Source organism: Phocoena phocoena, chromosome 14 (genome assembly GCF_963924675.1).
Source record: "Phocoena phocoena chromosome 14, mPhoPho1.1, whole genome shotgun sequence".
In the NCBI taxonomy this organism is placed as follows: domain Eukaryota; kingdom Metazoa; phylum Chordata; class Mammalia; order Artiodactyla; family Phocoenidae; genus Phocoena; species Phocoena phocoena.
This window is the reverse complement of record NC_089232.1, coordinates 27,116,815-27,188,301: the sequence shown is the minus strand read 5'-3', so window position 1 is coordinate 27,188,301 and position 71,487 is coordinate 27,116,815. Positions and strand designations below refer to the sequence as shown.

Below are 71,487 nucleotides of genomic sequence, written 5' to 3'. Positions count from 1 at the left end.
ATGCAGCTTCCACAAAACCAAACACACAAACACACACCCAACTCTCGCAGATATGAAGTAGTCATCTAAAATAGAATCCTGGAACTAATTGCAAAACAAGAGCAAATGTACTCATATTGGATAATTTTATTCTTTTATTAATGTTTGATACATATATGTATTTATTATTAAAATTCAAAGTTGCTCTATGGAGAAATAGTTTTGTACCAATAGTGTCTTTGTATGTGTTTATCAATAATGTATGAGATTGCCTCCTAAGCTCCTTTTCCTTTGTTGGGGGGGGAGGGGGTGTGTCACGCTACGTCAAGGTCGGGAGTCGAACCCGCCACCACTGGCCCTGAGAGGTTTTGCCGGGTCCCCACTTCGGGCCGGTGGGTGTGGCCAGGGGCAGCCGATGACGTGCGTACGTGCGTGCGTACGTGCGTGCGTGCGTGGGAGCGTGCGTGCGTGGGAGCGTGCGTGCGTGGGAGCGTGCGAGTCCACTGGGCGGATCACGCGTGCCGGGAGTGTTTCAGCCCGGCCCCCGGCTCATTGTGGTCGCCTCAGGCCGGCCCGAGTTCGCAGCAGCGCTGGAGGCCCCGGGCCTGTGACCACAAAGAGGGAGCCGGGGGCCGGACGGGAGCGCGGCGGCGGCAGCTGAGGCCCAGGCCAGGCCCCCTCCCCGCAGCCTCCCGCCTGCCCCGCCCCCGCCGGCGGCGCCGCGCCCCTCCCCCAACCGCCAGACGAGCGCGGCGCGCGAAGACCTGGGGGAGAAGCTGCCCCTGAGGCTGGAGTCGCTCTTGGGGACCGAGCCCGCCTTCTACCCGTGGCCGCTGCCGGTCTACGTAAGTGCCGTCCGTCCCCTCCTTCCGGACCCCCGCTCCTGTTCCCCCACGGCGCGCGCTGAGCCCACTGAGAAACGGAGCGACTCGAGTCGCCAGACCCTCTTTGGAGCCCCCCTTCCCGCCCCGCCGTGGTTCTCCGCGGCAGTTTCCAGCCCCCGCGCGCAGGGTGGGCAGAGGGGAGCCGGCGCCGGCCGGCGGTCACAGACTCGGCCGCGGGGACCCCGCGCTTCCGAGGGGCGCCGGAGCCGGTCTGCGGTTGGCTCTGCAGGGCTGGGGACCCCGGTCCCCCCGGGCCTGGAATGTCGGCGGGCTTGCCCTTCTGTACTTTAGGATTTGACCTGTAGGGTTTCTTTTTCCTGGTAGTTTATTCTTAGCGCTGTCCACGTGCTTAGTTTTAAAAATTTTTTTTTTATTTTTCAGGGCACCCTTTCCTCCGTCTCTCCAGTTTTTTTGTGTTTCTGTTTTGTTTTGTTTTAGTTAGGCACTTTGTCCCTCTGATCTTGAGTGGGTGGGCTGGCAGGACACTTGGAGAGGAGGCGTTCTGTCCCCTGATCTTGAGTGGCCTTTGGAAAATGACAGGCCAGACGGAAATTGACACAGGCGTCCGGTGATTCCAGAAATGCAGGGTGTCCGGCTAGGTGGGCGCCCGGCCTCTCGTCCCCCGTGGCGGCGTGGTGCGCGTGTTCCTTGTCTCAGGGTTTACGCTTGGGCCCCGCAGCCCACCTTCTGGAGGGAAAGCGCAGCGGGCGCCTTGGGCCGGCGCCTTTGGGGCGCCCTTTCGTGCGCTCGGCTTGCGGGGCCCCGGCCTCCAGGCGACCCGGCGGGGAAGCCCGTGTTAGCCGGCCCTCGCGCGGGCTCCGTGTGTGTCAGTTTGTGGAAAGTGTGTCGCGGCCGGGGTCGGGGTCGGGACGCTGGGACCACCTGGGAGCCGATGTAGAGGGATATGATTTCCATTTTCAAGGCGCATTCATCCTATGCAGGGAGACAGCCTAACATAAAATTTGCCTAACAAAAAATATATTAACAGGTGGAAAGACTATCTCCCAGTTGAACAGCGGATGCCTGGGACTCGTTTCATTGCTTTCAAAGTTCCTTTAAAAAAGGTGAGCAAGGGGGAAGGGTGAGTTTTGACAGGGCGAGAGAGAGTCATGGACATATACACACTAACAAATGTAGTAAGGTAGATAGCTAGGGGGAAGCAGCCGCAAGGCACAGGGATATTAGCTCGGTGCTTTGTGACAGCCTGGAGGGGTGGGATTGGGAGAGTGGGAGGGAGGGAGACGCAAGAGGGAAGACATATGGGAACATATGTATATGTATAGCTGATTCACTTTGTTATAAAGCAGAAACGAACACACCATTGTAAAGCAGTTGTACCCCAATAAAGATGTTTAAAAAAAAAAAAAGTGAGCAAAAGTTAATACCGTATTCTTCCAGAAATCTGAATTCACCATATAGAGCCCTGGCTCTCAACCCCGTCGTACTCCATTTTCCCTTTTGATAGCAAATACTTTTTAATACCTCTTTTACTATCCAGAAATGGGATTCATAGACAAATACAACCAACTTTTGTACTTAATTAAAACACAATAAAACCCAATGCAATGCCCTAACTATAAATAAAGAATGAAGTAATTTATAAGAAAGTAATATGTATCTCAGTATGTAAATGTTTGGGGATGACTCTTACTAGAAATAAAGAAATAGGCGGTTACTTGTACCATGAATGCAATAAACTATGGACTTTGATTGATAACGATGTGTCAGTGTTGGTTCATGAATTCTAACGAATGAAGCAGACTGGTATGGCATGTTGATAATGGGGAAGGCTGTGTGGGATGAAGGAGAGAGGGTATAAGTGGGAACTGTGTACATTTTGCTCAGTTTTGCTGTGGATCTCAAACTGCTCTAAAACTAGTCTACTAATTAAGAAAAAAAGTGTGTGTTGCTGACACTTGAATAACCAAAGAGATCAATGGAACAGGGTACAGGTATAAGCCAAATACATGAAAGAATATTTAGCAGTGAAAGCCATCCTTCCTATATGTAGATATTCCAGAAGTATTTATTTCTGTGTCTATTTTCAGGCACTCTGCTTGGAGCTGGCAGTACCCTGGTAGGCAAAATTGATGTGGTCCCTGCCTTCTGGGAGTTTAGAGTCAGGTTAGGAGACCAACATGAAATAAACAAACATAGAAATAACTATATAGAAGTGAGCTTATTTTCTTCCGTCTAATCTCTCTGGAAGAAAGGATTGTAATATCGCTTGTAAACTGCAGAGGAGGAAACTTTACTTTGAATCTCATATGTTAGCATCACAGGGTTTGAATAAATGGATAGTATAGTAAAGGATTTTAAACATATGTTCTTCCTTATTTTATTCTTTCTGACAGAGTTTTGAAAAGAATCTTGCTCCAGAAGAACGTTTCTCCCCCTTGGATCTTTTAACAAAATCCAAGGACAGAATGAAGAACTTGGGCTGATGATTGACTTTGACCAAATACTCGCCGCTATTACAAGCCAGAGGTAGATGGAAACCGTAATTGAAAATGACCTTCTTTCTGATACTGTAATAATTCATAGTAGTTCAGTAGTTATCATCTTACGCTAAGGTGAATCCTGGCCTTCTCTCGTGGGTTCAAAAAGGGAAGCTAGTGGTTTCCTTAAATACACATTTGTAATTGCTGTTTCGGAATGAGATTAAAGATACGAATTGAACTATAGTATTTGGCAGTAGGCTCTAGATATGCTCAAGAAATTCTATAAGCTTCCATGTTGTATATTTTGAAAATGAAGTAAACTTTTAGTAGTTACAGTAGTATCCTAAAAAGAGAGAAAGGTATGTCCATTATGTCTTTAGCACTTATTTTAAGCAGTTGCCTGAGCATGTTTAAGCATCACTGTAAAAGACAATTGTTCTCTAAGTTTTATGCTTCCTTTTCCTAATGCCTTCTGATATAGTACAGAAACCCATCTATTCTCTTGGCCCATGTAGGACATTCCAGTGCAAAAGAATTCTCCTTCTTCTGACCTGTTCCATGGCCTTGGGAGACAGTAACACCTAATGTCTTTTAATATTTGTAGAGCAGTTTGCCATTTAGAAAGTTCTTTCATATCCATTGACTTATTAGTTAATCTTCACAGCAATCCTTTGCTCTTGAAGTGGAAGTAGTACTGATATCTCCTACTGAGTGCTTACCCTGCACTAAGCTCAGAGGATAGACAACTACAATTACTAATTTTACAGACGATGAAACTGACTCTCGGAAAAGGAAGAATTGAAATTTCAGCTCTGTTATTCCTTTTTTCTTATTGTGGTAAAATATAGAGAAATCATATTTATTTTAACCATTTATAAATATGCAGTTCAGTGGCATTAAGTACAGTCACAGTGTTGTGTAACCATCACCGCTGTCTATAACCAAAACGTTTTCATCATCCTCAACAAAAACTCTGTAACCATCAAACAGTAACAGCCCCTTTTCCCTCCCACCAACCCTTGGTAACCTCTATTCTATTTTCTGTCTCTGTGGATTGGCCTATTCTAGGTACCTCGTGTAAGTGGAATCTGCAGTATTTGTCCTTCTGTGTCTGGCTTATTGCCCTAAACATCGTGTTTTCAAGGTTCATCCATGTTATATAGCACGTAACGAAATGCCATTTCTTTTTTGGCTTAGAAAATCTCATTGTGTGTACATAGACCATAGTTTGTTATTCGACGGTTGATTGACACTTGGTTGTTTTCCACCTTGTAGGTATTGTGAATCACGCTGCTGTGGTCATTGGTGTACAGATATTTGTTCAAATCCCTGCTTTCAGTTCTGTTAGATGTGCAGCGTAGGTAGTAGCAGAGTTGTTGGATCGTACGGTAGCTCTGTGCTTAACCTTTGAGAAAGTGCCAAACTGTTTTCTACAGCGTCGTCTTGTTTTTAAACAATGATCACAGATTTTAAGCATGTACAAAAGTATAAAGATACTGTGAGTGTTCCTTGTATACCCATGAACTCATCCAGCTTTCTTATTTACCAACTGATGGCTGTCATGTTTTATCTATACCCCCACCTGTTTCACCCCATTCCATATTATCTTGAAGCAGCTCCGAGACAACATGTAATTACACCTGTACGTTTTTGGTACGTGCATTTAAAATATAGGACTTTTATTCCTTAATATCATTTTTTAATATTAAATACCCAGGGAGTGCTCAAATTTGCAGTTGTCTCCTAAACGTCATAGAAAATTGTCTATATAAGAATTTTGAATTAGATCCAAATAAGGTCCACACTTTGCCGTGGATTGTTAGGTCTCTGAAGTCTTGTTTAATCTATAGGTTCTCCCTCCATGTCTCTCTCACTTTTTTTTTCCTCCTTGAATTTTGTTTTTAAAGAAACCAGGTAATTTGTCCCATCTAGATGTCGATGATTACATTCCATGTGTTGGTAACATATTCTTCAGTCCTTTTATTTCCTGTAAATTGGTAGTTGATCTGAATGAAGCTTGCATGTTTTGTTTTGGCAAGACAGTTTCATGGGTGATGATGTGTTCTTCCATGGAGACGTATATAGTTGTGTCTTTCTGTGGTATTAGCAGTCACTGATGATTCATACCTACATCCATTAATTCAGTTGAGGCTTCAAAGAATGGTGAATTCTGTTGTTCTTTTTTTCACTTATTAGCTGGGTATATTTGTACGAGGAGAAGATTCCCCTCATCAACTGTTTGGTTGCTCAGTTGTAGAGGCATGATTCTCTTCTTTTATTTAACAGTTTTCAAAATAATGAGTTGATTCACAAATATCCTCCAGTGTTGACCAGTTTTGTAAAATTTTATTTCTTCCTATCACCGTGGACTCCGTTACAGTTATTATTCTAACTGAGGCCCTATCTTTGGCCAGTTGGAGCTTCTCGGTGACTCCTGAGTCCTTTTGACATGACATCAGTTGTTTCTAGACTTTTTCAGTGGTCAGAGCTAGGAAAAATATGTATGTTTGTTTTTAATATTTTAAAAATATGTCATAGGTTGCTACTGCTACTTTCCATGTAAATTCAGAACTAGAGAATTTTCACTTATCCTTTTCTGTCTTCTATTGATAGTCTACTTTCTCCCACCTCAAGAATACCAGGTCTCAACAATGCCTGAAATTGCCTCTGTTTCCTAATTGGAATCCAAGTTCTTCTGACTCTATTCTACGACTCTCCTTAAATCACAGCCGCTTTATGGCCCTTGAAATGTAAGATAGAACGTAAATGTAGGTAGAACTGTTTATATCATTTTGAGTTACATGTGCATTCACTCACATCGATTTGCTTTTCCTTTTGCATGCCTGGTAACTGTCCGTTCTGCAGTTTTAATGAAAATCAAGTGATAATTACTGGTTAAAGCAGCTTTGGAAAAAATGGCTCTCATCAGAATGACTGACATACAAAGTTTAATGTACTCTCCTGGTTTACATTCTGCCTTCTCTAATTAATTTTTTATTCTTTCCCTACAAAGGAAATAATACATATTTTCATGGTTTTGCCTTATAGGACTTAACCAGAAACTATTCCTTATTTAAAAATTTGTACAATTGGGCATCAGGTGTCAGATGACGACACTAGTTTTAAATTCCAGTGTGCTGTTAATGGGTTTCTGAAAGAACATAAAGATAACGGTGAGTTGCTTTTGTTTTTGTTTTTCCTTTACCTGAACTTTGGTATGCATTTTGAGTGGGGTTGGGGATTTTTAACATTTTTAATAGTTCTGACATTAGTGTCAAGTTGTGTTTGGTAACATTAAGGTGGAAATGTCAGATGGTGCTAATAGAGTACGGTGTTTTTCCTGTTTATGGTCACAAACAATTTAGTTTAGTTTGGAAAGTGATCTTTGTGAGAAATATGAACTGAGCTAGCTTACTTATCTCTTTTTTAAAAATTTGAATGGAAAATACATAAAAACATAAAAATGTTCTTTTGTCCTGTTTAGTGGTTGAGAGGTGGAAGAAAAGGTTTAGACTCTCGGGTTCTTAGCGTACATAAAAGAGAAAACAAAAAGCAAAGGTTCGGAGTGAGACATCCCTAGAAGCAAAACAAAACAGAGTGGACCAGAAGAGTGGCTTCCTCATCACATATGCGTTTGAGATTTTTTTTTTTTTTTTTTTTTTTTTTTTTTGCGGTACGCGGGCCTCTCACTGTTGGGGCCTCTCCCCTTGTGGAGCACAGGCTCCAGACGCACAGGCTCAGCGGCCATGGCTCCCGGGCCCAGCCGCTCCGCGGCATGCGGGATCTTCCCGGACCGGGGCACGAACCCGTGTCCCCTGCATCGGCAGGCGGACTCTCAACCACTGCGCCACCAGGGAAGCCCTGTTTGAGATATTTTTGCTGCTTTTACACTTTGGGTGCAAGTGAGGAAGAACACTACCACCTCTTACTCTTATCTTCAGACAGGAAGAACTTAAAAGGCTGGTGTTTTCTTGTTTCCACTTTAAGATCTACTCTGTTGATAGTAGGTCTTAATAGCGTGTGAATTTTAAGGATCCATTTGCCTTTTTCTAGCATCTAACTATCAGAAGGAACATGGTGTTTGCCATGTTTTAAGGCTGAGGAATCTTTTGTCTTTGGAACGCCACTGACGCCCATGTGAAAGTGTTCATTTTGTCCTCGTTCTAAATTGAGCCTGAGGAGTGTGCACTTTATTAAATAAACGTAACAGACAGTAAATATTCCGTGTATATATAAAATGACGCACGTATATACATAAAACAGGGAGTAGGGGAGAGGGAATAGAGATGGAGGTGGGAAGATAGGGGATGGGAGGCGAGAGAGAGAGAGAGGGAGAGACTGGAATTTCAAGATAAATTTTCATTCTGTAACCTGGTTGCTTAATGCAGGTACTAGCTCTTAAATATCTTAAGCCCTATTCACAGATCTTCCGTGTACTTTAGCTTTAAAACTTGAGAGGCTTGGCCTGTCCTGTGATAACCAGGGTGTCTAGAAAGGAGGCAGATTATCTGATTTGTTTAAACTGTAGTCACAGAAATGTTACCTCTTAAGATGTTAGGGCGCAGCTGCCGGCCTACTCACTTCCTCCAGGCTCCTTTGTGTGTGTTCTGTCTGTTCCGCGTGGGCTAGAAGATCCTTACAAGTGCATGAGAACACGTTTGTAAACCTTGATTGTTCACGTGTTATACCAAGTGTAGTCCAGTGCATATGCTGACTCCTCTGTGGGTCTTCTGCATGCAGTGGGCTAACTTCACCATGCTGTCTGCCATTGCAGTCTCAGGACCTTAGTTATGATCCATTGGTGACTTCCTCTGCTGTAAGGCCCTCCCACAGATGCCAGGCTCACTGGTAATGAGGAGGAGGCTATACTATGCACTCCCTAGAATTGGTAGAGACTCAGAAAATACATTGTTTCAGTAAACACCGAGAGCCTTATAGGTTTGTTGTTAGGGCACGGGGATACAGAGGTGAGTCGAAGTCTTTGTTCAGTAGCAACTTACAGTTATCTAGGAAGAGAAACATGTAGTGAGTATAAGTGGGTTAATTATGATAAAAGAATCAAGTGCAGCAGGAATATAGAGGAGAAATTGAGGAAGGCCTGACTGAGGAGACAGCGTTTGAGCTGGGCTTGGGGGAAGAGGATTTTGCCGGAATGAGGAAAGGACAGCCCAGGTATTGGGGACAGGTACAAAAGGCACAGGGCTTGAACTTGTGCTCTGGAGGGGCAGCCTCTGGTGTGACTAGAGGGTAGTGTGAAAGGGCAAAGAGGTCATACGTTCATTTTCAGCAAATACTTGTATAACACCTTCTAAGTTGAAGGCACTGCTCTAGGAAGTAGGAAGAGAACAAAGTTCTTGCCCTTACGTACTTTCCATTGTAGTGGGGGAGAGAGATGAATAAATAAGTCAATATGTGGAGTGTCAAGCGGTGGTAAATGCTTTGGAGAATAACAAAAGAAGATGAAGAGGTGAGGGAATGTGGTAGGTGATCAGGGAAGTCCCCTCTATTAAGATGTCGATGGAGCAGAACCTTGAAGTGAGAAACAAGCCATTGGATATCTGGGAGAGTGGAGATGGGGTGGGAGGGTGTGTTCTGGGAGAGTGGAGATGGGGTGGGAGGGTGTGTTCTGAAGCAGAAGGAATAGTAGGTGCAAAGTCCCTGAGGCACGACTGTGCTTGGCATGTTTGAGGAATAGTAAGGAAGCCAGTGTGGCTGGACAGGGGAAAGTGAGTGCGGGCAGGGCAGTAGAGAATGAGATCAGGGGAGGCTGTCAGGGCAAAGGAGGGAGGTGGATGGTGTAGGTCCTTGTAAGTCATAGTTTGAACTTATAATTCAGTTGGAGAGACAGACTGATACTTGTTTATAAAGAGTTCTCAATGCTGTGCTAACAACCTGGGCTGTATTCTGTGCTAAGTGAAGATGTTCAAGCAACAGAGCAATCCAGCCAAGTTTATATTTTAGAAAGATAACAGCGTCACTCTCCAAGACACATGGTAGACTATGTATGTAGTATGTGTATAGTGTGCCGCTCTTCTATAAACTACAGGATACCTGTTACGTACAGATATTAACATACAAGATACAAGTGTGAATGTAAGCACTTGGGAAATATCTGAAAGAACCACACAAGAAACTGGGAGAGTCGGACAACTTTCCATGTCCCGTACGATTGGAATTCTGAAGGGTACACACACGAACTAATGGACGTGTGCTACCAGCCTCCGGCTAAGGAGGGAAAATGCAGGCATCAGAATCCTCTTTACCAGTCAAGCGCGTGAATCCGCCTGCGTGGTGACAGTCATCTCGACACGCCACGCGGTGGCGCATGCGCGGTAGAAGGAGGGCCGCGAGCTGCGTGGGCTTGTGCCTAGGCGCCTGTGGTTCGTGGCCTTGTGCTGGCACCGGGGATGCCGGGTTGGCGACTTTGGCCCTCCTGGCGTTGGGTGGGCGGTATCTTGGGGGTGACATGAGCCAGTTCGTCGGCCACGAGGAAGGGCGGAAAGCACATCCCGGAAAGGTAATACGCCTTGGCCCCTGGGCGTTGCCGGTGGAGCTCAGAGCCCCTGGGCCTGGGCTTCCGTCTCTTGTGCTGTCGCCTGTCACAGTGGCCCCCGTGCGCTGGCCCGTCCGCGCTGTGCTAGGGGGTACTGGTCGTCTCGCGGCTCAGTTCACAGTAGCTGAAAGGGACAGTGTGTGATGTTCTGATTTCTCCCCATCGTTTTAAAAGGGAGGCTCTGGCCATTGCTCCTTGGGTAAAATGCAGCGGGACTGCTTTTTAAGATGGGACTGTCAGTGTTGGGGACCCTCCTTAATTACCAGGATGGAATCCCCGTCAGTTCCTCAAGCTGTGTTGTTTAGGCACAGAAAATGTGAGTAATAGTCACTGAAACTAAGTTTGAGTGAAAAAACGCACCGGTACCGCCGAAGTTTCCATCGAGACAGTTGATCTGTGTTGTCTCTTGGAATTATAAAGGGCGTACTGTTGCTTCCTAACCAGTGTCCTTTGAGAGCTCTACCTCTGTACGTTCGAATGATGAATTTTGAGGCTTTGCTCATACGTGTAGTGTAAACCCTTTAATTCCCTAAGACCTTCCTTTCTTGCATCTCATAACCCCATTAAGCCCGCTTCAGTTTATCTCCTGCATTTCTTCTGAATCTGTCAACTCTTCCTCAGCATCCTAATACTGAACTTGCCTGTCTGTTGCAGTGAGGTCCTAACTAGTGTCCATATATCTTGTTTCCTTCCAATCCATTCTTCACACAAGAAACCTTAAAAGCAAGTTGGGACATTGCTCATAATAAACATGGCTCAGAAACATTGTTTTGAGAATAGAAAACAAACTGTTGGCCTTTAACACTCTGCGTGGTCTAGAATCCTGTCTGCTCCTCTGCTACGTGGACTCCAGCTTGGTGCCTCTCCAACTTTAATATGGGTATGCCTCTCTTGTGGATCTTGTTAAATGCAGGCTGTAATTCAGTAGTTCTGGGTGGGGCCTGGATTCTGTGATTCTAACGAGCTCCTAGGTGACGGTGACCCTGAGAGCAAGGGTCCAGCTCCTGCCTTTCTCCCTTCTTTCTGGAAGAGCAGGACGTCTGCCCGCCCCCCCCCCCCCCCCCCGGGAGGAGAAAACATCCGCAACGTGACTACTAGTAACCAGCTTCCCTCACAGGCAAGGGACCTTTACCACTGCTCCCTACCATTTTGTCTGAGGCGCAGCAAGCCAAAACACTGACATGCTGAGGTTTGCAGCAAAGAGGAGGTTTATTCACAAGGCAGCCAAGCGAGGAAGTGACGTGACAATAGGTCTCAAATCCGCCTCCCCAAAGGCAAGGGGCTTGGGGTATCTATGGGATAAAGAATAAAGAAGTAGGGCAGTATGAGGCATGGGGAGCATGAGGAAAGGTGATTGGAAAAAGCTGTGCTCATCGTTGTTCTGAGCTGGCGTAACTAGGCTACGGGGCTCAGCACATTCTCAGGCTGTGGTTTTCGGCCCTCTGATGGCAGGAGGTCAAAAGGCATTGGCCCAGGTGGAAGATCGGTGGTCCTCTCCAGTCTTAACCAGCTCAGCCTAACTAGACACAGCTGATTCCAAGTTCCTGGACAGTACCCGGGGCAAACATCTTATTGCTTATGCTACATGCTATTTGGAGGACGTGCAAGTGTTCAAGCCACCTTGAGGAGTGAAGACAGGATTTGACTAATCCTTACACACGGTTTCACCTCCAGATGAGCAGAAGAGGCCTGTAGGCTGAATCTGGCTCCTGGCACCTGGAATTGGAGGCAGATGGTTTAAAAACAGGCTCTCCCGCCCTCTGTGTTATCTTAGGCAGATAGACTATTGAACCTTCCTGTGCCTGTTTCTCCACCAGCAGCATGGGGACACTCAGGGTCCCTCTCTTGGGGGCTGTTATGGGGGTTCAGTGCGCTATAGATGCATGCACAGGCACACGGGAGACACCCAGTGTGTGTTAGCTTCATGCTTACTTTTATTAGGAGACCAGTATTGTTAGAAGATTTCTGGTTTGGACAACAAATTAGATAGGCGGTCATTACTATAGTTTATGCAACAGCAATTCACATTACCATTTGCAAAAAAGCAGTTGGTTGTCCAATGGGGATTCTAAACATCCATTTACCATGAGCTACTGAACAGATACTTTACACAGTAACTACTTCAAGTACTATTTAAGATCAATTCTCTATGTTGTCTTAAGCAGTTGTTAACCCCCAGTTTCGTGAATAGTACCAAGTCAGTCACTTGAACATCAGCTAGAGCAATCTATTTCACTTAGCGAGCCTAAAGCTATAGTTCAACAATTTTATTTACTGTTCTATGACAAAAATTACTCTCAACAGCTATGCCCTGGATAAGTAATCAGCTAAAGCTAGTTTGACTGACCAAATCTGATTTACTGAGTTAATAAGCCAGTTGATTTAGAAAGGTCTAATGCATATTTTATCCTCATCCATTCAGCATTAAACTGTTTCCCATGCCTAAAATGTCTTTTTCCCCATTCGTACATATCCAGATTCCTACTTCTGTGCCGTAGGGCTTGGCTGAACTACAACTGCCTTTAGTGACACTTTTCTCGCCTGCACAATTGGAGATAATTTTAGTCTCCTCAAGACTCCCACGGGGTTACCTCTGTTGTGGCACTTGACGATTTGGTGGCATATTTTACTTTATTTTATTTTAAATAGCCTTCCACTACTCCGTGCACATCAAACAGTAAATGCTTTCTCCTAGTAAACGTGTATAACAATTTTCTGAACTCTTCTGCTCTGGGCAAGATTCATAAATACACCAGGCAAACATAGTGAAAGAGGAGACAGTACTTGTGTTATATTCAGTTGGGTCTTGATACCTAAGTGTGACTCTTAACCAAGGATTATGCAGTAAGTAAGGACACAGGTTAAAGTTGTTTAGAGTGTGTCCTAAAGTCTCACTGGCAGAATTTAAATCTCTACTCTGGAAATTGTAGACCTGAGACAAATTACTTCCCTAAACTTCATTTCCTACATCTGAGAAAGATAATAGTATCTACCTTGTAGTAGACTGAATAGTACCATTGCCCCCAAATGTCCACCTTCTAATCCCCAGAACCTATGAATGTCAGCTTAAATGGCAGAAGGGACTTTGCCAATGGGATGAAAGTAAGGGTTTTGAGATGGGGAGATTCTTCTGGACTACCTGGATGGACCCAGATGTAACCACTGGTGTTCTCGTAAGAGAGAGGCAGAGGGAGTGTTTACTCCAAAGAGAATGTGATGATGAAGTTGGGGTTGGATTGATGTGGCCAGAAGTCAAGGAATGCTGTCAAGGAAACAGATTCTCCCTTAGAGCCTCTAGAAGGTGGATGGACGGCCTTGTCACCTCCTGGTTCCAGCCCAGGGAAACTGGTTTTGGACCTCTGTCTTCCAGAACCATAAGAGAATGAGTGTGTTTGGTTTTACGCGAGCTCATTGGTAGTCATTTGTTACAGCAGCCATAGGGAACTAATGCGTACCTCATAGGAACTATTTCTCCAATTAAAATGTGTGACTGGAAACACACTTGGTGGCATGTCTGACACACGGTAGGTATGCTAGCTACTGTGGGTAGTTCTTGGAAACTAAAGCCTTGGTTTTTGAGGAATCATCCAAACCAGTACAATGGTTGCCATGTTTCTCCTTGTTCATCCTGGTGACAAACCTGTAGAGAGAGCTCCATCCTTTCCCACGGGACGCCCACCCCTAGTGCTTACAGGGAAGAGGTTATGTCTCACTTCAGGCACCTTCCTCTTTTCCTTTCTACTTTTTTTCCCATTAATCTTCATCCAGCTGGCCTTTCTAAGTTAAGAAAACAAAACGAAACAAAACCATTTCTCAATGGATTCAGATGCTACCCCAAGTTAATATTCCAACCATGTTCTTGTTCTTCCGGGTCTCATCACCAGAAATTTCTGAGCTGAAATCCTCTCTAGTTTCCAGGATCAGTCACTTTCTAATTTCTCCCTTCTCAAGTTCAGAGTCTTGTCAGTTTAGTCCCTTCCCTAACCACAACATCTATTAAGGTGACACAGCAAAGTGATGAAAGTCTAGACGGTCTGGTTTTCATCCTGGGTTTCTGCCCGCTACTTACTGTGTGGCATTAGACAAGCTATTCAACCCCTCTGGGCCTCAGTTTCCCCCCAAAAAGGTGAATATTATGAACATTACCTACCTATAGGGTTGCCATTATGAGGATTAAGTGAGTTAATATTTGCTAAGCACTTAGAATATTACTTGTTACAGTCTAAGCACTACAGTTGTGCTTGTTAATAATAATAAATGCAATTCCAAGCGTATAACTTACTCAACTTTCTGTCATAACTTTGAAGTGTTGGTCTCTCTGTTGGCCAGCGTTGCAGGTAAATGAGTCGAGGCATGGGCTGAGGCATTGCTACCAGTGCGTGGTGTGTTCCCAGAACTAGGAACAGCCGTGTGAAATAGGTAGTGGTTCTACTTGGAGACGGGGCAGACTGGAAAATGACAGCCCTGGAGGTGTGTCCATAGGTTTGCTGTCAGAGCTGCTGCCTGCTGAAGCACTGATGCCGGCCTAAGCTGTAAATGGGGCGGGGGGGGCGCTGGGGGAAAACAGGGGCAGAATGGAAAGGGAAAACAGGGGAAGAACGGAAAAAGATAGCCTAGGGAGGAGGTGTGGTGTCCATAGCTTCGGGGTCAGAGGTGCTGCCTGCTGCAGCACCGATGCCACCCGAAGCCGTAGACGGGGGGCTGGGGAAAAGAGGGGCAGAATGGAAAGGGAAAACGGGGGCAGAGCGGAAAACGAAAGCCCGGGAAGGAGGTGTGGTGTCCATGGGTTCGGGGTCAGAGGTGCTGCCTGCTGCAGCACCAGTGACACCCGAAGCCGTAGACGGGGTGCTGGGGAAAAGAGGGGCAGAATGGAAAGGGAAAACGGGGGCAGAGCGGAAAACGAAAGCCCGGGAAGGAGGTGTGGTGTCCATGGGTTCGGGGTCAGAGGTGCTGCCTGCTGCAGCACCAGTGACACCCGAAGCCGTAGACGGGGTGCTGGGGAAAAGAGGGGCAGAATGGAAAGGGAAAACAGGGGCAGAACGGAAAACGGAAGACCGGGAAGAAGGTGTGGTGTCCATCGCTTTGGGGTGAGATGGGCTGCCTGTCTGATCTGAGAAAAGCGAGCGAAAGTGGGAGAGCTTCTCCCTAGCTGCTAACTCTTCTCAAGGTCTAGCACGCACTGAACACTGGCCGGCTCAGCCTGGGTCTTGCCATTGCATTGTACGTGTCACAGAGCAAGGGCGGGCGGGTCAGGGGGTGGGCTGGGGGCCCCACCCAGGCCCAGCCCCTGGAGAAACCCGGCCCGAGGGCAAAGAGCCCGAGCCCTTCTGGACTTTCTAGCGGCTGGGACTTGTCGCTGTGGGTGGCAGGTGTTTGGCACCGGATGGGCCACCATGCGGAGACTGTTGGGGACTGTGGAAGCCTTCTCCTCCAGAGCTCACCCTGCCTGGGCACCGGCTCTGCAGACCCCTCAGCCCTGGGTATGTATCGGCCAGCCCTTCCCCGCAACGGGGCCCAGAGGCCAGAGCCTGCCCAGAGCTGAGGGCAGGAGGCACCCAGAGCTTGCCAGGCTGTGGCCCGCCTCCTCCGTGGACCTCCCCAGCTCGTCCGCGAGCCCTGGAGACAGGAGCAGGAGCGCCTTCTCCAGGGCTGCTGAGCTGCCAGCATCACCATGAGCCAGGCGGTGAAGGGTTTCTGAGCAGGGGATGCAGAGCCCTGACCCGACTGGATGCTGCACCCCACGATGTCCCTTCCTGGCAGGTAGGTTCTGTCTTCACTTGTTTTTCGAAATTTGGTAAAAGAACATTTAAACCTTCGACTGTTCTTCAGGGTGTGCAGATGGTAGTGGCTTAGCCGGGATTCGAAGCAAGCCTGTGTGATTCCAGAGCTCGTGCTGTGGACTCTGGTGCCTCCTTATCATATATGCTTCGTGTGTTACTTTTTCTTTTGTTTCTTGAAGTCCTTATGATACTTAGCCCTAAGTGCCATACCTGTAATGAACACGTACACTGCCCTGTAGGAGGTGTTCTTTTGTTCAACGCGTGAATTGGTCATCCACCACACTGGGTTCTAATCTCAGAAGATAGGTCAGGGACCACCAGTTGTCAGCATAGCACCATCCCACATTTCTAATTGAGGCTTGCAGCCTAGATTTTTCCCTTTGGTCTAGTTTGAAGGATCCAGGTATGTAAAGCTTATATTCTAGATAAATCAGGGGCTATCCTGAAAGGAATTCATCAGTGAATTATTCTGTATGGATTAGAAGCCAGTTTCTCTGGCCTTCCTGGAGTATATCCAGTAAGGCATCTCATTCATGTCTAGAAAGCAAATATATCGTTTATTGCAACTTCAGCATGGAGCGATGTATTGGTTTAAAATAAAGTACGAGCAACACAGTTTGGTCATTGTGAGTATGCCGGCTGGGTCCACTCTTTACTACACATATGTAACTCTAGAGCTTCTTATGCCCCATAGAGGAGACATACTCTTGTGTGTCTAGGACAAGGGAAACGTGTGTTGTTATTCAGGAGCTGGAAGCTACAGCATGACAGGAAAGAATTGAAAAATCCTGGTCTTGGTCTACACGTCACTTTACCTTGTTCGAATCTTGTTTCTTTGGCTTGCTTCATTGGAGCATTTTCTCTCTCCTGGGACTGACATTGTGTGTTATATATCAGGCATGTAACATGTAGAAGTTTCAGAACCCAGGATCATATAGATCAGTAAAAATTTATATATTTTTGTTTAAAATCTATTTAAAATCACACTGGGCATAATTCATACATTCCAAAAGTAGTTTGACCCTCTGCTCATGAGATTCTTTTTATGGTATGTCGAAGCAAATTTGGACTTCCATCCCCAATAAACTTTGAGGTTGGAGGACACAAAAGCTTTTGCTCAGACCTAAATTCTGTCTGAAAAAAAAGGGTAACTATTATAAGCCCTTTCTAACCTCTCCAGGAGCAGAAATGATTTACAGCTATGGCATTGAACCATAATTTCTTGATCTCATTTGAGAAGAGTTCAGTAAGAAACAGTGTCTTGATTTTTGTTTGTTGGTTCCCTGTGTTCTTGTCTTGCGTACCAACAATCCACTGTAATACATGAGTGAGTATGGCAGCAGGCTGAGTGTTCCCTGGAGCTCATTAAATGAACGTTTTTTCCTAAAATGACTTTTGTCTCCTTGTTTTCAGCCCCTCTTCTTTCCTCTGTCCTTTACTATAAGCAGGGCTCAGCAAAAGCTGACTGGCTTTGTGCAGACCCTACTTAGGGTAGTCTTTTCTTCATTATTTTATTCATGGCCCCTCCATTTCATTGTTTGCCTTCTCGAAATGTGTTGAAATCTTTCTGTGGTTGATGACTTCCACAATGTCTTGGCTTTTATTGGTTGATTGATTTTGGTATTTCTACAGTTTTATTTAAACATGGTTTCAGGGGGACCAGAAAGTAAATATATTTCCTAGTCTGCCATCTTGAGCTGAAAATCCCTGTGGATTTTAGCATCCAATGTTCCCTTGGGTAAAAAACCCAACCTTGGCATTAATAGATGTACACACACGATTTCAGCTTTTCTTGAGCAATCACTAAGGGTTTAATATGCGGTCACTTCTAATGGGAAAATAGTAACTATCTCATGGCGTTGATTTGAGGATTAACTTAGATAATGGACAAGAAAATGCTTTGTAAGGTTTTAAAATCTATAAAAAATGTTTTTTGTTATTATTTGATTTGTTGCTGTTTCAGCTTTAGTTGACAGTTGTTTGTGACCTTGCTTATGTGAGAAAATGCCTTCTGGTTTATTGTTTTGTAAGCCAGATTATATTTTTCAATAGCTCAATGGAAATGGCATCATTTGTGAAGTTGAAGGGTGAAGGCATAAATGTTTCTTGACATTTGAATCAACTGTTGGTCTTCTGGGGCTTGTCCTTATTCTCCTGCAGTCTCTAATCAACATGGCATCCAGAGAGATCCTGTTAAAACATAAGTCAGATCATGTCACTCCAGTCTCTTCAATGGCTTCTTCACAGGAAAAGCAAAGTCCTCAAAGTGCCTCCACAGCCCTAGAGATCTGGGCCTCTGTTTCCTCTCTGACTGTTTCCTTCTCCTCTCCACTTTGCTCCCTCTGTTTTCCACACACTGACATCCTTTCTGCTCCTTGGATACTCCAAGCCCACTCTTGCCTCATTGCCTTTCCATCTGACTGTTCCCTCTGCTTGTACTATTCACTTCCCAGATATGCACCTTGCTCCCTCTCACAACCTTAGGTTCCCTCTTAAATTTTATCTTCCCCAGAAAGCCCTCAGTGATCACTTAGTTTCAGATCGCAGCCCCCTCCTACCAGCTAACAATCTCCATCCCCCTTCCCTGCTTGCTGTTTTTCTCCAGCACTTACCTGATATACTAGTTATTCTACCCATTTATTCAATTTTTATTTACGTACTTACACTTACGATTTTATATTTGCTTCTTTACTTTTGTCTCTCCCCTCAGCTCGAGAGAGGCTATATTCATCTGTGTTAATCACTGCTGTGTTTCCTGAACATGCCTAGAAAACATACTGAAGAAGGGTGCCTGAAATTTGGTAAGGGAGCCATCAATTTTCTTGGCTGAATGAAGAAATACGTTCATAAATTAATGAACACATCTCTGGGGTTTCTGAATTAAGGACTAATGAATGGGAAGAGGAAGGCAAATGGTTGGGACAGGGTACTGCAAGAAGTAGTATTTGGAGTACTCTGATAGCTGTCCTAATAGATAACATTTTGTTCATTTAAATAGTTTTAACGAGAGAGCTGGGAACTAGGGACACACAGCATCGAGGTTTTATAATGCATTCTGTAGAGTTCTTTTCAAGTGTGTTCAAATATCATTGAAAATATATGCGTGCATATAAACCTCTGTTACTTTATTTAGTGCTTTACAAGAGCCCCTCAAGGAAGGGGTAGTAGCAACTATCAGTATCCTTCCTTTATGATGAGCTTAGTTTATTCAAAATTACATCCTAATTTATTTGTAACTGTGAAACTAGACGTAGTTATTTAGTAGACCCTCCCTAGAAACCTATGACGTTAATGAAACCAACAGAAATGTGTTCAGCTTCCAGTGATACACACACTACAGACTCAATTATGTGTCATCCATTTTAATGAAGGGAAGAAGTGATTTAACAAACACAGAGCAAACAAACAGAATGAAGTTTTGTCCTCCATTAATATTAGTAATGGATAAAGTGGGCTCCAACGCCTTCAAGGTAGCTTGAGAGCCATCATCTCTGTGTGATGGGAAGGGGGATGCTCGGCCAGGATGTCTTTCCGTGTGACTGAGAAAACTTTCCATAATATATAATGATGCTTACTGAAACGGATGTGGGGCATTTGGGTAATTAGGAATCCGTTAGCATATTTTTCCGGAAGCCTTGACTACAAAACGAAGATAGTAGATTTGGACACTTGCAGCTCTGCAGAAGTTGTTTGGGTATTCATCTTTATGCCGAATGAAGTAAGCTTATTTCATCTCTGCAGCTTCCCATATACCATTTTCCCACCTCTGTTTTGTGTTTGGAAAGACTTTTAGAAATTCAAACTCAAGTTAAAAAGTGAGTGACGGGCTTCCCTGGTGGCTCAGTGGTTGAGAGTCCGCCTGGCGACGCAGGGGACACGGGTTCGTGCTCCGGTCCGGGAAGATCCCACATGCCGCGGAGCGGCTAGGCCCGTGAGCCATGACCGCTGAGCCTGCGCTCCACGACGGGAGAGGCCACAGCAGTGAGAGGCCCGTGTACCGCAAAAAAAAAAAAAAAAAGAAAGAAAAGAAAAGAAAAGAAAGTGAGTGACAACTTAAATGATATATGGAATATTTTGCTGACTTACAAGAGCATGCAGAATTAAATATGACCCAGTTGAAATGTTAATTTTATTTTAATGTGTATATTGGGGTGGAGTCTTAAAGGTGCCAGAAAACAAGCATTCACCCATCCTGTTTGGAACTGCAGCACACACGCACCTTCAGTTACCAGTTCTGTTCATTCCACAGAATCATCTTGGGAAAACGTACTGTTTTCTGTGTACCTGGTATATATCTTAATTAGTTTGAAGAATTTCCCAAATAACCTGTTAATATGTAGTTCTCCAATTCCAGTCTTGCCACGTCCTGTACCAGTGACACAGCAGATAGGAGTTTTATTTCTCTTTCTTTCTCCGGGTTGTGGAGAACCCAACGAAAGAACAATGGAATGGCATCAAAGAGATCAGGGTTCTTGACTCAGGTTTACCGTAAAATAATAGTGTCCTCTTGGGAAAATTATAGTTATTCTAGGCCCCTTTCCTTTTCTTTACTTTGACAGAGCTGCACTAGATGACCCCAAGTAACACTGCGCTCTTTGCAGTAGTAGCTTAGACGTTATTGGTTTTCTGAAACAAATGAAGACAGTGACACAGGAAACTGTGCAACATCTCTGTAACTGTGTTTTCTTAGAGTTGCCTCCATTTTTCAGATGATGAGATGGCTGAGCACAGAAGTAGGTGTTTTGACCAGAGGTTCCAGAGTAGATGGAACTGAACCACAAGTTTCCTTCATTCCTGAAGCTCTCTTAGCCGAAACATAGGCTTCTGAATACTAAGCTGTAAAGCATATTATCAGTATGCTTTAAAAGAAGCGGTTCTTCTAGGATTTCTAATGAATAGCAGGCGGTTTTGAAATTCTTAGAAGATCATCGAATTTTGTGAGATTTACAGCTCTATTTTCCTGTCGAGCAAGTTGTATCAGTGCCAGACAATCATCTGAGCTTCTGGATGCTTCTCTGAACCTCTTGAATTTTTCTTCTTGCTATCTGAAATTCATGCCAGATAAGCCTTTTTGTAGAGGGCGTGTACAGACTTGTCTATTTTCATATAAGAAAGCGATGCAGTGAGCCAGGTCGGGGGTTAAGCCCTCATTCTCAGAGTGGTATTGAGCTCCTGGTGAAATATAATCCTCCTTTCCTCAGAATAGAAAAGCAGTTATCTCAAGTTTTTAATGCCATTAACTATTTATACATTTATGTATAATACATATATTTATTGTACCTACGAGGTGTGCTCTCTTTGGGAAGTACAAAGCTGTTTGAGACGTAAGTTGTTCTTTTTTTTGTTTTCCCACAAATACTGTGACCCTTTGAGCAGGAAGGTCTATGTTTTACTAACATCTAGAACAAGCAGCTAACACGGTGTCTAAGATGTAGTCAATAAATATGAAATAGGTAAATGAACACATTTTTAAGGAAGGGCCAGGACATGAACAAATAGAAAATTTTCATTTTCAGTCACAAAGCCACAACAGACATAAAAATGATACAGACAACAAGTGCTACGGTCATTCAAAGAAGGCATAGAATTGATACAACAAGGATCTCCTCTATGGCACAGGGAACTGTACTCAATATTTTGTAGTAACTTACAAGGGAAAAGAATCTGAAAACGGAATCACTGTGCCGTACACCTGAAACGGACACGACATTGTAAATCAACTATATTTCAATTAACAAACAGACAACAGCAACAACAAAAAACCAAAGAGGTCACAGAAGTTCTTATGAGATTCCAGAAGAGAAGAGAAGCCAAATGAGGACGGGGAGAGGCAGCTTTTGAATCAGTTCAGAGGAGAAGTCACAGAGGAACTAGTCATTTGATCTGAACTTGAGATTAAGATTAAGATGAATTAATCTGAATTAATTAAGATTGCAACACAGGGATATTACAGATGAAGGTAATCACATAAACTTACTATACTGAAACTTGCAGAGGTTATGAGTGTTGTTCAAGATCCCAAAGCAAGTGCATTGTGGAATCAGAATTTTAAGTGAGGCCTAATGAACTAAAAACAAACAGACACAGAAACAAGCCCTTCCTGTGACACCACGTTGCCTTTGAAGTCTTTTTTTTTTTTTGGTGGGTTGGCAGAAACTGGTTCCAGTGTTTCTTGCAGGAATGACTGGCCATAGGACTGGGCGTCGTAGCTTCCTGCCAGGCGGCCGAAGGTCGCAGGCAGGTGGGTCACTGGGACACAGGCGGAGGGGCTCCTGCCCGCCCCCCTGGCCGCTCAGTGCCCCTGCCCCAGAGCGGGGGTGGGGGCCTCAAAGCAGCCTTGTCTGAGTCCCCTGCCACTAGAGAGAGTATTGGCCCAACACTTGTAGAAAACGGGGACCTTGCTGGCAGTTCAGTGGAGGGACACAAATAAATCTTTGCCGACTTTCTGCTGAAGCTCACGAGGGTTCACTCCTAAGCCTCTTACAAGGTCAGCTGCCGAGGCTGCGAGAGATGAGTCGGGGCTCTCCCTCCACCACGGGGAGATCGCTGGTTAAAGCGCTCACGAGGGAGTGGACCGCGTGTCCGCACCGACACGCATGGGCAGACCTCGTCGATGCCTTCTGTCCGGGGTATGAAGCCCTCTCCTGCCTCTTCCAGGCTCTCTAGAAAGCATGTGCAGAGCCTCCCACTCCACCCTCGGACTCCGTGGGCCACAGCTGGAGGGACCAGCCAAGGAACCGTGGCAGGAAGAGGCCAGAGGGCAGCGGGCCTCGGCCGGAGCCCGTCAGTCGGTCCCCATTCAACCACCACCAGACGATCCTCTTGACCTGGGCAGTAGCCGCCAACCGACCGCTAAGGTGAGCCCGGCGCGCGCTTGGCTACCTGGCATGGCTGGGATCCCCAGGATCTCCCGGCAGAGGCGGGCATTCTCCTGGGCCGGGTCCGCGGGCGTCTGCGTGTGCAGGGCCTGAACCACCTTGGCCAGGACGATCTGGCACAGGTTGAAGAGGCCTGGGGGGCGGGAGGAAGGAGACGGGGGGGGCTGGCACCGTGTCCAGGCCGCGCTTTCCAGCCGGGCAGACCGGAAGCCCCCTTCCCTTCCCTCGGTCCGGCCGCATCTGGGTTGGCCTCCCGGGACTTGATGAGATTGTCCAGCAGCTCCTGAGGGACGGTGCTGCCCGTGCCTCACCAAGACTGGCAGCAGCGCCAGGGCCTCACAGGGCACGGCGCCCCCGGCCCCAGAGCCTTCCCTCTGGTTCTCATCACCGGCTGTCACCAGACTTGCATGCAACGTTCTTTTCTCTTCTCTCGTCTTCTTTACGTCCCTCAGCCACGCAATGCGGTGAAGCCCTGACGCTCGCTGCCACGTCGATACACCCTGAGAACACGATGCTCAGCGAGAGAAGTCATACACAGAAGGACACACAGGGCGTGACCCCACTGAGGAGAAACGTCCAAGCAGGTAGATCCACAGAGTCAGCGAGTGGGTTCCTGGTTGTCAGGGGCTGGCGAGGGGACGGAGTGATAGCTAAGGGCGTGAGGGACATTTTCGGGCTGATGGAAATGGTCCGAAGCAGTAGTGACGTCTGTACAGCTCAGTAAACTGTCCCCACACGCCCCGGTGCAGCCTGTGAGAGCATCGCTCTCAGGATGAAGGGCTGACCACAGGAAGACTGAACGAGCGGTGGGTCCTGGGCCCAGACGCTCAGCTGGCGCCCCCCACGTGGGGAAGTCACTGGGACTCGCTGAGCCTCCACGGAGACTGGCAGCAGCCCCCGAGCTCACAGGGCACTGCGCCCCCGGCCCCAGAGCCTTCCCTCTGGTTCTCATCACCGGCTGTCGGCAGACTTGCAGGCAACGTTCCTTTCTTTTCTTTTGTCTTTTTTTAAAGGCAACTCTTGAGTACGTGTATTGAACATGCAGGGAACCAGCCCTGACTCCTTGATCTGGGTCTTCCAGCCTCTAGAGCCTCGAGGACATCCATTTCCGTTATTTACGCGCCCAGTGCCTGGGGTTTGATGATGGAAGCTGACACCGAGGGCGTCACCACGTGCGGGGTGATGTCAGTGAAAGAATCCCGTGGCGAGGGCCTGCCTGAGGACCACGCATGCCCGGGCCCTCCCCGCCCCCTGCCTGCAGCCCTGCGCCTGGGAGCGGAGCTGGTGCATCGCGTGCCCGACGTCGTGGAAGTTGGTCTCCCGCTCATCATGCCACAGCAGTGCGGGCAGGTTGGGCGTAGGCTTGGTGAAGTTGGCCACCATGGCCGCGATGGCGATCTGGCAGCTCCCATCGTGCTGTAGGCAGCCCGGCTGCAGGCCGAAGCAGGCCGCGTGCCCGGACTTCCCCACCCTGCGGAGGGACGTGGATGGGGCCCCGCTTCCACAGAGGAGCCCCGGCCCACGGCCGACAGGTTCCCCCACGCACGCACCGAGGATAGAGGTCAGGTAGAACTTGCCGATGGATGACCTTGCCCGAGGCCGCGTCCCAGACCGTTCAGAGCCTCACGTCTTCTTCGTGACACGTGCTGGTGCCCTCCTCCAGGTCGAAGGTCAGGCCCAGCAGCTCCTGGGAGATGCCCAGCAGCCCGTGTGTGACCGCCTGCGTGGGGAAAGACTCGTTGAGCAGGTACTGGTCCACGTGGTAGCGCGTCTCCTCCCCCTGGTTCATGTAGTAGCGCAGGTCCCAGGCGTTGATGGGGCCGTCAAAGTGCAGGCCCCGCCTCTGGCACTCGGCCTGCTTTAGCTCCAGGATCGCGGCCGCTCCTGCTCCCCGAGGGGCTTCAGCTTCTGGGCCAGCTCACCTGCGGGCGGAGGGGAGAGGCTCGGCTACGTCCCTGGGGCGGCCCCCCAGCCACCCCCGACCCCGCGCCCCTCGAGGCAGAATGAAGGGTCTGCGAAGGGGACCCCCAAGGGCTGACACAGTGGGGTCTCAGGCAGCACCACGTCCGGTCAAGGTCCGCCCGACCCCGTCCCCACTGGGACTCAGGGGGAGGCGGTGTTACCTAGGACAGCGGCCACCACCTGGCTGGTCTTGTCCGTGTTCATCTCCAGCACGGAGTCGGCATGCGTGCGGAACCCCAGCAGGCGGGACTTCAGGGCCTGCAGCCTCACCAGCTCCCTGAGGATCACGCAGTTCTCCTGGAACCCAGAGACGGAAGGCGCTGGGGACCGAGGGCCACGCCCTCCCCACGGGCCCCGGGCCAGGTCTCTGCAGGCGGGCAGGGCTCCCAGGCCACTGGCGGGCACAGCCAATCCTCCCCCTCCCTCCTCCTCCTGGCCCGGATTTCTAGACACTTTGGTGCTGTCCTAACACGTGGTCTTTCTTAACACAGGTCCTTTTGGAAGCAGAAACGGCATGAACGTGATGGGCTCTAAGGCCAAGGGCAGGAAGAAATGCGGCCAGGCTCTCCAGGAGCCACCAAGGGGCCTCCCCGGGCTCAACAAGACCAACACGGCTGCCGTGCAGACAGTAGCTCAACCCCACGGCGCCCGAACACCCAGCCCCTGGACGGTGAGACACCTGTTGCTGCAGGTGGCCCGTGGCTCACGGATGAGGCCCGGCCCCAGGCGTACGCCACCTTCTCGGGGGCCACCTCTCCGGTCTGCAGTGGGGTTCTCCTGGGAGCCCCCAGTCACCACAGGACCAGCGTGGCCTGTCTGTAGCCCAAGAAGGTGGGGACACAAGACCGTCCCCCGGGCCCCCCGCATCACCCGCGAGGCCGAGCGAGCACCAGTGGTGTCTGCGGGGAAGATGAAGGGCTCACGCACAGCCCCCATCTACAGAAGCACAGACTGCAGCCACGTGCGCTGTGGAACAAACACAAGTGTCCGTGCAGGACCCGATGTCTGAATGTCAAGGCCATGCCCGGGCCACAGTGAGAAGGTGCATCCCCCATGCAAGCCACAGAGAGGGGATGGGGGGGCCATCTGCGATTCTGAGCTCCTCGGGCATCACCCCAGAGGGAGAGGGAGAGGGAGAGAGGTAGACAGAAGTACAGAGGGAGAGAAAGAGAGAGGGAGGGAGAGACGTCTCTCCCTTCCCTGGGGGTTCTCTAGTGCAGCCAAGGCTGAAAACCACTGCATTTTGGGAGATGGGTCCTCGTGGAAGAGTTAAATAGTCGCTCATGGCATTATCGACACATACTAAAAAGGCCCCAAATCTTGGGGAGTCAGGGAGAGGAGTGTCGGCTGCCTCGTAAACGAGGAGAGATTGGGCATCAGAGGAGGTGCCTGTGCAGCCTGCGCCCAGGGCCCCGCAGACTTCATCTCCCAGCGGTGGTCCTGGGCTGGAAGGCAGCGGGGAGGTCAGGCTGTCCAAGCATCGACGTTGACTTCAGGGCTGATCTAAAAGGCGCCTGGTGTTTGTTGAAGCAGAAAAAAGAGAAAGCAGTAGGGAGAGGATGGGAGTGGGAGTGGGAGGGGGAGGGACCCCCCTCCTCAGCACTTCTACCGCTCTCCCTCTCTCTCTCCCTTTCTCCCTCTCTCCCTCTACTCGCTGTCTCCCTCTCCCCTCTCTCCCTCTACCTCGCTGCCTCTCCCTCTCCCTCTCCCTCCATCTCTCCCTCTATCTCTCCCTCTGCCTCTCTCGCTCCCTCTCTCCCTGTCCCTCTTTCCTTGTCCCTCTCTCTCTCTCCCTCCCTCTTTCCCTCCCCCTCTCCCTCTCCCCCTTTCCTTTTCCCTCTCTCTCTCTCCCTCTTTCCCTCCCCCTCTCCCTCTCCCCCTTTCCCTCTCCCTCTCCCCTTCTCCCTCTCTCCCTTCCTCTCCCTGTCCCTCTTTCCTTGTCTCTCTCTCTCTCTCTCTCTCTCTCCCTCTTTCCCTCCCCCTCTCCCTCTCCCTCCACCTCCTTCCCTCTCTGGAGAGGGAAGGAGGTGGAGGTGGAGGGAGAGGGAGAGAGAGATGAAGAGGAAGGGGGGGGAGGGAGAGAGAGGGTGGAGAGGGAGAGGGAGAGACGTCCAGACGTCCAGCTGGAACTGGAACTGCAGATGGGGCCAAACACCACCAGGGTGGCCACACATGTCCAGCTGCCGCCCCAGCCCCCTGAGTCTGGTCACCAGGGCTCTGAGTGTTTGCTCCAGGGACCTGGGGTTCACCCTGTCACCCTGGAGGTCGGGCCTAGACAGCATGGCCCCGGGCTGGACACATAGCGGGAAAAGCATCCCCGCAGGCCAGCTTGTGCGTGCCGATTCAGCTGCCAGATTCTAGAGGCCCGGGATCACCCTGTGGCCCATGAAACCCAGGAGCCAGGAGGGTCTTGCATCGAGATTCCTGTCTGTTGGACTGTAACGTTTATGTAAGGAATCTTGGAAACAGTGGTAACAAGACTGAATTCGAACGAGCTTTAGGATATTATGGACCACTCCGAAGTGTGTGGGTTGCTAAAAACCCTCCCGGCTTCGCTCTTGTTGAAAATGAAGATTCCCCGAGATGCAGCGGTTGCTGTCTGAGAAGTAGACGGGCGAACACTCTGTGGCTGCCGAGTAAGAGTGGACCTGTCGAATGGGGAAAGGAGAAGTCGAAATCGTGGCTGCCTTCTTCTTGGGGGTCGTCGCCCTCGAGATGATTATCGGAGGAGGAGTCCTCCCCCTCGCCACAGATCTCCAAGACGGAGAAGCTTCTCCCGCAGCCGGAGCAGGTCCCTTTAGTAGATATAGGAGAAGAGAGAGATCACTGTCCCAGGAGAGAAACCGCAAGCCGTCCCGATCTTTCTCTAGGTCTCCTAGACGATCCAGGTCAAATGAAAGGAAATAGCAGACCACTTTGCAAGAGGAGTGGTGCACAGGAAATACCTTCATTTGACAGGAGTATGTACAGAAAAGTCAAGTTTCGTTTGAGACTTCCGAAGCTTGATGCACTTTTTAAATGTTTTAGCTGTTCCCGTTTGTCTGTTTCTTGGGACAGTGACACATAAAGGTGTCCTTCTCTGTGGTTTGAAATGGGTCATATGAGGCATGTAATATGAAGAATTGTTTCTTTACAATGCTCTCTTAAGCAGAATTGAATTTGCTTTGAATTTTTGGTCTTGCCTAGACTGATAATAAAACTCTAACTCCTGCCCACCTAAAGTGTGATGTTTATTATCATGGAAACAACACTGGCAAACATTGAAAAGACTTTCTGTAGCTGGGATATGGTATGCAGCTGTAGTTAAGCAAGCAGTCTTTAAAAGGTGCTGTGAACACAAGCCAGCAGGTAGAAATGAAAGCCACACCCTTACCCTAGATTAGAGGTTTAAGAATTCCACTAGTCTTCACACTGGACAAGAGGTTGTCCAGTGAGTTTAGAATCTAAGAAGTTTCAAGGAAGTTAGTTTACCTTTGAGTTAGGTCATAAGTCCCCTCTGTGAGTGCTGTACATGAATACATAGCTCTTTGTAATGTTTTTTGGAAGTTGAGATTATCAAGATACCAATGTCCTGCCAGATTAAGAGTGTATTGTGGAGCTGAACTTTGAGGTACTGTGCAATTCTTTTTTTCATGCTGTCATTTGTAATGTTTTGTGAGACTCCTTGGGATTAAAGTTCTGGTTCCAAAAGGAACAAAGCAAAAAAAAAAGGATCCACCTGCCAATGCAGGGGACACGGGTTTGAGCCCTGGTCCGGGAAGATCCCATGTGCCGCAGATCAACTAAGCCCGTGGGCCACAGCTATTGAGCCTGCGCTCTAGATCCTGGGAGCCACAACTACTGAGCCCCCATACCACAACTACAGAAGCCCGCACATCTAGAGCCCCTGCTCGCCGCAACTAGAGAAAGCCCGTGTGCAGCAGTGAAGACCCAACACAAGAACCAGGAAATCACAGAATAAATGAGAAAAGACAATAAACCTACACCAGCACTGAGATAAAACATCAAATGAAATTATCAGACAGGGGTTTTAAATAAGCTGTCACATAAATGCTTCAATTAGCAATTATGTGTTCCTTGACGGAAAGGGGAAAAATAGAACATGTGAACAAAGAACTAGAAGTTATACAAATAAAAACAAATGAGAACAGTAGAACTGAAAAATACAACAATCAAAAAACTTTGCTCAAGAGTAGAGTGGCGATTACAAAGCACAGAATCATGAACTTAGAAGAGATCAATACAGTGTACCAAATGTACAGAGAAAAATAGGCTGAGGGGTAGAGATGGGAGAAAGAACAGGATCTCAAGAACCTGTAAACAGTAACACAAGCACTAACATTCATATCATCAAAGTTCCAGAATGAAAAAAGAGAGCACGTAGGACTGACAAAGTATTCAGAGAAATAATGACTAAAACGTTCCCAGTTTTTTAGAAGACATATGTACACACTCAAGAATCTGAGCAAATCCAGAGAGGAAAAACACAAAGGTATCCTTGTCAAGACGCGTCATAATTAAACTTCTGAAAAGTAGAGACAAAACAAATCTCGAATGTGGACAGGCAGAAACGATGCGTCACTTATTGAGAAACCAATTCCAATGACAGCATATTTCTTGTCTAAAATTATGGAGTCAGAAGCATTGACATAACATTTTTCAAGTAGGAAGAGAAAAGAACTCTCAGCCACAAATTCACACTTTTTATATCCACTTTCTTGTTTGACTTATATTCATGGACTACTAACTCATCTTTCTATATCCGGGCCTGCCATCACACTTCTCCAAAAATCTAGTCACAGTATTTCCAGAGTGATCTTTCTGAAAAAGAAACAAATTTTTCTTATAAAAATACCTGATTGTGTTATGAAACTTTTCTCTCTTCTAAGTTACCAGGTAAAATCCTTCAACGGATTCCCATCTTCCTTGGAGTAAAATCTCACATCCAAACTCTCTTTGTCCTTTTGGGCTGCTGTAAGATTATACTGCAGGTTGGGTAGCTCATAAACAACAGGAATTTTTTTTCCTCACGGTTCCAGAGGCTGCAAGTTCAAGAATAGGGTGCCAGTATGGTCAGATGAGCACCCTCTTCTGAATGACAGACATCTCATTGTATCCTCACATGGCAGGAGAGCTTAGGGAGCTCTGTGGGGTCTCTTTTATAAGAGCACTAATAACATAATCATTTCCCGAAGGCCCCACCTACTAATACTATCAGCTACGGAAATTCAGATTTCGACGTATGAATTTGGAGGGGAACACAAAGACTAGACCATAGCACTTACTATACATACATGGACCATGCATGATCTGGTTTCTACCACGTTCTCCATTGTCTTCTTTTCCTACACGCCAGTGAGCATTTCTGTTTTTTTTTTTGTTGTTGTTGTTGTTTTTTTGCGGTACGCGGGTCTCTCACTGTTGTGGCCTCTCCCGTTGCGGAGCACAGGCTCCGGACGCGCAGGCTCAGTGTCCATGGCTCACGGGTCCTAGCCGCTCCGCGGCATGTGGGATCTTCCCGGACCGGGACACGAACCCGTGTCCCCTGCATCGGCAGGCGGACTCTCAACCACTGCGCCACCAGGGAAGCCCCAGTGAGCATTTCTTATACTGATTATGAATGGAACTCCTTTCTGGACTGATCCTTCACCATACGTTTTCTGGCAACTGTGAATTTATCTTCTCTTTTCCTCAAAACTTCACCCTTCCTTCATGTTACATATCCATTTCAGTTGCCTTCTACAGGAAGCCCTACTGATATCGCCCATATACTACTGTCCACAGCATGAATTAAGGTCTTACCGTGTCTTCCTATAGCACTCTGTAAAATCTGTTACGGTAACTATGGATTTTCTTATTTGAGTGTCACAATACATTGAATTCTAGGTGGCACTATAATGATTTTAGTAACAGTAACACTGGTGCCTAGTTTCACCCATGACATACTTTAGGTGTTCAATAAATGTGTGTTGAATGAGTGAATGAATGAATGGTCAATTTGAAATCTTAATCATGTTACTTTTCAAAAATCTGTTAAAAGATACCACGGTTTTCCAGAAGATTAGGGAGTTAGGACCTTAAACTTGATTTAACAGAGGAAATTTTTACTCATACATCATGCTTAAATACCTCAAAGTAAAACCATAAACCCAGGAATTTAAGGTTATCCATTTGGACTTTCAAGCCAATAATTAAGGTCTCCTGCCCCGACTGTATTAGATGGTTTCGATGCTCCACTCATATCTCCCCAGCACTCATCATCCAGTATATGCTGATGGAATCATGCTGCCACCTGCAATTATCCACCTTAGGGCAGGCCAGAAGTGTACAGGAGTTAATGTATCTGGGTGTAGCTTTCAACCAAGGACAGAGGGGACCGGAAGATAAGTACTTCAAGTTTCTCACCGATTCTTGGGATAACTCTGAGACATGTTCTGTAGAGTTTCACAGAACTCGCCTGAAGTACTGGCAGCAGTTCCCTGCAGGAGTAATTTTTATTCGGTAATGCACCTCTGTTGGCTTCCTTCCATGCCTCCATTCTCAATTCCCACTCCTCTTCTGAGTTTTCTGGAAGCACCTCCCAGATGAGCAGTTGGCATTCAAATTATTGCCTCAGGTTCTGCTTCTAGGGGAACTCAATTGATAGCCTCCTAACAACCCAGTTCTCCTTACAGAGCCGTCACTGGTACAAGTACCAAGGCACGGCACATTACGTATCACTCCTCCTAAATCCTAATATTTTTAAACAGATAGGAAAGAGCATGACCTTGAAGAGAAAAAGAGTTTATATGAGGATGGCCAATGGATAAAGGGAAGGAGAGACAGTGCCATTTGTTTTCCATTAATGATAGTGTGAAATGTATGGGCAGGTGGTCTAACAGGTGTGACAATAATTTGAGGAGCCTGCTCCCTTGGTTACAGAAGACTGCTATTGTTCTTATTATGGAACCACAACCTCATGACTTTATTGTTTCACTTGATGTAACCTTCTCTTTACCTTTAAATCTTTCTACATCACTGAATTGCAGCCAATAGATTTATTTTCTCCCTATGGCTCCATCACAGAAAAAGACACACATGTGCACACACACGCACACGCACACACACACACACAGAGTTTTGTGTATGCCAGTGCTAAAAAAGACTAGCTCATGGTGCATGTATGCAATGGATATTGTACATTACAGGTCTCTGTGAAATAGTCTTCTGCAGGTTCCTATGTTTATTTTATGAATAATTAACTTTAGTAAAGTTAATTTCCTGAAGATCTTGTTGAAGACTGAAGAAAGGAAGTAAATTGTAAAGAAAAAGACTTCGAAACTTGCCCTTTTTGCCCTCTCTTTGTGTCTTAATGAACAAAGGATAACTGGGCCTTTTTTGAAGCCTTTGCTTGAGTTGAAGACACAAAATGCAACGTGTACTCTTATCCTAATATGTTCAGTTTATGAGTACACAAACTTATAAACCATGAATTTCCCTAAAGTTATTATGCCATTTAGAAGATGTTTGCTTGGACGTTTACTTAAAACCAAACAATTGAGGTCTATATGTCCAAATAATTTCCTTCTCTCTTGCTGTCTCCATTTCAGTTTCCTGAGTTTCTGGGAAGGCCTGGTTTCCCCAAAGGAACGATTTCTGGTAGAAGTCTGAAGGTCTGACGCAAGAAAAAAAATCCAGTACAGCCAATGAATTGAGGACAAGAAGGTTTCCGATCAGGTAGGAACATTTAATCTCATACATTACGATCACCTTAAGTAAGCTGTGCTGATAGCTGGATATGATTTAACTGCTTGGAAAAAGATGCATGTATATTATATAACCTACCCCACAAGGAAGCTGTTCTCAATTCTCTTAGAGGTTGTGGTGTTTATCAGAGAGTGCCTTGGGGGAAAATGAATACAATAACAGTATGATGTCTTTTTGTGTTTTTTTTTTTTAATTTTTAGCTCATTGTTGCCAAGTACACTTGGTGACCTTGGTGCCTGTGGTTTAATCCCAGGAGGTTAGACATGTGGAACAGCACATTAACCCTCTTTAGTATTTTCTCCCAAGACAAATCATTTTTATAGGTTGTCTCCATGGTCTTCTAGTTGCTTATCAAAATTAAGCATCAAGTCTTCTAAGTGAGCAATAGCCCCAGTCAGTGTGAGGAAATCAGCTTGGTTCTTATTGGGGCACAGCTTCTTGGCCTTGGCACAAAGTGAGTTCACATAGGGACTTAGAAGGAGGAGAATGGGGCATGCGAAAGGGGAGTTCTGTGTTCTCATTTACCTATGCATGTTGAAACTCCACTAACAGCTTTATTTTCATTAGCAATTTGTGATAAAAACTTAGGGTAAAGGGAATAATGAAGCTGTCCCATTATATGGCAGGACAAAAGATAGTAGTGACATCAAAATCAGGGCCTATCCATCTCGTTTGCAGTTATATACTGAGTGTTTAGCATAGCATTTGACCCTTCATCAGTATTCAATAAGAAGATGCGTGTTGAATGACTTAGGGATGAATTAATGAATGAAGAAAGTGAATATGGTAGAAAATGTGTTTTATCCTTGTATTTTCGTGTGTTGACTTCTGTATTTCAAGACCCAGCACTGTGACTGACACATAGAATATAAGCAATAAAATTTGTTGAAAGAATGAATGAGTCCCCACTATTCTAAGAATAATTTTAAGACCAACACAGACCCCATATCTGCCAGAGGTATCCAGAGGTGAAAGCCTGGATCTCAGCTAGTGGTAGAGCTGACAGAATTGATCTAGTTTGAATAATTTACAGCTCATCCCATTACATTTAGGCATAGTACCTACATGAGCCATACAATTAAATGTTGACTGAAAAACAACGCACAACCTAGAAGTTGAGAATTATGTTTTACGTGGAGGACATACTGAGGGACATACTGAAATCAGGAGACAGCCCCTCAGATAGCTCTGAGGGACTGTTCTGAAGAGCTAAGGGAGGGCACAGGGTATTTAGAGGTTCTTGCAAAAAAACAAACAAAGAGGTAGTTGGAACATCAAAAGATTACTGTTAATTAAAGAAACTAGACATCTTAAGTTAATAAATGTAGCACTTTTCTATATCTGGTGAGATGCAAGAATCTGGTCTCCTGGAAATGATTCCCTTGATTTGCACTTTAATTATCTAGGGCCAGTATCCTGTTTTCTCCATCCTGAATCCCCTCAGGGTGCGGCTTTGGGTGTGGCTTCAGTGGCTGATGGCTTGATGGCTATAACATCCTGTGTTACTGTTAAGGCTGGCTACATTCTTTCTCCACATAAATGACTTGAATATGGATCGTAAATCTGTTGATTTGCAAAACGTAATTCTTGGAGCATTTTTATAAGGACAAAGTTAAGGGCGATTTCAGAATCACTAGCGGCTAAAATTGCTAGTTATACTTTTCCACTGGTAGGTAGTAATCTGCTGTTGCTGTCTTCGGTATTCCCAAGGGATAACAAAAGCCATTTAATTCAAGAAAGAAATGTAAAATTTAGCACAATGCAGCTTCCACAAAACCAAACACACAAACACACACCCAACTCTCGCAGATATGAAGTAGTCATCTAAAATAGAATCCTGGAACTAATTGCAAAACAAGAGCAAATGTACTCATATTGGATAATTTTATTCTTTTATTAATGTTTGATACATATATGTATTTATTATTAAAATTCAAAGTTGCTCTATGGAGAAATAGTTTTGTACCAATAGTGTCTTTGTATGTGTTTATCAATAATGTATGAGATTGCCTCCTAAGCTCCTTTTCCTTTGTTGGGGGGGGAGGGGGTGTGTCACGCTACGTCAAGGTCGGGAGTCGAACCCGCCACCACTGGCCCTGAGAGGTTTTGCCGGGTCCCCACTTCGGGCCGGTGGGTGTGGCCAGGGGCAGCCGATGACGTGCGGGCGTGCGTGCGTACGTGCGTGCGTGCGTGGGAGCGTGCGTGCGTGGGAGCGTGCGAGTCCACTGGGCGGATCACGCGTGCCGGGAGTGTTTCAGCCCGGCCCCCGGCTCATTGTGGTCGCCTCAGGCCGGCCCGAGTTCGCAGCAGCGCTGGAGGCCCCGGGCCTGTGACCACAAAGAGGGAGCCGGGGGCCGGACGGGAGCGCGGCGGCGGCAGCTGAGGCCCAGGCCAGGCCCCCTCCCCGCAGCCTCCCGCCTGCCCGTCTGCCCCGCCCCCGCCGGCGGCGCCGCGCCCCTCCCCCAACCGCCAGACGAGCGCGGCGCGCGAAGACCTGGGGGAGAAGCTGCCGCTGAGGCTGGAGTCGCTCTTGGGGACCGAGCCCGCCGTCTACCCGTGGCCGCTGCCGGTCTACGTAAGTGCCGTCCGTCCCCTCCTTCCGGACCCCCGCTCCTGTTCCCCCACGGCGCGCGCTGAGCCCACTGAGAAACGGAGCGACTCGAGTCGCCAGACCCTCTTTGGAGCCCCCCTTCCCGCCCCGCCGTGGTTCTCCGCGGCAGTTTCCAGCCCCCGCGCGCAGGGTGGGCAGAGGGGAGCCGGCGCCGGCCGGCGGTCACAGACTCGGCCGCGGGGACCCCGCGCTTCCGAGGGGCGCCGGAGCCGGTCTGCGGTTGGCTCTGCAGGGCTGGGGACCCCGGTCCCCCCGGGCCTGGAATGTCGGCGGGCTTGCCCTTCTGTACTTTAGGATTTGACCTGTAGGGTTTCTTTTTCCTGGTAGTTTATTCTTAGCGCTGTCCACGTGCTTAGTTTTAAAAATTTTTTTTTTATTTTTCAGGGCACCCTTTCCTCCGTCTCTCCAGTTTTTTTGTGTTTCTGTTTTGTTTTGTTTTAGTTAGGCACTTTGTCCCTCTGATCTTGAGTGGGTGGGCTGGCAGGACACTTGGAGAGGAGGCGTTCTGTCCCCTGATCTTGAGTGGCCTTTGGAAAATGACAGGCCAGACGGAAATTGACACAGGCGTCCGGTGATTCCAGAAATGCAGGGTGTCCGGCTAGGTGGGCGCCCGGCCTCTCGTCCCCCGTGGCGGCGTGGTGCGCGTGTTCCTTGTCTCAGGGTTTACGCTTGGGCCCCGCAGCCCACCTTCTGGAGGGAAAGCGCAGCGGGCGCCTTGGGCCGGCGCCTTTGGGGCGCCCTTTCGTGCGCTCGGCTTGCGGGGCCCCGGCCTCCAGGCGACCCGGCGGGGAAGCCCGTGTTAGCCGGCCCTCGCGCGGGCTCCGTGTGTGTCAGTTTGTGGAAAGTGTGTCGCGGCCGGGGTCGGGGTCGGGACGCTGGGACCACCTGGGAGCCGATGTAGAGGGATATGATTTCCATTTTCAAGGCGCATTCATCCTATGCAGGGAGACAGCCTAACATAAAATTTGCCTAACAAAAAATATATTAACAGGTGGAAAGACTATCTCCCAGTTGAACAGCGGATGCCTGGGACTCGTTTCATTGCTTTCAAAGTTCCTTTAAAAAAGGTGAGCAAGGGGGAAGGGTGAGTTTTGACAGGGCGAGAGAGAGTCATGGACATATACACACTAACAAACGTAGTAAGGTAGATAGCTAGGGGGAAGCAGCCGCAAGGCACAGGGATATTAGCTCGGTGCTTTGTGACAGCCTGGAGGGGTGGGATTGGGAGAGTGGGAGGGAGGGAGACGCAAGAGGGAAGACATATGGGAACATATGTATATGTATAGCTGATTCACTTTGTTATAAAGCAGAAACGAACACACCATTGTAAAGCAGTTGTACCCCAATAAAGATGTTTAAAAAAAAAAAAAGTGAGCAAAAGTTAATACCGTATTCTTCCAGAAATCTGAATTCACCATATAGAGCCCTGGCTCTCAACCCCGTCGTACTCCATTTTCCCTTTTGATAGCAAATACTTTTTAATACCTCTTTTACTATCCAGAAATGGGATTCATAGACAAATACAACCAACTTTTGTACTTAATTAAAACACAATAAAACCCAATGCAATGCCCTAACTATAAATAAAGAATGAAGTAATTTATAAGAAAGTAATATGTATCTCAGTATGTAAATGTTTGGGGATGACTCTTACTAGAAATAAAGAAATAGGCGGTTACTTGTACCATGAATGCAATAAACTATGGACTTTGATTGATAACGATGTGTCAGTGTTGGTTCATGAATTCTAACGAATGAAGCAGACTGGTATGGCATGTTGATAATGGGGAAGGCTGTGTGGGATGAAGGAGAGAGGGTATAAGTGGGAACTGTGTACATTTTGCTCAGTTTTGCTGTGGATCTCAAACTGCTCTAAAACTAGTCTACTAATTAAGAAAAAAAGTGTGTGTTGCTGACACTTGAATAACCAAAGAGATCAATGGAACAGGGTACAGGTATAAGCCAAATACATGAAAGAATATTTAGCAGTGAAAGCCATCCTTCCTATATGTAGATATTCCAGAAGTATTTATTTCTGTGTCTATTTTCAGGCACTCTGCTTGGAGCTGGCAGTACCCTGGTAGGCAAAATTGATGTGGTCCCTGCCTTCTGGGAGTTTAGAGTCAGGTTAGGAGACCAACATGAAATAAACAAACATAGAAATAACTATATAGAAGTGAGCTTATTTTCTTCCGTCTAATCTCTCTGGAAGAAAGGATTGTAATATCGCTTGTAAACTGCAGAGGAGGAAACTTTACTTTGACTCTCATATGTTAGCATCACAGGGTTTGAATAAATGGATAGTATAGTAAAGGATTTTAAACATATGTTCTTCCTTATTTTATTCTTTCTGACAGAGTTTTGAAAAGAATCTTGCTCCAGAAGAACGTTTCTCCCCCTTGGATCTTTTAACAAAATCCAAGGACAGAATGAAGAACTTGGGCTGATGATTGACTTTGACCAAATACTCGCCGCTATTACAAGCCAGAGGTAGATGGAAACCGTAATTGAAAATGACCTTCTTTCTGATACTGTAATAATTCATAGTAGTTCAGTAGTTATCATCTTACGCTAAGGTGAATCCTGGCCTTCTCTCGTGGGTTCAAAAAGGGAAGCTAGTGGTTTCCTTAAATACACATTTGTAATTGCTGTTTCGGAATGAGATTAAAGATACGAATTGAACTATAGTATTTGGCAGTAGGCTCTAGATATGCTCAAGAAATTCTATAAGCTTCCATGTTGTATATTTTGAAAATGAAGTAAACTTTTAGTAGTTACAGTAGTATCCTAAAAAGAGAGAAAGGTATGTCCATTATGTCTTTAGCACTTATTTTAAGCAGTTGCCTGAGCATGTTTAAGCATCACTGTAAAAGACAATTGTTCTCTAAGTTTTATGCTTCCTTTTCCTAATGCCTTCTGATATAGTACAGAAACCCATCTATTCTCTTGGCCCATGTAGGACATTCCAGTGCAAAAGAATTCTCCTTCTTCTGACCTGTTCCATGGCCTTGGGAGACAGTAACACCTAATGTCTTTTAATATTTGTAGAGCAGTTTGCCATTTAGAAAGTTCTTTCATATCCATTGACTTATTAGTTAATCTTCACAGCAATCCTTTGCTCTTGAAGTGGAAGTAGTACTGATATCTCCTACTGAGTGCTTACCCTGCACTAAGCTCAGAGGATAGACAACTACAATTACTAATTTTACAGACGATGAAACTGACTCTCGGAAAAGGAAGAATTGAAATTTCAGCTCTGTTATTCCTTTTTTCTTATTGTGGTAAAATATAGAGAAATCATATTTATTTTAACCATTTATAAATATGCAGTTCAGTGGCATTAAGTACAGTCACAGTGTTGTGTAACCATCACCGCTGTCTATAACCAAAACGTTTTCATCATCCTCAACAAAAACTCTGTAACCATCAAACAGTAACAGCCCCTTTTCCCTCCCACCAACCCTTGGTAACCTCTATTCTATTTTCTGTCTCTGTGGATTGGCCTATTCTAGGTACCTCGTGTAAGTGGAATCTGCAGTATTTGTCCTTCTGTGTCTGGCTTATTGCCCTAAACATCGTGTTTTCAAGGTTCATCCATGTTATATAGCACGTAACGAAATGCCATTTCTTTTTTGGCTTAGAAAATCTCATTGTGTGTACATAGACCATAGTTTGTTATTCGACGGTTGATTGACACTTGGTTGTTTTCCACCTTGTAGGTATTGTGAATCACGCTGCTGTGGTCATTGGTGTACAGATATTTGTTCAAATCCCTGCTTTCAGTTCTGTTAGATGTGCAGCGTAGGTAGTAGCAGAGTTGTTGGATCGTACGGTAGCTCTGTGCTTAACCTTTGAGAAAGTGCCAAACTGTTTTCTACAGCGTCGTCTTGTTTTTAAACAATGATCACAGATTTTAAGCATGTACAAAAGTATAAAGATACTGTGAGTGTTCCTTGTATACCCATGAACTCATCCAGCTTTCTTATTTACCAACTGATGGCTGTCATGTTTTATCTATACCCCCACCTGTTTCACCCCATTCCATATTATCTTGAAGCAGCTCCGAGACAACATGTAATTACACCTGTACGTTTTTGGTACGTGCATTTAAAATATAGGACTTTTATTCCTTAATATCATTTTTTAATATTAAATACCCAGGGAGTGCTCAAATTTGCAGTTGTCTCCTAAACGTCATAGAAAATTGTCTATATAAGAATTTTGAATTAGATCCAAATAAGGTCCACACTTTGCCGTGGATTGTTAGGTCTCTGAAGTCTTGTTTAATCTATAGGTTCTCCCTCCATGTCTCTCTCACTTTTTTTTTCCTCCTTGAATTTTGTTTTTAAAGAAACCAGGTAATTTGTCCCATCTAGATGTCGATGATTACATTCCATGTGTTGGTAACATATTCTTCAGTCCTTTTATTTCCTGTAAATTGGTAGTTGATCTGAATGAAGCTTGCATGTTTTGTTTTGGCAAGACAGTTTCATGGGTGATGATGTGTTCTTCCATGGAGACGTATATAGTTGTGTCTTTCTGTGGTATTAGCAGTCACTGATGATTCATACCTACATCCATTAATTCAGTTGAGGCTTCAAAGAATGGTGAATTCTGTTGTTCTTTTTTTCACTTATTAGCTGGGTATATTTGTACGAGGAGAAGATTCCCCTCATCAACTGTTTGGTTGCTCAGTTGTAGAGGCATGATTCTCTTCTTTTATTTAACAGTTTTCAAAATAATGAGTTGATTCACAAATATCCTCCAGTGTTGACCAGTTTTGTAAAATTTTATTTCTTCCTATCACCGTGGACTCCGTTACAGTTATTATTCTAACTGAGGCCCTATCTTTGGCCAGTTGGAGCTTCTCGGTGACTCCTGAGTCCTTTTGACATGACATCAGTTGTTTCTAGACTTTTTCAGTGGTCAGAGCTAGGAAAAATATGTATGTTTGTTTTTAATATTTTAAAAATATGTCATAGGTTGCTACTGCTACTTTCCATGTAAATTCAGAACTAGAGAATTTTCACTTATCCTTTTCTGTCTTCTATTGATAGTCTACTTTCTCCCACCTCAAGAATACCAGGTCTCAACAATGCCTGAAATTGCCTCTGTTTCCTAATTGGAATCCAAGTTCTTCTGACTCTATTCTACGACTCTCCTTAAATCACAGCCGCTTTATGGCCCTTGAAATGTAAGATAGAACGTAAATGTAGGTAGAACTGTTTATATCATTTTGAGTTACATGTGCATTCACTCACATCGATTTGCTTTTCCTTTTGCATGCCTGGTAACTGTCCGTTCTGCAGTTTTAATGAAAATCAAGTGATAATTACTGGTTAAAGCAGCTTTGGAAAAAATGGCTCTCATCAGAATGACTGACATACAAAGTTTAATGTACTCTCCTGGTTTACATTCTGCCTTCTCTAATTAATTTTTTATTCTTTCCCTACAAAGGAAATAATACATATTTTCATGGTTTTGCCTTATAGGACTTAACCAGAAACTATTCCTTATTTAAAAATTTGTACAATTGGGCATCAGGTGTCAGATGACGACACTAGTTTTAAATTCCAGTGTGCTGTTAATGGGTTTCTGAAAGAACATAAAGATAACGGTGAGTTGCTTTTGTTTTTGTTTTTCCTTTACCTGAACTTTGGTATGCATTTTGAGTGGGGTTGGGGATTTTTAACATTTTTAATAGTTCTGACATTAGTGTCAAGTTGTGTTTGGTAACATTAAGGTGGAAATGTCAGATGGTGCTAATAGAGTACGGTGTTTTTCCTGTTTATGGTCACAAACAATTTAGTTTAGTTTGGAAAGTGATCTTTGTGAGAAATATGAACTGAGCTAGCTTACTTATCTCTTTTTTAAAAATTTGAATGGAAAATACATAAAAACATAAAAATGTTCTTTTGTCCTGTTTAGTGGTTGAGAGGTGGAAGAAAAGGTTTAGACTCTCGGGTTCTTAGCGTACATAAAAGAGAAAACAAAAAGCAAAGGTTCGGAGTGAGACATCCCTAGAAGCAAAACAAAACAGAGTGGACCAGAAGAGTGGCTTCCTCATCACATATGCGTTTGAGATTTTTTTTTTTTTTTTTTTTTTTTTTTTTTGCGGTACGCGGGCCTCTCACTGTTGGGGCCTCTCCCCTTGTGGAGCACAGGCTCCAGACGCACAGGCTCAGCGGCCATGGCTCCCGGGCCCAGCCGCTCCGCGGCATGCGGGATCTTCCCGGACCGGGGCACGAACCCGTGTCCCCTGCATCGGCAGGCGGACTCTCAACCACTGCGCCACCAGGGAAGCCCTGTTTGAGATATTTTTGCTGCTTTTACACTTTGGGTGCAAGTGAGGAAGAACACTACCACCTCTTACTCTTATCTTCAGACAGGAAGAACTTAAAAGGCTGGTGTTTTCTTGTTTCCACTTTAAGATCTACTCTGTTGATAGTAGGTCTTAATAGCGTGTGAATTTTAAGGATCCATTTGCCTTTTTCTAGCATCTAACTATCAGAAGGAACATGGTGTTTGCCATGTTTTAAGGCTGAGGAATCTTTTGTCTTTGGAACGCCACTGACGCCCATGTGAAAGTGTTCATTTTGTCCTCGTTCTAAATTGAGCCTGAGGAGTGTGCACTTTATTAAATAAACGTAACAGACAGTAAATATTCCGTGTATATATAAAATGACGCACGTATATACATAAAACAGGGAGTAGGGGAGAGGGAATAGAGATGGAGGTGGGAAGATAGGGGATGGGAGGCGAGAGAGAGAGAGAGGGAGAGACTGGAATTTCAAGATAAATTTTCATTCTGTAACCTGGTTGCTTAATGCAGGTACTAGCTCTTAAATATCTTAAGCCCTATTCACAGATCTTCCGTGTACTTTAGCTTTAAAACTTGAGAGGCTTGGCCTGTCCTGTGATAACCAGGGTGTCTAGAAAGGAGGCAGATTATCTGATTTGTTTAAACTGTAGTCACAGAAATGTTACCTCTTAAGATGTTAGGGCGCAGCTGCCGGCCTACTCACTTCCTCCAGGCTCCTTTGTGTGTGTTCTGTCTGTTCCGCGTGGGCTAGAAGATCCTTACAAGTGCATGAGAACACGTTTGTAAACCTTGATTGTTCACGTGTTATACCAAGTGTAGTCCAGTGCATATGCTGACTCCTCTGTGGGTCTTCTGCATGCAGTGGGCTAACTTCACCATGCTGTCTGCCATTGCAGTCTCAGGACCTTAGTTATGATCCATTGGTGACTTCCTCTGCTGTAAGGCCCTCCCACAGATGCCAGGCTCACTGGTAATGAGGAGGAGGCTATACTATGCACTCCCTAGAATTGGTAGAGACTCAGAAAATACATTGTTTCAGTAAACACCGAGAGCCTTATAGGTTTGTTGTTAGGGCACGGGGATACAGAGGTGAGTCGAAGTCTTTGTTCAGTAGCAACTTACAGTTATCTAGGAAGAGAAACATGTAGTGAGTATAAGTGGGTTAATTATGATAAAAGAATCAAGTGCAGCAGGAATATAGAGGAGAAATTGAGGAAGGCCTGACTGAGGAGACAGCGTTTGAGCTGGGCTTGGGGGAAGAGGATTTTGCCGGAATGAGGAAAGGACAGCCCAGGTATTGGGGACAGGTACAAAAGGCACAGGGCTTGAACTTGTGCTCTGGAGGGGCAGCCTCTGGTGTGACTAGAGGGTAGTGTGAAAGGGCAAAGAGGTCATACGTTCATTTTCAGCAAATACTTGTATAACACCTTCTAAGTTGAAGGCACTGCTCTAGGAAGTAGGAAGAGAACAAAGTTCTTGCCCTTACGTACTTTCCATTGTAGTGGGGGAGAGAGATGAATAAATAAGTCAATATGTGGAGTGTCAAGCGGTGGTAAATGCTTTGGAGAATAACAAAAGAAGATGAAGAGGTGAGGGAATGTGGTAGGTGATCAGGGAAGTCCCCTCTATTAAGATGTCGATGGAGCAGAACCTTGAAGTGAGAAACAAGCCATTGGATATCTGGGAGAGTGGAGATGGGGTGGGAGGGTGTGTTCTGGGAGAGTGGAGATGGGGTGGGAGGGTGTGTTCTGAAGCAGAAGGAATAGTAGGTGCAAAGTCCCTGAGGCACGACTGTGCTTGGCATGTTTGAGGAATAGTAAGGAAGCCAGTGTGGCTGGACAGGGGAAAGTGAGTGCGGGCAGGGCAGTAGAGAATGAGATCAGGGGAGGCTGTCAGGGCAAAGGAGGGAGGTGGATGGTGTAGGTCCTTGTAAGTCATAGTTTGAACTTATAATTCAGTTGGAGAGACAGACTGATACTTGTTTATAAAGAGTTCTCAATGCTGTGCTAACAACCTGGGCTGTATTCTGTGCTAAGTGAAGATGTTCAAGCAACAGAGCAATCCAGCCAAGTTTATATTTTAGAAAGATAACAGCGTCACTCTCCAAGACACATGGTAGACTATGTATGTAGTATGTGTATAGTGTGCCGCTCTTCTATAAACTACAGGATACCTGTTACGTACAGATATTAACATACAAGATACAAGTGTGAATGTAAGCACTTGGGAAATATCTGAAAGAACCACACAAGAAACTGGGAGAGTCGGACAACTTTCCATGTCCCGTACGATTGGAATTCTGAAGGGTACACACACGAACTAATGGACGTGTGCTACCAGCCTCCGGCTAAGGAGGGAAAATGCAGGCATCAGAATCCTCTTTACCAGTCAAGCGCGTGAATCCGCCTGCGTGGTGACAGTCATCTCGACACGCCACGCGGTGGCGCATGCGCGGTAGAAGGAGGGCCGCGAGCTGCGTGGGCTTGTGCCTAGGCGCCTGTGGTTCGTGGCCTTGTGCTGGCACCGGGGATGCCGGGTTGGCGACTTTGGCCCTCCTGGCGTTGGGTGGGCGGTATCTTGGGGGTGACATGAGCCAGTTCGTCGGCCACGAGGAAGGGCGGAAAGCACATCCCGGAAAGGTAATACGCCTTGGCCCCTGGGCGTTGCCGGTGGAGCTCAGAGCCCCTGGGCCTGGGCTTCCGTCTCTTGTGCTGTCGCCTGTCACAGTGGCCCCCGTGCGCTGGCCCGTCCGCGCTGTGCTAGGGGGTACTGGTCGTCTCGCGGCTCAGTTCACAGTAGCTGAAAGGGACAGTGTGTGATGTTCTGATTTCTCCCCATCGTTTTAAAAGGGAGGCTCTGGCCATTGCTCCTTGGGTAAAATGCAGCGGGACTGCTTTTTAAGATGGGACTGTCAGTGTTGGGGACCCTCCTTAATTACCAGGATGGAATCCCCATCAGTTCCTCAAGCTGTGTTGTTTAGGCACAGAAAATGTGAGTAATAGTCACTGAAACTAAGTTTGAGTGAAAAAATGCACCGGTACCGCCGAAGTTTCCATCGAGACAGTTGATCTGTGTTGTCTCTTGGAATTATAAAGGGCGTACTGTTGCTTCCTAACCAGTGTCCTTTGAGAGCTCTACCTCTGTACGTTCGAATGATGAATTTTGAGGCTTTGCTCATACGTGTAGTGTAAACCCTTTAATTCCCTAAGACCTTCCTTTCTTGCATCTCATAACCCCATTAAGCCCGCTTCAGTTTATCTCCTGCATTTCTTCTGAATCTGTCAACTCTTCCTCAGCATCCTAATACTGAACTTGCCTGTCTGTTGCAGTGAGGTCCTAACTAGTGTCCATATATCTTGTTTCCTTCCAATCCATTCTTCACACAAGAAACCTTAAAAGCAAGTTGGGACATTGCTCATAATAAACATGGCTCAGAAACATTGTTTTGAGAATAGAAAACAAACTGTTGGCCTTTAACACTCTGCGTGGTCTAGAATCCTGTCTGCTCCTCTGCTACGTGGACTCCAGCTTGGTGCCTCTCCAACTTTAATATGGGTATGCCTCTCTTGTGGATCTTGTTAAATGCAGGCTGTAATTCAGTAGTTCTGGGTGGGGCCTGGATTCTGTGATTCTAACGAGCTCCTAGGTGACGGTGACCCTGAGAGCAAGGGTCCAGCTCCTGCCTTTCTCCCTTCTTTCTGGAAGAGCAGGACGTCTGCCCGCCCCCCCCCCCCCCCCGGGAGGAGAAAACATCCGCAACGTGACTACTAGTAACCAGCTTCCCTCACAGGCAAGGGACCTTTACCACTGCTCCCTACCATTTTGTCTGAGGCGCAGCAAGCCAAAACACTGACATGCTGAGGTTTGCAGCAAAGAGGAGGTTTATTCACAAGGCAGCCAAGCGAGGAAGTGACGTGACAATAGGTCTCAAATCCGCCTCCCCAAAGGCAAGGGGCTTGGGGTATCTATGGGATAAAGAATAAAGAAGCAGGGCAGTATGAGGCATGGGGAGCATGAGGAAAGGTGATTGGAAAAAGCTGTGCTCATCGTTGTTCTGAGCTGGCGTAACTAGGCTACGGGGCTCAGCACATTCTCAGGCTGTGGTTTTCGGCCCTCTGATGGCAGGAGGTCAAAAGGCATTGGCCCAGGTGGAAGATCGGTGGTCCTCTCCAGTCTTAACCAGCTCAGCCTAACTAGACACAGCTGATTCCAAGTTCCTGGACAGTACCCGGGGCAAACATCTTATTGCTTATGCTACATGCTATTTGGAGGACGTGCAAGTGTTCAAGCCACCTTGAGGAGTGAAGACAGGATTTGACTAATCCTTACACACGGTTTCACCTCCAGATGAGCAGAAGAGGCCTGTAGGCTGAATCTGGCTCCTGGCACCTGGAATTGGAGGCAGATGGTTTAAAAACAGGCTCTCCCGCCCTCTGTGTTATCTTAGGCAGATAGACTATTGAACCTTCCTGTGCCTGTTTCTCCACCAGCAGCATGGGGACACTCAGGGTCCCTCTCTTGGGGGCTGTTATGGGGGTTCAGTGCGCTATAGATGCATGCACAGGCACACGGGAGACACCCAGTGTGTGTTAGCTTCATGCTTACTTTTATTAGGAGACCAGTATTGTTAGAAGATTTCTGGTTTGGACAACAAATTAGATAGGCGGTCATTACTATAGTTTATGCAACAGCAATTCACATTACCATTTGCAAAAAAGCAGTTGGTTGTCCAATGGGGATTCTAAACATCCATTTACCATGAGCTACTGAACAGATACTTTACACAGTAACTACTTCAAGTACTATTTAAGATCAATTCTCTATGTTGTCTTAAGCAGTTGTTAACCCCCAGTTTCGTGAATAGTACCAAGTCAGTCACTTGAACATCAGCTAGAGCAATCTATTTCACTTAGCGAGCCTAAAGCTATAGTTCAACAATTTTATTTACTGTTCTATGACAAAAATTACTCTCAACAGCTATGCCCTGGATAAGTAATCAGCTAAAGCTAGTTTGACTGACCAAATCTGATTTACTGAGTTAATAAGCCAGTTGATTTAGAAAGGTCTAATGCATATTTTATCCTCATCCATTCAGCATTAAACTGTTTCCCATGCCTAAAATGTCTTTTTCCCCATTCGTACATATCCAGATTCCTACTTCTGTGCCGTAGGGCTTGGCTGAACTACAACTGCCTTTAGTGACACTTTTCTCGCCTGCACAATTGGAGATAATTTTAGTCTCCTCAAGACTCCCACGGGGTTACCTCTGTTGTGGCACTTGACGATTTGGTGGCATATTTTACTTTATTTTATTTTAAATAGCCTTCCACTACTCCGTGCACATCAAACAGTAAATGCTTTCTCCTAGTAAACGTGTATAACAATTTTCTGAACTCTTCTGCTCTGGGCAAGATTCATAAATACACCAGGCAAACATAGTGAAAGAGGAGACAGTACTTGTGTTATATTCAGTTGGGTCTTGATACCTAAGTGTGACTCTTAACCAAGGATTATGCAGTAAGTAAGGACACAGGTTAAAGTTGTTTAGAGTGTGTCCTAAAGTCTCACTGGCAGAATTTAAATCTCTACTCTGGAAATTGTAGACCTGAGACAAATTACTTCCCTAAACTTCATTTCCTACATCTGAGAAAGATAATAGTATCTACCTTGTAGTAGACTGAATAGTACCATTGCCCCCAAATGTCCACCTTCTAATCCCCAGAACCTATGAATGTCAGCTTAAATGGCAGAAGGGACTTTGCCAATGGGATGAAAGTAAGGGTTTTGAGATGGGGAGATTCTTCTGGACTACCTGGATGGACCCAGATGTAACCACTGGTGTTCTCGTAAGAGAGAGGCAGAGGGAGTGTTTACTCCAAAGAGAATGTGATGATGAAGTTGGGGTTGGATTGATGTGGCCAGAAGTCAAGGAATGCTGTCAAGGAAACAGATTCTCCCTTAGAGCCTCTAGAAGGTGGATGGACGGCCTTGTCACCTCCTGGTTCCAGCCCAGGGAAACTGGTTTTGGACCTCTGTCTTCCAGAACCATAAGAGAATGAGTGTGTTTGGTTTTACGCGAGCTCATTGGTAGTCATTTGTTACAGCAGCCATAGGGAACTAATGCGTACCTCATAGGAACTATTTCTCCAATTAAAATGTGTGACTGGAAACACACTTGGTGGCATGTCTGACACACGGTAGGTATGCTAGCTACTGTGGGTAGTTCTTGGAAACTAAAGCCTTGGTTTTTGAGGAATCATCCAAACCAGTACAATGGTTGCCATGTTTCTCCTTGTTCATCCTGGTGACAAACCTGTAGAGAGAGCTCCATCCTTTCCCACGGGACGCCCACCCCTAGTGCTTACAGGGAAGAGGTTATGTCTCACTTCAGGCACCTTCCTCTTTTCCTTTCTACTTTTTTTCCCATTAATCTTCATCCAGCTGGCCTTTCTAAGTTAAGAAAACAAAACGAAACAAAACCATTTCTCAATGGATTCAGATGCTACCCCAAGTTAATATTCCAACCATGTTCTTGTTCTTCCGGGTCTCATCACCAGAAATTTCTGAGCTGAAATCCTCTCTAGTTTCCAGGATCAGTCACTTTCTAATTTCTCCCTTCTCAAGTTCAGAGTCTTGTCAGTTTAGTCCCTTCCCTAACCACAACATCTATTAAGGTGACACAGCAAAGTGATGAAAGTCTAGACGGTCTGGTTTTCATCCTGGGTTTCTGCCCGCTACTTACTGTGTGGCATTAGACAAGCTATTCAACCCCTCTGGGCCTCAGTTTCCCCCCAAAAAGGTGAATATTATGAACATTACCTACCTATAGGGTTGCCATTATGAGGATTAAGTGAGTTAATATTTGCTAAGCACTTAGAATATTACTTGTTACAGTCTAAGCACTACAGTTGTGCTTGTTAATAATAATAAATGCAATTCCAAGCGTATAACTTACTCAACTTTCTGTCATAACTTTGAAGTGTTGGTCTCTCTGTTGGCCAGCGTTGCAGGTAAATGAGTCGAGGCATGGGCTGAGGCATTGCTACCAGTGCGTGGTGTGTTCCCAGAACTAGGAACAGCCGTGTGAAATAGGTAGTGGTTCTACTTGGAGACGGGGCAGACTGGAAAATGACAGCCCTGGAGGTGTGTCCATAGGTTTGCTGTCAGAGCTGCTGCCTGCTGAAGCACTGATGCCGGCCTAAGCTGTAAATGGGGCGGGGGGGGTGCTGGGGGAAAACAGGGGCAGAATGGAAAGGGAAAACAGGGGAAGAACGGAAAAAGATAGCCTAGGGAGGAGGTGTGGTGTCCATAGCTTCGGGGTCAGAGGTGCTGCCTGCTGCAGCACCGATGCCACCCGAAGCCGTAGACGGGGGGCTGGGGAAAAGAGGGGCAGAATGGAAAGGGAAAACGGGGGCAGAGCGGAAAACGAAAGCCCGGGAAGGAGGTGTGGTGTCCATGGGTTCGGGGTCAGAGGTGCTGCCTGCTGCAGCACCAGTGACACCCGAAGCCGTAGACGGGGTGCTGGGGAAAAGAGGGGCAGAATGGAAAGGGAAAACGGGGGCAGAGCGGAAAACGAAAGCCCGGGAAGGAGGTGTGGTGTCCATGGGTTCGGGGTCAGAGGTGCTGCCTGCTGCAGCACCAGTGACACCCGAAGCCGTAGACGGGGTGCTGGGGAAAAGAGGGGCAGAATGGAAAGGGAAAACAGGGGCAGAACGGAAAACGGAAGACCGGGAAGAAGGTGTGGTGTCCATCGCTTTGGGGTGAGATGGGCTGCCTGTCTGATCTGAGAAAAGCAAGCGAAAGTGGGAGAGCTTCTCCCTAGCTGCTAACTCTTCTCAAGGTCTAGCACGCACTGAACACTGGCCGGCTCAGCCTGGGTCTTGCCATTGCATTGTACGTGTCACAGAGCAAGGGCGGGCGGGTCAGGGGGTGGGCTGGGGGCCCCACCCAGGCCCAGCCCCTGGAGAAACCCGGCCCGAGGGCAAAGAGCCCGAGCCCTTCTGGACTTTCTAGCGGCTGGGACTTGTCGCTGTGGGTGGCAGGTGTTTGGCACCGGATGGGCCACCATGCGGAGACTGTTGGGGACTGTGGAAGCCTTCTCCTCCAGAGCTCACCCTGCCTGGGCACCGGCTCTGCAGACCCCTCAGCCCTGGGTATGTATCGGCCAGCCCTTCCCCGCAACGGGGCCCAGAGGCCAGAGCCTGCCCAGAGCTGAGGGCAGGAGGCACCCAGAGCTTGCCAGGCTGTGGCCCGCCTCCTCCGTGGACCTCCCCAGCTCGTCCGCGAGCCCTGGAGACAGGAGCAGGAGCGCCTTCTCCAGGGCTGCTGAGCTGCCAGCATCACCATGAGCCAGGCGGTGAAGGGTTTCTGAGCAGGGGATGCAGAGCCCTGACCCGACTGGATGCTGCACCCCACGATGTCCCTTCCTGGCAGGTAGGTTCTGTCTTCACTTGTTTTTCGAAATTTGGTAAAAGAACATTTAAACCTTCGACTGTTCTTCAGGGTGTGCAGATGGTAGTGGCTTAGCCGGGATTCGAAGCAAGCCTGTGTGATTCCAGAGCTCGTGCTGTGGACTCTGGTGCCTCCTTATCATATATGCTTCGTGTGTTACTTTTTCTTTTGTTTCTTGAAGTCCTTATGATACTTAGCCCTAAGTGCCATACCTGTAATGAACACGTACACTGCCCTGTAGGAGGTGTTCTTTTGTTCAACGCGTGAATTGGTCATCCACCACACTGGGTTCTAATCTCAGAAGATAGGTCAGGGACCACCAGTTGTCAGCATAGCACCATCCCACATTTCTAATTGAGGCTTGCAGCCTAGATTTTTCCCTTTGGTCTAGTTTGAAGGATCCAGGTATGTAAAGCTTATATTCTAGATAAATCAGGGGCTATCCTGAAAGGAATTCATCAGTGAATTATTCTGTATGGATTAGAAGCCAGTTTCTCTGGCCTTCCTGGAGTATATCCAGTAAGGCATCTCATTCATGTCTAGAAAGCAAATATATCGTTTATTGCAACTTCAGCATGGAGCGATGTATTGGTTTAAAATAAAGTACGAGCAACACAGTTTGGTCATTGTGAGTATGCCGGCTGGGTCCACTCTTTACTACACATATGTAACTCTAGAGCTTCTTATGCCCCATAGAGGAGACATACTCTTGTGTGTCTAGGACAAGGGAAACGTGTGTTGTTATTCAGGAGCTGGAAGCTACAGCATGACAGGAAAGAATTGAAAAATCCTGGTCTTGGTCTACACGTCACTTTACCTTGTTCGAATCTTGTTTCTTTGGCTTGCTTCATTGGAGCATTTTCTCTCTCCTGGGACTGACATTGTGTGTTATATATCAGGCATGTAACATGTAGAAGTTTCAGAACCCAGGATCATATAGATCAGTAAAAATTTATATATTTTTGTTTAAAATCTATTTAAAATCACACTGGGCATAATTCATACATTCCAAAAGTAGTTTGACCCTCTGCTCATGAGATTCTTTTTATGGTATGTCGAAGCAAATTTGGACTTCCATCCCCAATAAACTTTGAGGTTGGAGGACACAAAAGCTTTTGCTCAGACCTAAATTCTGTCTGAAAAAAAAGGGTAACTATTATAAGCCCTTTCTAACCTCTCCAGGAGCAGAAATGATTTACAGCTATGGCATTGAACCATAATTTCTTGATCTCATTTGAGAAGAGTTCAGTAAGAAACAGTGTCTTGATTTTTGTTTGTTGGTTCCCTGTGTTCTTGTCTTGCGTACCAACAATCCACTGTAATACATGAGTGAGTATGGCAGCAGGCTGAGTGTTCCCTGGAGCTCATTAAATGAACGTTTTTTCCTAAAATGACTTTTGTCTCCTTGTTTTCAGCCCCTCTTCTTTCCTCTGTCCTTTACTATAAGCAGGGCTCAGCAAAAGCTGACTGGCTTTGTGCAGACCCTACTTAGGGTAGTCTTTTCTTCATTATTTTATTCATGGCCCCTCCATTTCATTGTTTGCCTTCTCGAAATGTGTTGAAATCTTTCTGTGGTTGATGACTTCCACAATGTCTTGGCTTTTATTGGTTGATTGATTTTGGTATTTCTACAGTTTTATTTAAACATGGTTTCAGGGGGACCAGAAAGTAAATATATTTCCTAGTCTGCCATCTTGAGCTGAAAATCCCTGTGGATTTTAGCATCCAATGTTCCCTTGGGTAAAAAACCCAACCTTGGCATTAATAGATGTACACACACGATTTCAGCTTTTCTTGAGCAATCACTAAGGGTTTAATATGCGGTCACTTCTAATGGGAAAATAGTAACTATCTCATGGCGTTGATTTGAGGATTAACTTAGATAATGGACAAGAAAATGCTTTGTAAGGTTTTAAAATCTATAAAAAATGTTTTTTGTTATTATTTGATTTGTTGCTGTTTCAGCTTTAGTTGACAGTTGTTTGTGACCTTGCTTATGTGAGAAAATGCCTTCTGGTTTATTGTTTTGTAAGCCAGATTATATTTTTCAATAGCTCAATGGAAATGGCATCATTTGTGAAGTTGAAGGGTGAAGGCATAAATGTTTCTTGACATTTGAATCAACTGTTGGTCTTCTGGGGCTTGTCCTTATTCTCCTGCAGTCTCTAATCAACATGGCATCCAGAGAGATCCTGTTAAAACATAAGTCAGATCATGTCACTCCAGTCTCTTCAATGGCTTCTTCACAGGAAAAGCAAAGTCCTCAAAGTGCCTCCACAGCCCTAGAGATCTGGGCCTCTGTTTCCTCTCTGACTGTTTCCTTCTCCTCTCCACTTTGCTCCCTCTGTTTTCCACACACTGACATCCTTTCTGCTCCTTGGATACTCCAAGCCCACTCTTGCCTCATTGCCTTTCCATCTGACTGTTCCCTCTGCTTGTACTATTCACTTCCCAGATATGCACCTTGCTCCCTCTCACAACCTTAGGTTCCCTCTTAAATTTTATCTTCCCCAGAAAGCCCTCAGTGATCACTTAGTTTCAGATCGCAGCCCCCTCCTACCAGCTAACAATCTCCATCCCCCTTCCCTGCTTGCTGTTTTTCTCCAGCACTTACCTGATATACTAGTTATTCTACCCATTTATTCAATTTTTATTTACGTACTTACACTTACGATTTTATATTTGCTTCTTTACTTTTGTCTCTCCCCTCAGCTCGAGAGAGGCTATATTCATCTGTGTTAATCACTGCTGTGTTTCCTGAACATGCCTAGAAAACATACTGAAGAAGGGTGCCTGAAATTTGGTAAGGGAGCCATCAATTTTCTTGGCTGAATGAAGAAATACGTTCATAAATTAATGAACACATCTCTGGGGTTTCTGAATTAAGGACTAATGAATGGGAAGAGGAAGGCAAATGGTTGGGACAGGGTACTGCAAGAAGTAGTATTTGGAGTACTCTGATAGCTGTCCTAATAGATAACATTTTGTTCATTTAAATAGTTTTAACGAGAGAGCTGGGAACTAGGGACACACAGCATCGAGGTTTTATAATGCATTCTGTAGAGTTCTTTTCAAGTGTGTTCAAATATCATTGAAAATATATGCATGCATATAAACCTCTGTTACTTTATTTAGTGCTTTACAAGAGCCCCTCAAGGAAGGGGTAGTAGCAACTATCAGTATCCTTCCTTTATGATGAGCTTAGTTTATTCAAAATTACATCCTAATTTATTTGTAACTGTGAAACTAGACGTAGTTATTTAGTAGACCCTCCCTAGAAACCTATGACGTTAATGAAACCAACAGAAATGTGTTCAGCTTCCAGTGATACACACACTACAGACTCAATTATGTGTCATCCATTTTAATGAAGGGAAGAAGTGATTTAACAAACACAGAGCAAACAAACAGAATGAAGTTTTGTCCTCCATTAATATTAGTAATGGATAAAGTGGGCTCCAACGCCTTCAAGGTAGCTTGAGAGCCATCATCTCTGTGTGATGGGAAGGGGGATGCTCGGCCAGGATGTCTTTCCGTGTGACTGAGAAAACTTTCCATAATATATAATGATGCTTACTGAAACGGATGTGGGGCATTTGGGTAATTAGGAATCCGTTAGCATATTTTTCCGGAAGCCTTGACTACAAAACGAAGATAGTAGATTTGGACACTTGCAGCTCTGCAGAAGTTGTTTGGGTATTCATCTTTATGCCGAATGAAGTAAGCTTATTTCATCTCTGCAGCTTCCCATATACCATTTTCCCACCTCTGTTTTGTGTTTGGAAAGACTTTTAGAAATTCAAACTCAAGTTAAAAAGTGAGTGACGGGCTTCCCTGGTGGCTCAGTGGTTGAGAGTCCGCCTGGCGACGCAGGGGACACGGGTTCGTGCTCCGGTCCGGGAAGATCCCACATGCCGCGGAGCGGCTAGGCCCGTGAGCCATGACCGCTGAGCCTGCGCTCCACGACGGGAGAGGCCACAGCAGTGAGAGGCCCGTGTACCGCAAAAAAAAAAAAAAAAAGAAAGAAAAGAAAAGAAAAGAAAGTGAGTGACAACTTAAATGATATATGGAATATTTTGCTGACTTACAAGAGCATGCAGAATTAAATATGACCCAGTTGAAATGTTAATTTTATTTTAATGTGTATATTGGGGTGGAGTCTTAAAGGTGCCAGAAAACAAGCATTCACCCATCCTGTTTGGAACTGCAGCACACACGCACCTTCAGTTACCAGTTCTGTTCATTCCACAGAATCATCTTGGGAAAACGTACTGTTTTCTGTGTACCTGGTATATATCTTAATTAGTTTGAAGAATTTCCCAAATAACCTGTTAATATGTAGTTCTCCAATTCCAGTCTTGCCACGTCCTGTACCAGTGACACAGCAGATAGGAGTTTTATTTCTCTTTCTTTCTCCGGGTTGTGGAGAACCCAACGAAAGAACAATGGAATGGCATCAAAGAGATCAGGGTTCTTGACTCAGGTTTACCGTAAAATAATAGTGTCCTCTTGGGAAAATTATAGTTATTCTAGGCCCCTTTCCTTTTCTTTACTTTGACAGAGCTGCACTAGATGACCCCAAGTAACACTGCGCTCTTTGCAGTAGTAGCTTAGACGTTATTGGTTTTCTGAAACAAATGAAGACAGTGACACAGGAAACTGTGCAACATCTCTGTAACTGTGTTTTCTTAGAGTTGCCTCCATTTTTCAGATGATGAGATGGCTGAGCACAGAAGTAGGTGTTTTGACCAGAGGTTCCAGAGTAGATGGAACTGAACCACAAGTTTCCTTCATTCCTGAAGCTCACTTAGCCGAAACATAGGCTTCTGAATACTAAGCTGTAAAGCATATTATCAGTATGCTTTAAAAGAAGCGGTTCTTCTAGGATTTCTAATGAATAGCAGGCGGTTTTGAAATTCTTAGAAGATCATCGAATTTTGTGAGATTTACAGCTCTATTTTCCTGTCGAGCAAGTTGTATCAGTGCCAGACAATCATCTGAGCTTCTGGATGCTTCTCTGAACCTCTTGAATTTTTCTTCTTGCTATCTGAAATTCATGCCAGATAAGCCTTTTTGTAGAGGGCGTGTACAGACTTGTCTATTTTCATATAAGAAAGCGATGCAGTGAGCCAGGTCGGGGGTTAAGCCCTCATTCTCAGAGTGGTATTGAGCTCCTGGTGAAATATAATCCTCCTTTCCTCAGAATAGAAAAGCAGTTATCTCAAGTTTTTAATGCCATTAACTATTTATACATTTATGTATAATACATATATTTATTGTACCTACGAGGTGTGCTCTCTTTGGGAAGTACAAAGCTGTTTGAGACGTAAGTTGTTCTTTTTTTTGTTTTCCCACAAATACTGTGACCCTTTGAGCAGGAAGGTCTATGTTTTACTAACATCTAGAACAAGCAGCTAACACGGTGTCTAAGATGTAGTCAATAAATATGAAATAGGTAAATGAACACATTTTTAAGGAAGGGCCAGGACATGAACAAATAGAAAATTTTCATTTTCAGTCACAAAGCCACAACAGACATAAAAATGATACAGACAACAAGTGCTACGGTCATTCAAAGAAGGCATAGAATTGATACAACAAGGATCTCCTCTATGGCACAGGGAACTGTACTCAATATTTTGTAGTAACTTACAAGGGAAAAGAATCTGAAAACGGAATCACTGTGCCGTACACCTGAAACGGACACGACATTGTAAATCAACTATATTTCAATTAACAAACAGACAACAGCAACAACAAAAAACCAAAGAGGTCACAGAAGTTCTTATGAGATTCCAGAAGAGAAGAGAAGCCAAATGAGGACGGGGAGAGGCAGCTTTTGAATCAGTTCAGAGGAGAAGTCACAGAGGAACTAGTCATTTGATCTGAACTTGAGATTAAGATTAAGATGAATTAATCTGAATTAATTAAGATTGCAACACAGGGATATTACAGATGAAGGTAATCACATAAACTTACTATACTGAAACTTGCAGAGGTTATGAGTGTTGTTCAAGATCCCAAAGCAAGTGCATTGTGGAATCAGAATTTTAAGTGAGGCCTAATGAACTAAAAACAAACAGACACAGAAACAAGCCCTTCCTGTGACACCACGTTGCCTTTGAAGTCGTTTTTTTTTTTTGGTGGGTTGGCAGAAACTGGTTCCAGTGTTTCTTGCAGGAATGACTGGCCATAGGACTGGGCGTCGTAGCTTCCTGCCAGGCGGCCGAAGGTCGCAGGCAGGTGGGTCACTGGGACACAGGCGGAGGGGCTCCTGCCCGCCCCCCTGGCCGCTCAGTGCCCCTGCCCCAGAGCGGGGGTGGGGGCCTCAAAGCAGCCTTGTCTGAGTCCCCTGCCACTAGAGAGAGTATTGGCCCAACACTTGTAGAAAACGGGGACCTTGCTGGCAGTTCAGTGGAGGGACACAAATAAATCTTTGCCGACTTTCTGCTGAAGCTCACGAGGGTTCACTCCTAAGCCTCTTACAAGGTCAGCTGCCGAGGCTGCGAGAGATGAGTCGGGGCTCTCCCTCCACCACGGGGAGATCGCTGGTTAAAGCGCTCACGAGGGAGTGGACCGCGTGTCCGCACCGACACGCATGGGCAGACCTCGTCGATGCCTTCTGTCCGGGGTATGAAGCCCTCTCCTGCCTCTTCCAGGCTCTCTAGAAAGCATGTGCAGAGCCTCCCACTCCACCCTCGGACTCCGTGGGCCACAGCTGGAGGGACCAGCCAAGGAACCGTGGCAGGAAGAGGCCAGAGGGCAGCGGGCCTCGGCCGGAGCCCGTCAGTCGGTCCCCATTCAACCACCACCAGACGATCCTCTTGACCTGGGCAGTAGCCGCCAACCGACCGCTAAGGTGAGCCCGGCGCGCGCTTGGCTACCTGGCATGGCTGGGATCCCCAGGATCTCCCGGCAGAGGCGGGCATTCTCCTGGGCCGGGTCCGCGGGCGTCTGCGTGTGCAGGGCCTGAACCACCTTGGCCAGGACGATCTGGCACAGGTTGAAGAGGCCTGGGGGGCGGGAGGAAGGAGACGGGGGGGGCTGGCACCGTGTCCAGGCCGCGCTTTCCAGCCGGGCAGACCGGAAGCCCCCTTCCCTTCCCTCGGTCCGGCCGCATCTGGGTTGGCCTCCCGGGACTTGATGAGATTGTCCAGCAGCTCCTGAGGGACGGTGCTGCCCGTGCCTCACCAAGACTGGCAGCAGCGCCAGGGCCTCACAGGGCACGGCGCCCCCGGCCCCAGAGCCTTCCCTCTGGTTCTCATCACCGGCTGTCACCAGACTTGCATGCAACGTTCTTTTCTCTTCTCTCGTCTTCTTTACGTCCCTCAGCCACGCAATGCGGTGAAGCCCTGACGCTCGCTGCCACGTCGATACACCCTGAGAACACGATGCTCAGCGAGAGAAGTCATACACAGAAGGACACACAGGGCGTGACCCCACTGAGGAGAAACGTCCAAGCAGGTAGATCCACAGAGTCAGCGAGTGGGTTCCTGGTTGTCAGGGGCTGGCGAGGGGACGGAGTGATAGCTAAGGGCGTGAGGGACATTTTCGGGCTGATGGAAATGGTCCGAAGCAGTAGTGACGTCTGTACAGCTCAGTAAACTGTCCCCACACGCCCCGGTGCAGCCTGTGAGAGCATCGCTCTCAGGATGAAGGGCTGACCACAGGAAGACTGAACGAGCGGTGGGTCCTGGGCCCAGACGCTCAGCTGGCGCCCCCCACGTGGGGAAGTCACTGGGACTCGCTGAGCCTCCACGGAGACTGGCAGCAGCCCCCGAGCTCACAGGGCACTGCGCCCCCGGCCCCAGAGCCTTCCCTCTGGTTCTCATCACCGGCTGTCGGCAGACTTGCAGGCAACGTTCCTTTCTTTTCTTTTGTCTTTTTTTAAAGGCAACTCTTGAGTACGTGTATTGAACATGCAGGGAACCAGCCCTGACTCCTTGATCTGGGTCTTCCAGCCTCTAGAGCCTCGAGGACATCCATTTCCGTTATTTACGCGCCCAGTGCCTGGGGTTTGATGATGGAAGCTGACACCGAGGGCGTCACCACGTGCGGGGTGATGTCAGTGAAAGAATCCCGTGGCGAGGGCCTGCCTGAGGACCACGCATGCCCGGGCCCTCCCCGCCCCCTGCCTGCAGCCCTGCGCCTGGGAGCGGAGCTGGTGCATCGCGTGCCCGACGTCGTGGAAGTTGGTCTCCCGCTCATCATGCCACAGCAGTGCGGGCAGGTTGGGCGTAGGCTTGGTGAAGTTGGCCACCATGGCCGCGATGGCGATCTGGCAGCTCCCATCGTGCTGTAGGCAGCCCGGCTGCAGGCCGAAGCAGGCCGCGTGCCCGGACTTCCCCACCCTGCGGAGGGACGTGGATGGGGCCCCGCTTCCACAGAGGAGCCCCGGCCCACGGCCGACAGGTTCCCCCACGCACGCACCGAGGATAGAGGTCAGGTAGAACTTGCCGATGGATGACCTTGCCCGAGGCCGCGTCCCAGACGGTTCAGAGCCTCACGTCTTCTTCGTGACACGTGCTGGTGCCCTCCTCCAGGTCGAAGGTCAGCCCCAGCAGCTCCTGGGAGATGCCCAGCAGCCCGCGTGTGACCGCCTGCGTGGGGAAAGACTCGTTGAGCAGGTACTGGTCCACGTGGTAGCGCGTCTCCTCCCCCTGGTTCATGTAGTAGCGCAGGTCCCAGGCGTTGATGGGGCCGTCAAAGTGCAGGCCCCGCCTCTGGCACTCGGCCTGCTTTAGCTCCAGGATCACGGCCGCTCCTGCTCCCCGAGGGGCTTCAGCTTCTGGGCCAGCTCACCTGCGGGCGGAGGGGAGAGGCTCGGCTACGTCCCTGGGGCGGCCCCCCAGCCACCCCCGACCCCGCGCCCCTCGAGGCAGAATGAAGGGTCTGCGAAGGGGACCCCCAAGGGCTGACACAGTGGGGTCTCAGGCAGCACCACGTCCGGTCAAGGTCCGCCCGACCCCGTCCCCACTGGGACTCAGGGGGAGGCGGTGTTACCTAGGACAGCGGCCACCACCTGGCTGGTCTTGTCCGTGTTCATCTCCAGCACGGAGTCGGCATGCGTGCGGAACCCCAGCAGGCGGGACTTCAGGGCCTGCAGCCTCACCAGCTCCCTGAGGATCACGCAGTTCTCCTGGAACCCAGAGACGGAAGGCGCTGGGGACCGAGGGCCACGCCCTCCCCACGGGCCCCGGGCCAGGTCTCTGCAGGCGGGCAGGGCTCCCAGGCCACTGGCGGGCACAGCCAATCCTCCCCCTCCCTCCTCCTCCTGGCCCGGATTTCTAGACACTTTGGTGCTGTCCTAACACGTGGTCTTTCTTAACACAGGTCCTTTTGGAAGCAGAAACGGCATGAACGTGATGGGCTCTAAGGCCAAGGGCAGGAAGAAATGCGGCCAGGCTCTCCAGGAGCCACCAAGGGGCCTCCCCGGGCTCAACAAGACCAACACGGCTGCCGTGCAGACAGTAGCTCAACCCCACGGCGCCCGAACACCCAGCCCCTGGACGGTGAGACACCTGTTGCTGCAGGTGGCCCGTGGCTCACGGATGAGGCCCGGCCCCAGGCGTACGCCACCTTCTCGGGGGCCACCTCTCCGGTCTGCAGTGGGGTTCTCCTGGGAGCCCCCAGTCACCACAGGACCAGCGTGGCCTGTCTGTAGCCCAAGAAGGTGGGGACACAAGACCGTCCCCCGGGCCCCCCGCATCACCCGCGAGGCCGAGCGAGCACCAGTGGTGTCTGCGGGGAAGATGAAGGGCTCACGCACAGCCCCCATCTACAGAAGCACAGACTGCAGCCACGTGCGCTGTGGAACAAACACAAGTGTCCGTGCAGGACCCGATGTCTGAATGTCAAGGCCATGCCCGGGCCACAGTGAGAAGGTGCATCCCCCATGCAAGCCACAGAGAGGGGATGGGGGGGCCATCTGCGATTCTGAGCTCCTCGGGCATCACCCCAGAGGGAGAGGGAGAGGGAGAGAGGTAGACAGAAGTACAGAGGGAGAGAAAGAGAGAGGGAGGGAGAGACGTCTCTCCCTTCCCTGGGGGTTCTCTAGTGCAGCCAAGGCTGAAAACCACTGCATTTTGGGAGATGGGTCCTCGTGGAAGAGTTAAATAGTCGCTCATGGCATTATCGACACATACTAAAAAGGCCCCAAATCTTGGGGAGTCAGGGAGAGGAGTGTCGGCTGCCTCGTAAACGAGGAGAGATTGGGCATCAGAGGAGGTGCCTGTGCAGCCTGCGCCCAGGGCCCCGCAGACTTCATCTCCCAGCGGTGGTCCTGGGCTGGAAGGCAGCGGGGAGGTCAGGCTGTCCAAGCATCGACGTTGACTTCAGGGCTGATCTAAAAGGCGCCTGGTGTTTGTTGAAGCAGAAAAAAGAGAAAGCAGTAGGGAGAGGATGGGAGTGGGAGTGGGAGGGGGAGGGAGCCCCCCTCCTCAGCACTTCTACCGCTCTCCCTCTCTCTCTCCCTTTCTCCCTCTCTCCCTCTACCTCGCTGCCTCTCCCTCTCCCTCTCCCTCCATCTCTCCCTCTATCTCTCCCTCTGCCTCTCTCGCTCCCTCTCTCCCTGTCCCTCTTTCCTTGTCCCTCTCTCTCTCTCCCTCCCTCTTTCCCTCCCCCTCTCCCTCTCCCCCTTTCCTTTTCCCTCTCTCTCTCTCCCTCTTTCCCTCCCCCTCTCCCTCTCCCCCTTTCCCTCTCCCTCTCCCCTTCTCCCTCTCTCCCTTCCTCTCCCTGTCCCTCTTTCCTTGTCTCTCTCTCTCTCTCTCTCTCTCTCCCTCTTTCCCTCCCCCTCTCCCTCTCCCTCCACCTCCTTCCCTCTCTGGAGAGGGAAGGAGGTGGAGGTGGAGGGAGAGGGAGAGAGAGATGAAGAGGAAGGGGGGGGAGGGAGAGAGAGGGTGGAGAGGGAGAGGGAGAGACGTCCAGACGTCCAGCTGGAACTGGAACTGCAGATGGGGCCAAACACCACCAGGGTGGCCACACATGTCCAGCTGCCGCCCCAGCCCCCTGAGTCTGGTCACCAGGGCTCTGAGTGTTTGCTCCAGGGACCTGGGGTTCACCCTGTCACCCTGGAGGTCGGGCCTAGACAGCATGGCCCCGGGCTGGACACATAGCGGGAAAAGCATCCCCGCAGGCCAGCTTGTGCGTGCCGATTCAGCTGCCAGATTCTAGAGGCCCGGGATCACCCTGTGGCCCATGAAACCCAGGAGCCAGGAGGGTCTTGCATCGAGATTCCTGTCTGTTGGACTGTAACGTTTATGTAAGGAATCTTGGAAACAGTGGTAACAAGACTGAATTCGAACGAGCTTTAGGATATTATGGACCACTCCGAAGTGTGTGGGTTGCTAAAAACCCTCCCGGCTTCGCTCTTGTTGAAAATGAAGATTCCCCGAGATGCAGCGGTTGCTGTCTGAGAAGTAGACGGGCGAACACTCTGTGGCTGCCGAGTAAGAGTGGACCTGTCGAATGGGGAAAGGAGAAGTCGAAATCGTGGCTGCCTTCTTCTTGGGGGTCGTCGCCCTCGAGATGATTATCGGAGGAGGAGTCCTCCCCCTCGCCACAGATCTCCAAGACGGAGAAGCTTCTCCCGCAGCCGGAGCAGGTCCCTTTAGTAGATATAGGAGAAGAGAGAGATCACTGTCCCAGGAGAGAAACCGCAAGCCGTCCCGATCTTTCTCTAGGTCTCCTAGACGATCCAGGTCAAATGAAAGGAAATAGCAGACCACTTTGCAAGAGGAGTGGTGCACAGGAAATACCTTCATTTGACAGGAGTATGTACAGAAAAGTCAAGTTTCGTTTGAGACTTCCGAAGCTTGATGCACTTTTTAAATGTTTTAGCTGTTCCCGTTTGTCTGTTTCTTGGGACAGTGACACATAAAGGTGTCCTTCTCTGTGGTTTGAAATGGGTCATATGAGGCATGTAATATGAAGAATTGTTTCTTTACAATGCTCTCTTAAGCAGAATTGAATTTGCTTTGAATTTTTGGTCTTGCCTAGACTGATAATAAAACTCTAACTCCTGCCCACCTAAAGTGTGATGTTTATTATCATGGAAACAACACTGGCAAACATTGAAAAGACTTTCTGTAGCTGGGATATGGTATGCAGCTGTAGTTAAGCAAGCAGTCTTTAAAAGGTGCTGTGAACACAAGCCAGCAGGTAGAAATGAAAGCCACACCCTTACCCTAGATTAGAGGTTTAAGAATTCCACTAGTCTTCACACTGGACAAGAGGTTGTCCAGTGAGTTTAGAATCTAAGAAGTTTCAAGGAAGTTAGTTTACCTTTGAGTTAGGTCATAAGTCCCCTCTGTGAGTGCTGTACATGAATACATAGCTCTTTGTAATGTTTTTTGGAAGTTGAGATTATCAAGATACCAATGTCCTGCCAGATTAAGAGTGTATTGTGGAGCTGAACTTTGAGGTACTGTGCAATTCTTTTTTTCATGCTGTCATTTGTAATGTTTTGTGAGACTCCTTGGGATTAAAGTTCTGGTTCCAAAAGGAACAAAGCAAAAAAAAAAGGATCCACCTGCCAATGCAGGGGACACGGGTTTGAGCCCTGGTCCGGGAAGATCCCATGTGCCGCAGATCAACTAAGCCCGTGGGCCACAGCTATTGAGCCTGCGCTCTAGATCCTGGGAGCCACAACTACTGAGCCCCCATACCACAACTACAGAAGCCCGCACATCTAGAGCCCCTGCTCGCCGCAACTAGAGAAAGCCCGTGTGCAGCAGTGAAGACCCAACACAAGAACCAGGAAATCACAGAATAAATGAGAAAAGACAATAAACCTACACCAGCACTGAGATAAAACATCAAATGAAATTATCAGACAGGGGTTTTAAATAAGCTGTCACATAAATGCTTCAATTAGCAATTATGTGTTCCTTGACGGAAAGGGGAAAAATAGAACATGTGAACAAAGAACTAGAAGTTATACAAATAAAAACAAATGAGAACAGTAGAACTGAAAAATACAACAATCAAAAAACTTTGCTCAAGAGTAGAGTGGCGATTACAAAGCACAGAATCATGAACTTAGAAGAGATCAATACAGTGTACCAAATGTACAGAGAAAAATAGGCTGAGGGGTAGAGATGGGAGAAAGAACAGAATCTCAAGAACCTGTAAACAGTAACACAAGCACTAACATTCATATCATCAAAGTTCCAGAATGAAAAAAGAGAGCACGTAGGACTGACAAAGTATTCAGAGAAATAATGACTAAAACGTTCCCAGTTTTTTAGAAGACATATGTACACATTCAAGAATCTGAGCAAATCCAGAGAGGAAAAACACAAAGGTATCCTTGTCAAGACGCGTCATAATTAAACTTCTGAAAAGTAGAGACAAAACAAATCTCGAATGTGGACAGGCAGAAACGATGCGTCACTTATTGAGAAACCAATTCCAATGACAGCATATTTCTTGTCTAAAATTATGGAGTCAGAAGCATTGACATAACATTTTTCAAGTAGGAAGAGAAAAGAACTCTCAGCCACAAATTCACACTTTTTATATCCACTTTCTTGTTTGACTTATATTCATGGACTACTAACTCATCTTTCTATATCCGGGCCTGCCATCACACTTCTCCAAAAATCTAGTCACAGTATTTCCAGAGTGATCTTTCTGAAAAAGAAACAAATTTTTCTTATAAAAATACCTGATTGTGTTATGAAACTTTTCTCTCTTCTAAGTTACCAGGTAAAATCCTTCAACGGATTCCCATCTTCCTTGGAGTAAAATCTCACATCCAAACTCTCTTTGTCCTTTTGGGCTGCTGTAAGATTATACTGCAGGTTGGGTAGCTCATAAACAACAGGAATTTTTTTTCCTCACGGTTCCAGAGGCTGCAAGTTCAAGAATAGGGTGCCAGTATGGTCAGATGAGCACCCTCTTCTGAATGACAGACATCTCATTGTATCCTCACATGGCAGGAGAGCTTAGGGAGCTCTGTGGGGTCTCTTTTATAAGAGCACTAATAACATAATCATTTCCCGAAGGCCCCACCTACTAATACTATCAGCTACGGAAATTCAGATTTCGACGTATGAATTTGGAGGGGAACACAAAGACTAGACCATAGCACTTACTATACATACATGGACCATGCATGATCTGGTTTCTACCACGTTCTCCATTGTCTTCTTTTCCTACACGCCAGTGAGCATTTCTGTTTTTTTTTTTGTTGTTGTTGTTGTTTTTTTGCGGTACGCGGGTCTCTCACTGTTGTGGCCTCTCCCGTTGCGGAGCACAGGCTCCGGACGCGCAGGCTCAGTGTCCATGGCTCACGGGTCCTAGCCGCTCCGCGGCATGTGGGATCTTCCCGGACCGGGACACGAACCCGTGTCCCCTGCATCGGCAGGCGGACTCTCAACCACTGCGCCACCAGGGAAGCCCCAGTGAGCATTTCTTATACTGATTATGAATGGAACTCCTTTCTGGACTGATCCTTCACCATACGTTTTCTGGCAACTGTGAATTTATCTTCTCTTTTCCTCAAAACTTCACCCTTCCTTCATGTTACATATCCATTTCAGTTGCCTTCTACAGGAAGCCCTACTGATATCGCCCATATACTACTGTCCACAGCATGAATTAAGGTCTTACCGTGTCTTCCTATAGCACTCTGTAAAATCTGTTACGGTAACTATGGATTTTCTTATTTGAGTGTCACAATACATTGAATTCTAGGTGGCACTATAATGATTTTAGTAACAGTAACACTGGTGCCTAGTTTCACCCATGACATACTTTAGGTGTTCAATAAATGTGTGTTGAATGAGTGAATGAATGAATGGTCAATTTGAAATCTTAATCATGTTACTTTTCAAAAATCTGTTAAAAGATACCACGGTTTTCCAGAAGATTAGGGAGTTAGGACCTTAAACTTGATTTAACAGAGGAAATTTTTACTCATACATCATGCTTAAATACCTCAAAGTAAAACCATAAACCCAGGAATTTAAGGTTATCCATTTGGACTTTCAAGCCAATAATTAAGGTCTCCTGCCCCGACTGTATTAGATGGTTTCGATGCTCCACTCATATCTCCCCAGCACTCATCATCCAGTATATGCTGATGGAATCATGCTGCCACCTGCAATTATCCACCTTAGGGCAGGCCAGAAGTGTACAGGAGTTAATGTATCTGGGTGTAGCTTTCAACCAAGGACAGAGGGGACCGGAAGATAAGTACTTCAAGTTTCTCACCGATTCTTGGGATAACTCTGAGACATGTTCTGTAGAGTTTCACAGAACTCGCCTGAAGTACTGGCAGCAGTTCCCTGCAGGAGTAATTTTTATTCGGTAATGCACCTCTGTTGGCTTCCTTCCATGCCTCCATTCTCAATTCCCACTCCTCTTCTGAGTTTTCTGGAAGCACCTCCCAGATGAGCAGTTGGCATTCAAATTATTGCCTCAGGTTCTGCTTCTAGGGGAACTCAATTGATAGCCTCCTAACAACCCAGTTCTCCTTACAGAGCCGTCACTGGTACAAGTACCAAGGCACGGCACATTACGTATCACTCCTCCTAAATCCTAATATTTTTAAACAGATAGGAAAGAGCATGACCTTGAAGAGAAAAAGAGTTTATATGAGGATGGCCAATGGATAAAGGGAAGGAGAGACAGTGCCATTTGTTTTCCATTAATGATAGTGTGAAATGTATGGGCAGGTGGTCTAACAGGTGTGACAATAATTTGAGGAGCCTGCTCCCTTGGTTACAGAAGACTGCTATTGTTCTTATTATGGAACCACAACCTCATGACTTTATTGTTTCACTTGATGTAACCTTCTCTTTACCTTTAAATCTTTCTACATCACTGAATTGCAGCCAATAGATTTATTTTCTCCCTATGGCTCCATCACAGAAAAAGACACACATGTGCACACACACGCACACGCACACACACACACACAGAGTTTTGTGTATGCCAGTGCTAAAAAAGACTAGCTCATGGTGCATGTATGCAATGGATATTGTACATTACAGGTCTCTGTGAAATAGTCTTCTGCAGGTTCCTATGTTTATTTTATGAATAATTAACTTTAGTAAAGTTAATTTCCTGAAGATCTTGTTGAAGACTGAAGAAAGGAAGTAAATTGTAAAGAAAAAGACTTCGAAACTTGCCCTTTTTGCCCTCTCTTTGTGTCTTAATGAACAAAGGATAACTGGGCCTTTTTTGAAGCCTTTGCTTGAGTTGAAGACACAAAATGCAACGTGTACTCTTATCCTAATATGTTCAGTTTATGAGTACACAAACTTATAAACCATGAATTTCCCTAAAGTTATTATGCCATTTAGAAGATGTTTGCTTGGACGTTTACTTAAAACCAAACAATTGAGGTCTATATGTCCAAATAATTTCCTTCTCTCTTGCTGTCTCCATTTCAGTTTCCTGAGTTTCTGGGAAGGCCTGGTTTCCCCAAAGGAACGATTTCTGGTAGAAGTCTGAAGGTCTGACGCAAGAAAAAAAATCCAGTACAGCCAATGAATTGAGGACAAGAAGGTTTCCGATCAGGTAGGAACATTTAATCTCATACATTACGATCACCTTAAGTAAGCTGTGCTGATAGCTGGATATGATTTAACTGCTTGGAAAAAGATGCATGTATATTATATAACCTACCCCACAAGGAAGCTGTTCTCAATTCTCTTAGAGGTTGTGGTGTTTATCAGAGAGTGCCTTGGGGGAAAATGAATACAATAACAGTATGATGTCTTTTTGTGTTTTTTTTTTTTAATTTTTAGCTCATTGTTGCCAAGTACACTTGGTGACCTTGGTGCCTGTGGTTTAATCCCAGGAGGTTAGACATGTGGAACAGCACATTAACCCTCTTTAGTATTTTCTCCCAAGACAAATCATTTTTATAGGTTGTCTCCATGGTCTTCTAGTTGCTTATCAAAATTAAGCATCAAGTCTTCTAAGTGAGCAATAGCCCCAGTCAGTGTGAGGAAATCAGCTTGGTTCTTATTGGGGCACAGCTTCTTGGCCTTGGCACAAAGTGAGTTCACATAGGGACTTAGAAGGAGGAGAATGGGGCATGCGAAAGGGGAGTTCTGTGTTCTCATTTACCTATGCATGTTGAAACTCCACTAACAGCTTTATTTTCATTAGCAATTTGTGATAAAAACTTAGGGTAAAGGGAATAATGAAGCTGTCCCATTATATGGCAGGACAAAAGATAGTAGTGACATCAAAATCAGGGCCTATCCATCTCGTTTGCAGTTATATACTGAGTGTTTAGCATAGCATTTGACCCTTCATCAGTATTCAATAAGAAGATGCGTGTTGAATGACTTAGGGATGAATTAATGAATGAAGAAAGTGAATATGGTAGAAAATGTGTTTTATCCTTGTATTTTCGTGTGTTGACTTCTGTATTTCAAGACCCAGCACTGTGACTGACACATAGAATATAAGCAATAAAATTTGTTGAAAGAATGAATGAGTCCCCACTATTCTAAGAATAATTTTAAGACCAACACAGACCCCATATCTGCCAGAGGTATCCAGAGGTGAAAGCCTGGATCTCAGCTAGTGGTAGAGCTGACAGAATTGATCTAGTTTGAATAATTTACAGCTCATCCCATTACATTTAGGCATAGTACCTACATGAGCCATACAATTAAATGTTGACTGAAAAACAACGCACAACCTAGAAGTTGAGAATTATGTTTTACGTGGAGGACATACTGAGGGACATACTGAAATCAGGAGACAGCCCCTCAGATAGCTCTGAGGGACTGTTCTGAAGAGCTAAGGGAGGGCACAGGGTATTTAGAGGTTCTTGCAAAAAAACAAACAAAGAGGTAGTTGGAACATCAAAAGATTACTGTTAATTAAAGAAACTAGACATCTTAAGTTAATAAATGTAGCACTTTTCTATATCTGGTGAGATGCAAGAATCTGGTCTCCTGGAAATGATTCCCTTGATTTGCACTTTAATTATCTAGGGCCAGTATCCTGTTTTCTCCATCCTGAATCCCCTCAGGGTGCGGCTTTGGGTGTGGCTTCAGTGGCTGATGGCTTGATGGCTATAACATCCTGTGTTACTGTTAAGGCTGGCTACATTCTTTCTCCACATAAATGACTTGAATATGGATCGTAAATCTGTTGATTTGCAAAACGTAATTCTTGGAGCATTTTTATAAGGACAAAGTTAAGGGCGATTTCAGAATCACTAGCGGCTAAAATTGCTAGTTATACTTTTCCACTGGTAGGTAGTAATCTGCTGTTGCTGTCTTCGGTATTCCCAAGGGATAACAAAAGCCATTTAATTCAAGAAAGAAATGTAAAATTTAGCACAATGCAGCTTCCACAAAACCAAACACACAAACACACACCCAACTCTCGCAGATATGAAGTAGTCATCTAAAATAGAATCCTGGAACTAATTGCAAAACAAGAGCAAATGTACTCATATTGGATAATTTTATTCTTTTATTAATGTTTGATACATATATGTATTTATTATTAAAATTCAAAGTTGCTCTATGGAGAAATAGTTTTGTACCAATAGTGTCTTTGTATGTGTTTATCAATAATGTATGAGATTGCCTCCTAAGCTCCTTTTCCTTTGTTGGGGGGGGAGGGGGTGTGTCACGCTACGTCAAGGTCGGGAGTCGAACCCGCCACCACTGGCCCTGAGAGGTTTTGCCGGGTCCCCACTTCGGGCCGGTGGGTGTGGCCAGGGGCAGCCGATGACGTGCGGGCGTGCGTGCGTACGTGCGTGCGTGCGTGGGAGCGTGCGTGCGTGGGAGCGTGCGAGTCCACTGGGCGGATCACGCGTGCCGGGAGTGTTTCAGCCCGGCCCCCGGCTCATTGTGGTCGCCTCAGGCCGGCCCGAGTTCGCAGCAGCGCTGGAGGCCCCGGGCCTGTGACCACAAAGAGGGAGCCGGGGGCCGGACGGGAGCGCGGCGGCGGCAGCTGAGGCCCAGGCCAGGCCCCCTCCCCGCAGCCTCCCGCCTGCCCGTCTGCCCCGCCCCCGCCGGCGGCGCCGCGCCCCTCCCCCAACCGCCAGACGAGCGCGGCGCGCGAAGACCTGGGGGAGAAGCTGCCGCTGAGGCTGGAGTCGCTCTTGGGGACCGAGCCCGCCGTCTACCCGTGGCCGCTGCCGGTCTACGTAAGTGCCGTCCGTCCCCTCCTTCCGGACCCCCGCTCCTGTTCCCCCACGGCGCGCGCTGAGCCCACTGAGAAACGGAGCGACTCGAGTCGCCAGACCCTCTTTGGAGCCCCCCTTCCCGCCCCGCCGTGGTTCTCCGCGGCAGTTTCCAGCCCCCGCGCGCAGGGTGGGCAGAGGGGAGCCGGCGCCGGCCGGCGGTCACAGACTCGGCCGCGGGGACCCCGCGCTTCCGAGGGGCGCCGGAGCCGGTCTGCGGTTGGCTCTGCAGGGCTGGGGACCCCGGTCCCCCCGGGCCTGGAATGTCGGCGGGCTTGCCCTTCTGTACTTTAGGATTTGACCTGTAGGGTTTCTTTTTCCTGGTAGTTTATTCTTAGCGCTGTCCACGTGCTTAGTTTTAAAAATTTTTTTTTTATTTTTCAGGGCACCCTTTCCTCCGTCTCTCCAGTTTTTTTGTGTTTCTGTTTTGTTTTGTTTTAGTTAGGCACTTTGTCCCTCTGATCTTGAGTGGGTGGGCTGGCAGGACACTTGGAGAGGAGGCGTTCTGTCCCCTGATCTTGAGTGGCCTTTGGAAAATGACAGGCCAGACGGAAATTGACACAGGCGTCCGGTGATTCCAGAAATGCAGGGTGTCCGGCTAGGTGGGCGCCCGGCCTCTCGTCCCCCGTGGCGGCGTGGTGCGCGTGTTCCTTGTCTCAGGGTTTACGCTTGGGCCCCGCAGCCCACCTTCTGGAGGGAAAGCGCAGCGGGCGCCTTGGGCCGGCGCCTTTGGGGCGCCCTTTCGTGCGCTCGGCTTGCGGGGCCCCGGCCTCCAGGCGACCCGGCGGGGAAGCCCGTGTTAGCCGGCCCTCGCGCGGGCTCCGTGTGTGTCAGTTTGTGGAAAGTGTGTCGCGGCCGGGGTCGGGGTCGGGACGCTGGGACCACCTGGGAGCCGATGTAGAGGGATATGATTTCCATTTTCAAGGCGCATTCATCCTATGCAGGGAGACAGCCTAACATAAAATTTGCCTAACAAAAAATATATTAACAGGTGGAAAGACTATCTCCCAGTTGAACAGCGGATGCCTGGGACTCGTTTCATTGCTTTCAAAGTTCCTTTAAAAAAGGTGAGCAAGGGGGAAGGGTGAGTTTTGACAGGGCGAGAGAGAGTCATGGACATATACACACTAACAAACGTAGTAAGGTAGATAGCTAGGGGGAAGCAGCCGCAAGGCACAGGGATATTAGCTCGGTGCTTTGTGACAGCCTGGAGGGGTGGGATTGGGAGAGTGGGAGGGAGGGAGACGCAAGAGGGAAGACATATGGGAACATATGTATATGTATAGCTGATTCACTTTGTTATAAAGCAGAAACGAACACACCATTGTAAAGCAGTTGTACCCCAATAAAGATGTTTAAAAAAAAAAAAAGTGAGCAAAAGTTAATACCGTATTCTTCCAGAAATCTGAATTCACCATATAGAGCCCTGGCTCTCAACCCCGTCGTACTCCATTTTCCCTTTTGATAGCAAATACTTTTTAATACCTCTTTTACTATCCAGAAATGGGATTCATAGACAAATACAACCAACTTTTGTACTTAATTAAAACACAATAAAACCCAATGCAATGCCCTAACTATAAATAAAGAATGAAGTAATTTATAAGAAAGTAATATGTATCTCAGTATGTAAATGTTTGGGGATGACTCTTACTAGAAATAAAGAAATAGGCGGTTACTTGTACCATGAATGCAATAAACTATGGACTTTGATTGATAACGATGTGTCAGTGTTGGTTCATGAATTCTAACGAATGAAGCAGACTGGTATGGCATGTTGATAATGGGGAAGGCTGTGTGGGATGAAGGAGAGAGGGTATAAGTGGGAACTGTGTACATTTTGCTCAGTTTTGCTGTGGATCTCAAACTGCTCTAAAACTAGTCTACTAATTAAGAAAAAAAGTGTGTGTTGCTGACACTTGAATAACCAAAGAGATCAATGGAACAGGGTACAGGTATAAGCCAAATACATGAAAGAATATTTAGCAGTGAAAGCCATCCTTCCTATATGTAGATATTCCAGAAGTATTTATTTCTGTGTCTATTTTCAGGCACTCTGCTTGGAGCTGGCAGTACCCTGGTAGGCAAAATTGATGTGGTCCCTGCCTTCTGGGAGTTTAGAGTCAGGTTAGGAGACCAACATGAAATAAACAAACATAGAAATAACTATATAGAAGTGAGCTTATTTTCTTCCGTCTAATCTCTCTGGAAGAAAGGATTGTAATATCGCTTGTAAACTGCAGAGGAGGAAACTTTACTTTGACTCTCATATGTTAGCATCACAGGGTTTGAATAAATGGATAGTATAGTAAAGGATTTTAAACATATGTTCTTCCTTATTTTATTCTTTCTGACAGAGTTTTGAAAAGAATCTTGCTCCAGAAGAACGTTTCTCCCCCTTGGATCTTTTAACAAAATCCAAGGACAGAATGAAGAACTTGGGCTGATGATTGACTTTGACCAAATACTCGCCGCTATTACAAGCCAGAGGTAGATGGAAACCGTAATTGAAAATGACCTTCTTTCTGATACTGTAATAATTCATAGTAGTTCAGTAGTTATCATCTTACGCTAAGGTGAATCCTGGCCTTCTCTCGTGGGTTCAAAAAGGGAAGCTAGTGGTTTCCTTAAATACACATTTGTAATTGCTGTTTCGGAATGAGATTAAAGATACGAATTGAACTATAGTATTTGGCAGTAGGCTCTAGATAT

The 71,487-nt window shown here is 46.8% G+C and overlaps 2 protein-coding genes and 2 pseudogenes across 2 annotated transcripts; 2 read left to right on the top strand and 2 right to left on the bottom strand.

Moving 5' to 3' along the window:
• Positions 1-15,026: 15,026 nt before the first annotated feature.
• On the bottom strand, positions 15,027-24,993 carry LOC136133545 (thimet oligopeptidase-like). Its single transcript, XM_065890805.1, is given in 10 exon segments — positions 15,027-15,728; positions 21,717-21,886; positions 22,520-22,653; positions 22,761-22,821; positions 22,904-23,015; positions 23,755-23,986; positions 24,066-24,393; positions 24,396-24,437; positions 24,639-24,774; positions 24,967-24,993. Coding segments are annotated over 10 exon segments (1,944 nt in total).
• On the top strand, positions 24,992-27,384 carry LOC136133544 (serine/arginine-rich splicing factor 3 pseudogene; annotated as a pseudogene).
• A 21,614-nt stretch (positions 27,385-48,998) lies between these two features.
• Positions 48,999-58,965, bottom strand: LOC136133543 (thimet oligopeptidase-like). The gene is given in 10 exon segments (XM_065890804.1): positions 48,999-49,700; positions 55,689-55,858; positions 56,492-56,625; positions 56,733-56,793; positions 56,876-56,987; positions 57,727-57,958; positions 58,038-58,365; positions 58,368-58,409; positions 58,611-58,746; positions 58,939-58,965. Coding segments are annotated over 10 exon segments (1,944 nt in total).
• On the top strand, positions 58,964-61,325 carry LOC136133542 (serine/arginine-rich splicing factor 3 pseudogene; annotated as a pseudogene).
• Positions 61,326-71,487: the final 10,162 nt, after the last annotated feature.